The following is a 61,050-nucleotide window of genomic DNA, read 5'->3' as shown; positions in this document are numbered from 1 at the left end:
CATTGCCAATTTTTATTTTGGGTCTTTGTATTAGATTAAATCTAACTGCAAATTCTCTCACATACTTCCTGTGAAGAGGTGGGCTCTGTTTTCCAGCTCTGAATCTGGCCTGGGGCATGAATACCAGGCCTTTATAGGTAACTTCATCCTTGGTTTATTAGAGCCCTGCGCTCCCTCATATAAAAACGCATACTAGCCCTGGCTGTCCTGGCTCAGTGGAAGAGTGTTGTCCTGCAGACTGAAGAGTCCTGGGTTCAATTCCAGTCAAGGGCACATGCCCAGGTTGTGGGCTCAACCCCCAGTGGGGGGCATGCAGAAGGCAGCTGATCAGTGATTCTCATCATTGATATTTCTATCTCCCTCTCCCTCTCCCTTCCTCTCTGAAATCAATAAAAATATTTCTTTTTAAAAAATCACTTTTAAGAACAAGAGAAATGAAATATCTATGATTAAACTAGATAAACTAGAAAGAAAAAACTCAGACTCAGGAAAATTTGAACAAAGACATCAGGTATTTAGATTAAAAAATAATTCTAAGTTCTAGAATTTAATGTAATCACAGTGAAAATACTAAAAGGATTTTTTCTTTAATTTCGAGAAGCTAATTCTAAAGTTTGTGGGAAAAATAACCAAGAATAGCTAGGGAACATTTACTCCTTTTAGTCCTAACAAATAACAGAACATTACAAAGCTCTAATATTTTCAAGTGCTATTGGTCCATAAATAGATACAAAGATCAAATGAACAATACTATATACATATACACATATACTTGTTATATTTATAAATGTATTTTAAGTTGAATGGGGAACAATGAGTTATTTTTTGTAAAGATAGTGGAAAACTGGGCAGCCATCTAGAAAGTATAAAGCTGTTATCAATTCCAGGATACACTGGGATAAATTGTAGATTAAATCTCCTTCAAAGATTTAAATGTAAAATAGCAAAATCACTTTTTAAAGCAAACCACTTCTGATGAGTTGTATATAATCAGTCAAATGACCACTTATAGGGATCAATCCCTAAAAGTTTAGGAATCTTGACTTCAAGGAACAGGAAAATGCAAAACAAGTAGCTAAGCATCTCTGGTGGAATAGCTATACCAGTGTGCTCTATCCATGCTGTCTCTGAATTCAGCAAATCTACCTCATTTCCTCTGTGCACATGACCCTCTATTGAGTTTGAGGCAGGAAAATTTCTTAAAAGAATATCATGCATTTTCTAGCTCCCTACAGTTCAAAAATCACTTTCATCTCCTTTGATCTCAACACTTTTATGAGGTCGGCATTAGTATTTATCCTCCTTAAACAGAAGACTTCAGTTAAGCAGGTTATGTTTCTGCCACTTGTCCCTTTAGACAAGTGCTTTCAACTCAGAGCTTCAGTTTCCTCATCTATAAAATGGGTATTCCAATTAAATGAGATTTCTGTCAGGCCACAAACCCATGACATAACTTAATAAATTCCAGCTCTTCTGTGTTACCCAGGAAACAATTATAACACTGAGGCCTTTATATATACACACATACTTAGTACGTACACATATACTGCTACCCTAAAACTTCAGTCCCATGAGGAAGGAACGTTTGTATCTTCATTTTGGTAACAACCAAGCCAAGATGTAGCAAAGCTAAAGAATTGATCCTTGGTCATACACGTGAGCTGGATTTGAGCCCTGCAATCAGATTTCAGGGCTTTCACGCTAAATTGAAATTTAGCTAAATTGCTCTGTCGCCTCCTTACAAATAACTCCCACAAAGATAAGAGTTGAATCAGTAATGGAGCAAACCACTACCGGCTGGCTTTTGAACCAAATTGTCTGTGGCTGAGAGTGCTAGGTGGATTTGGCTTCTTACCGCCCTATTCTCTTCACCACAACACTGCCATCAAGCCTGAATTTCAAGGAAATAGGCTTTAAAAAAAGCACTAAATCTTGGGTTTCAGCAACATAAATAAATAAAGGAAAAGTACTAAACCAACCCATTTTACTGAGAGAGGTAAGCACCATGGAATACTATGCAGCAATAAAAAAGAAGGATTTCTTACCCTTTGAGACAGCATGGAGGAAGAGAATATTACGCTAAGTGAAAGAAACCAGTCAGAGAAAGACAAGTGTTACATGATCTCGCTCATATTGGAATCTAATGAACAAAATAAAACAAACTGAACAAAATAGATCCAGAGACATAGAATCCATAGAACAGACTGTGGAATCTCAGAGGGATGGCGGGGAGGGTAGGTGGGTAGGAAGAGATCAACCAAAGAACTTGGATGCATACTGTATGTGCATAACCCATGGACACAGACAATAGGGTGGTGAAGGCCTAGGAGGGAGAGAGAGAAGTCGAAAGAAGACGTCAGTGGGGGGGCGGGGGGAAAGGGGACATGTGTAATACTTTCAACAATAAAGAATTAATTTTTTTTAAAGCCGTGGCTGGTGTGGCTCAATGGATAGAGCATCAACCTGTGGACTGAAGGGTCCTGGGTTCAATTCTGATCAAGGGCACATGCCTGGGTTGCAGGCTCGATGCCCAGTGGGGGGCGTGCAGGAGGCAGCTGGTCCATGATTCTCTCTCATCATTGCCGTTTCTATCCCTTCCTCTCTGAAAACAATAAAAATATATTGGGGGTGGGGGAAGCCAACTCGGAAAATGGAGACACAAACAGGCCGGTATCTCCCCCGTCTCCCTCCAGGTGGCGCTGTAGGGACCACGCCCGTTCCAAAACGCGGTTGCCTCCATTTGGCCTCCCCCGGAGGCTACGGAGCACCGAGAAAAGCTAGAGAAGCCCTTCCCAGGAACTGCGCAGGCCACTATGCCAGCCCCGCACACTTCCGCTTCCGGTTCTTTATTCCAGAAGTGGCTCCGAGAGAGCGTGCGGTTTAGTGTGGTCTTTGTCAGCTTCCACCATGGCGTACCGCGGCCAGGGCCAAAAGGTGCAGAAGGTGATGGTGCAGCCCATCGTATCCTACGCAGAGTGTCAGGACCGGGAGGTTCGGGCCAGAAAGCGGGGCGGAAAGGCAGACGGCGGGCTCGGAGGAGCGGTGTGCGCCTTCCACATCCCGTGAGCCCCCGCGGCGGCCGAGGCCCCGAAGGCGCGGGGCTTGGAGGGAGCGGGGTGGGCGGGGGGCGGCGGGGGCAGACCCTCCCGGGGGCCGCGGGAGGGCGGGGGGGGGGAGCCGAGGGGCGCAGCCTTAGTTACCGCGAGCCAGCGGGTGGTGTGGGCTTGGGGGAGGAGGGGGAGGAAAATGGCGCCAAAGGAAACTCCCAGAGAGAAAGAGGAAAAGGTTCCGCCGAGTACTTAGGGACCCTAATGGGCGCCTGGTTGGGCGCTTTCCGCGGCGTGGACACCAGACCGCGTTCCGGAAACCTTCGAGGGGGGTAGTGACCAGTTCCCGGGGCCAGAGAGTGTGCCGTGCGTGTGTTTTTCCTTTAACCGTTGGTGCAGAACCTCATCTTCAGATACTTGCAAAATGTACGTAAGTTGTTTGTTGTTAAGTTGTTTGGTCGCCCTGTCTGATCACTGTTCTACAGTTAAAATGATGACATGCGGCGGGGGAGGGGAGGGGGGGTGTCCGAGGGGGAGGGGTGCCGGGAAAGCCGAATGTAATGGAATGGTGTGGAGCCATGCTCACTGCGGGCGTGTAAAGAATTGTGTTCATACTTTGCACGACCAAAAGTCCTAATCTCAACAAGTAATTATTGGCGGACATGTCAGTGGTGGTGGGTATCGGTGACTTGTGTTGGGGGTGATTATGGCCGGAACATTGGCCCTTCCCCTGTGGATGACACATTGGGAGGAAAATCCAGTTAGCCTTAAACCATGTAATAAAGTAGTGGTTTTAATACCTCGAGGGGAACTCGGGTGTAGAAATGACACTAGGAAAGGAAGAGGGGAGGATAGGGACAAGGGCAGCCTGCTTTCCTTTGGGGGAACGTTTAGCCGCAGAGTCCGCCTTGGCGATACAGAGTGTGCACGTGATCCCTGAAAGAAAACGGAGCTCCGTTTGCGCCGACAGGTTTTAGCGTGTGACAGCGCAGTTGAAAAACAGATTAATTTCAAGCCATTGGAATTTTTAACCACCAGAATCGAGGGCTTCTCTCCTGGTTATTAGTTGCGAGGCCTTGGTCTTGAGGATTTACCGCCTCGTGCTTTACTGACACCAGTTTTCACTCTCAATGTATTGAAACGAGAAGCAGCAAGAAGTAGGATTGAGTCCCAGGTCACAGGAAGATTGAGGTGTCTGGCTGGGGACTGTCTGGTCCCAGTTTATTACATGAGAATTTATTACGGGAGAATGTCTCTTGGTTTTTATTTTATTTTAGGGTGTTGTTTTTTTTTTTTTTTTTAGGAGCCATATTTCTCTAATGTTTGAGCACAGTGCTTGGATTTTGTGTACTTTTTAACATTTCCGTTTTTTTGATTATTTCAGAGATCTCGGATTCAGGTGTGGCTTTATGAGCAAGTGAATATGCGGATAGAAGGCTGTATCATTGTGAGTACCCGGGATATTTGATCTCAGAGCAGTTTGTTATAGAAAAAGATCTCACCAAAAAAGAAAACGATTTCACATAAAATGGCCAACCAGAGCAGTGTACAAAAAAGTCAAAGAACCAACCCAAGGAAAGTGTTTCTGGACCCACTGCCCTTGACTCCTTGTTTTGCTTGATAGAGATTGGGTAATTCATAAAATAGAAGGAAAATTAATTTTTAAAAACAATCTAAACGTTAAGATTTGAAGGAGGGGGATAAAAAATAAAATTAGAGGGAATTGAGGATTGATGGAGTGTAATTCTGGGTTAGGCCACATCTGATGGAGCTGAGTCGGATTAGTTACATAAGATTCTCAGGGTGACAGAATACCTTAAATAATGTTTTTTTTGTTTTTGTTTTTGTTTTTTAAATCCTCACCCAAGGATATTAGATGGATGTGAAAGAGAAACATCTGTTGGTTGCCTCCTATGTGCACCCCTACCAGGGATTGAACCTACAACCTAAGTATGTGCCCTGACCGGAATCTAACCCGTAGCCTTTTTGCTGTATGGGGACAACACCCCAACCAACTGAGCCACACGGCTGGGGCTTAAATAATTTTTTTGTGTGTGTTTTTTAATATATATTTTTATTGATATTAGAGAGGAAGGGAGAGAGAAATAGAAACATCCGTGATGAGAATCATTGATTCGCTGCCTCCTGCACACCCCCTACTGGGGATTGAGCTTGCAACCTGGACATGTGCCCTGTCCAAATCAAACTGTGACCTCCTGTCCTGTTTGATTCATAGGTTCACACTCAACCACTGAGCCACACCAGCCTGAGTTAAATGATGTTTTAAAGAAAGATGAAATATGACTGAAAATTTGCCCTTTAGGCATCGTAGATTTCTTCAGTAATCTCACTTTCCCTGTTTATTAGTTGAAAAACAGAGTGGTGGTTAGTGGTGATAGTGTTTTATGGGGAACATGGGGGAAGCAGTGGCAGAGGGTAATTCATACATGTACACACATACTGTATATTGAGTAGGTTATAAAAGATAGGGTGAGTGGCTCTTTGGCATAGCTAATGAATTCTTAAGGCCAAAAGGTTCCAGATCTAATGGAGTGTGTTCTGGCTTTCTTTGTTATTTAAAAAGGCTTAGAGTGGAAGGCGGTTCTTCATCTGAAAGATCGGTGAAGGGATGAATTTCTGAAATTAGTTGGCCTTTCTGTATCTAGAATGGTTTGAATGTGATCTTACTTGAAGGTGACAGTTAATGGCTTGTTTTTCTAGGGTTTTGATGAGTATATGAACCTTGTATTAGATGATGCAGAAGAGATTCATTCTAAAACAAAGTCAAGAAAACAACTTGGTAAGAACATAGATCTTACAGAATTTTAGAAATTTTTATTCACTTGCCGAATTGAGTGATTTGCATCTTAGTGCATATTTACATTTAGTTTGCACTAGGAAAGATATTTGGGGGGGGGGGGGGCAGAGGTTACATTTGAAATCATCCTCTGTCACTTATTCTACTCTGCACCATTTGTACTTCTGCCTCTTCAACTAGTTCTCACCGATGTTACGAAGACTAATGGAGTTAAATCTAATGGTCATTATCAGTCTTAATTTTACTGTCGTCTGAACAGCATTTGGCCATTTTTAAAAATATTGTTCCTTTGGCTCTGGGATCTATACACAGGTTTTCATTTTTCATTTATAGTTAATACTCCTTTTCACACTTGTGTATACTCATTCTTTGGGACCCAATCATTAAATGTTTAAATTGCTCAAAGCTTGGTTGTAGTCCTTCCTGTTACTGTATTTTCTTAGGCACTCAAGCCTACACCTTCAGTTACCATCTCTATAGTCATGTGCCTCATCACAACATTTTGGTTAATGATGGACCGCATATACCATGGTGGTATACCATAGAGCATAGTGTGTAAATGCACTCTATGTTTGCACAACTATGAAATCACCTAATGACTACATTGACTCTTAAATTTACCTCTCAGAGCCTGTTAAACATTTCTACTTGAATTGAATGTCTCAAAGCTCCTCAAAGTTAGCATATCAAAAATCAAACTCAGTTCCTACCCCTCACACTTTTAGAGCTGTTTTAGTGTTCCCTGCCTTAATGATAGCACCAATTTCTATTCAGTTTACTAATTGATTTCTCTGCAACTACCTCAGCCCTCTCCAGTTTGCTCTAATCTTTTAGAAACACCAATCTGACCTTGTCGTTCCTTTGCTTGACGTCCTTCCTTCAATGGCTTCCTGCTGCTTGTAGGATAAGCAAATGTTTAATGTATTCTGCAAGGTGCTTTATGATCTGTGCTGATCTCATCTGCTCTTGCTTTGTTTTCTGAGCTTCATCCACATTTGTCTTTATTTTTTTTCCAGTTCTTTGAATCTGCACATTTATCCCACCATAAGTCTTTGTATATCCTGTTCCCTGTGTCTTCAGGACTCACATGAAATGTCACCTCCTCCCCGGGTTTGGTTTGGTTTTGCTTGGGGTGGGAATTGGGTGGATCTTATTACCAAGATCCGAATGTGAGGGTGCACGACAGGGTGTGCTGTGCTCTCTGAGTTTGTAGTAAAGCATTAATTAATAGGTATTATTTTATTAATTTCTCCCCCACTGGACCAGATGCTCCGTAAGTGCGTGCATGAGTCCCATCTTTTTTGCTCCCTAATATGCTCAGTGCCTAACTCAGTGCCTGGCATGTAGTAAAAACTGAAAAATATTTGACCAATGAGCACAATTTCTTAACCCAATTAGCAGAAGGTCTTTAGGGTTCACGGTTTCATCAAGAATAACTGAATCATTTTTATTAAAATCCCATTAACTTCGGTTTATGTAGGCATTTTGTGTTTTTAGTTGCTTAATGCCCAGTTCATAGCTCACTAGGATTTGTCTCAGTGGGGAGCTGCAGGTGTCTCTTTTTTCCTGACCCGGAGGATTCTCTTGAGCCTACACTGGGTATGTGGAGAATAGTTTCTGAAAGTGTTATATTTTGCTCTGCTTCTTCCTGCTTAGGCTATTTTTGTGAAAGCCTAGATTTTAAAATTTAAACATGTATCAGGAAAGGCAAGTTATAATATTGACATATTATTTATAATTTATGTAATGTTGGATTCCCATGGTAGTATCTTATAAATGTAGAAAATAGCATTACTTGTAGTGGAAGCCTGGAAAAAGGAAACAGTTTGATCACTACTGGGGTTGATTTGCATTTTTAAACTGTTTTACTGAACACCAGTGTTCCTGAAGATATTTATAGATATTTTTCAGGAAAAAAAAGTATACTTTGCTCAAATAGGTTTAAGAAATGTTGGGTGAAACTTAAACAGGTATGTTTATTGAAGGATGAAATCTTCAACATACTAAGAGCTCTAAGAATGAGGTTATAGTATGCTGCATTTTCTAAACTTGACATACAGCTCATTTCCCAACTTCTGCAAACTGAGCATTGGGAAGTGTTGAGTTAACTTAGTCTACAGAAACTGTACTTTACATAAAACAACATTTCTCTGTCTTCATTAAGTAACAGCTAAAAAGTGCGTATGCTCTAACTTAGGCACTTTTAATTTTGTGTTGCAGGCCGGATCATGCTGAAAGGAGATAATATTACTCTGCTCCAAAGTGTCTCCACCTAGAAATGACTTAATGAAGTGAGGAATTACTGAGAAGCAATACAGTTTGTGTTTTTTGTGTCCTTTGTTGAGAGAATATTTCTTACCCATTTAGTCATACAATGCCCTTGAGTTCTACAAGATGACAATAAACGAGGTTGAATTGTTTTTGTTAAAAAAGTTTACATTGTTTCTTTCTAGCCAGTGGTAGAGACTTTTTACAGTTACAGTGGCACCATTAGCTGTTGGTATGTTAGTTTTCTGAAGGGTGGCTCTTGGCCCTGGCACTTGCTTTTCACAGAGCCAGATCTCTAGATTCTTAAGGCAAAGAGTAGGAATTCTATTTGACAGGTAAGCTTCTAATACTGGGTGGAAGAGAACAGGAGGGTTCACAAAAATAAAGGCAGGTATACTAATATATGACTTTATCATCAGTTCTAATTGTGGATGCTGGAACTACAGCTTCTAACCACAATAGGTTGGGGATATAACAGCTACAGTATTTAAAAATAGAGTCATTGGATAAGGTCTTTGTTATTTTATTACCAACATCTGAATGTGAGAAGTATTTGGGTATAAGCAAAGAATGAAATACCTTAAAGATACATTTAAAATGAGCTCTGTTAAGAGTTAACAAGAGGGACACTGGGATTGGTAACCTGAATAAAGACCATAAGCAGCAGTGGTAAGTTAAGTGGAATAATAAATCATGTTGGAAAAACACCTGTCTCTTCTCTAAGAATTTTGGTTCCTCCCCCAGTAATTGCTTATTTTCTAATTGAATTGTGTGGACAAATCCCATTCCCCAGGATCTCAGGGTGGTTCTAGTTAGAATTCTGTTAAATAGCTATGGAGCATCTGCTGTTAGATAGACACAAATTAAATAAATACAATGAAACAGACTGGCAAACAAATAGCTTCAATACCAGGCGTTAAGTGCTATTTAAATTGGATCTTGAAAGATGAGGTAGGCCTACCTTAAAGTTCTGGTAACGGGCAGTATTATTAAGTGTAGGTGAGGAAGGACCAAGCAGTCCATTTCCTGCTTTTCCAGAACTTTTCTTTAAACTGAGTAAAAGAAACCCTTTGTGAGGAAGATCTGGAGGTGAGTGCAGAGACCGAGCTTACAACTGGGCATGTTAGCTGTTCCACTACTATTTGAACTTGTGCTTTCTTGGTAATGTTTTGAAATAAAGGGCTGTTTCAGCTCTTCACGTTTTAGCTCTTCATTGAACCTGCTGCAGCATGCAAAGGAAACAGCGGGCAGCAGAGGGAGCTGCAGCCCTGAGACTGCGTCAGCCTTGCCGGTGGAAAGCTTTCTAAGAGCAGAGAGCAAAGGCTGCAGCTTTCTTGGCACCAAAATAGCTGGGAAGAAGGATGAAAGCTGGAGCGATGTAATCCCTAAGAAAACACGCTGGCTGTGGCTTCCATTTCCTTGTGCGACCCTTCTGCCCTGGCTGCCCTGTGTAAGCAAAACTGCCTGCTGTGGCTTATTCTGAATGATCAAGCTGTGCAAGGTTCTGTTTTTGACAGCAAATGATAGAAATAGGGATTCTGACATTTATCCCACCATAAGTCTTTGTATATCCTGTTCGAACTCCTACAGTCGAACTCTTACAATTGAGTTCTGTATTTAGAGACCTGCTTGCTTTTGTGCTCTACCATAACCTGTGGTGTTTGCTTTTTAAGTTGTACTTTTCCACAGTCTTGGTTTTTTTTCCTTCCAACTAAATGTATTATAGGAGGCATTGGGTTCTCCTTCATTAAGGTGGTTAAAGCGTGCTGTGAGAAGCTGCTCTTGTTGGCAGCCCTTGGTTAAGTGAGCAGTCATTTTTCTGGAATGGCTGTTGGTTTCCAAGGGGCTCTTCTAACCACCCACTAACTCTTGTAACATTGTTGAAGAGGGGAGAAGCAGACTGGGCTTGGTGCTCCTTCAGTACAGGGGTGGGAACCTTTTTTCTGCCAAGGACCATTATAACATTCAAGGGCCATACAGAATTAGCACCTTAAAAATTAGCCTGTTGTATTTGGTCAAACATTTAATTAACTCACCCCTAATACTTTGGCAGGGCCAGACCAAATGATTTCTCAGGCCTTATATGGCCCACGGGCTAGACGTTCCCCTCCCCTGCTTTAGTAGGTGGGGAGAACGAGGGATAAAAATGGTTTGAATTCCCTAGGATTTTGTGTTTGCAGGCACCAGTACTGTATCACATTTGTCAGTTTCAGGATTAGAGAGTGGGTCTCTAATTTGGATGAGGCATTACTGACCAGGAAGTGTCATGGGCAGTACCTGGAGTAAGCCTAATAACAGCATCTCATGCTAACTGACACAGGAGCTTTTTAAAAATTAATTATTCCTTCTAGAACTAACCATAACCACCTACTTATGGTATGCTTTTGGGAGGAAATGAGATGTTTGGTAAAACTTCTTAAGGTTGCCAGAACCGGTTTAGCTCAGTGGATAGAGTGTCGGCCTGCGGACTCAAGGGTCCCAGGTTCGATTCCGGTCAAGGGCATGTACCTTGGTTGCGGGCACATCCCCAGTGGGGGGCGTGCAAGAGGCAGCTGATCCATGTTTCTCTCTCATGGATGTTTCTGGCTCTCTATCCCTCTCCCTTCCTCTCTGTAAGAAATCAATAAAGTATATTTAAAAAAAAAAAAAAAACTTCTTAAGGTGGCATAAGAATTTAAGTCTGTCAGTACCTAGAGTTTAATTTTTTTGTTATTCCTCACTCAAGGATATTTTCCCATCTGGTTTCCCCCCGCCCCCCCCCTTTTTTTTTTTAGAGAGAGAAGGTGGAAGGGAGGGAGGAAAGAGATGTGAGATATAACAATTGTTTGCCTCTCACACATGCTCCAATCGGGCCAGGGATTGAGCTTGCAACTGAGGTATGTGCCCTTGGACAGAGTCAAACCTGAAACCCTTCAGTCTGTGGGCCAATGCTCTAACCACTACGAAACCAGCTAGGGCTAGAGTTTAATTTTAATTTAAAATATATCCAATGGAATTTTTAAAAAGTGAATTTAAAAATACTAGTTTAGTACATGTTTATGATAAAAATGCAAACAGTACAGAAAGATACAAAGTAGAAAACCCTCCTTTCCCCATCAGTATTTTCCATTGATAACCACCCAAGAATTAGATGGTTATTAATTTTTAAAAAATTTTTTAAGTTTGGTAAAATACACATGCTATTTATTATCTTAACCATATTTAAGTGTACAGTTCAGTAGTGTTAAGTTTACTCATTATTGTACAGCCAGTCTAGAACTTTTTCATTTTACAAAACTGAAACTACCAATTAACTCACCATTTCTCCCTCCTCCAGCCCATGGCAACCACCATTCTACTTTCTGTTTCTGAGTTTGACTACTTTGGATACTCGTATACTTGCCACAGTTTGTTTACACATTCAGTTGTCAATAGATACTTGGTTGCTTCCACCTTTTGATTATTGTGAAGAATACTGCTATGAGCCTGGGTGTACAGATACCTCTGGGAGACTCTGCTTTCGGTTCTTTTGAGGACATCCCCAGAAGTGTTTTTGAGGAACAGCTGCTGCAACATCTTACATTCTTACCAGCAATGCTCAGGGGTTCCAGTTTCTCCACATCCTCGGCAAAACTTAGGTCTGTTTTTGACAGCAACCATCCTAATGGTTATGAAGTGGTAATCTCATTGTGTTTTGATTTGCTTTCCCATAACAGTGATGTTGACTATCTTTTCATATGTTTGTTGGTTATTTGTATATCCTCTTTGGAGAAATGTCTTAAAGTTCGCTGCCCATTTTTAAACAGATTATTTTGTTGAGTTAAAAGTTTTTTTACATATTTTCTCCCATTTAGTGGGTTGCATTTTCACTCTTTCGATGCACAGTCTTTTTTAATTTTAATGTGATTCAGTTAATCCATTTTTACTTTTGTTGCAAATGCTTTTGGTGTCATAGGTATTTTTGTTTATTTGTGAAGTGTGAAAGCCGCAACCTACACGGTTAGGATTCAGGATCTGGAGAAGGGCCGCACACAAATGAATACACTAGACAAGAAATATGAATTTGGAACTCACAGGGGGCCAGGCGGAATGCCTTTCTCTAGTGGAAAGGCTTCACTGGGGCCCAGGCCCTCTTAGCTTTTATTCAATTTGAGATACACACTTTGCCCTTAGGCAGGCAATCCGGTAGCAGACAGACTATCTTAAAGGTCAGTAAATATTAGTAAAGATTTACTTTGAGACTATTAGGTCAGGAAATTGCTTGAGCCACTATTGTCTCAACAGAACAGTCGGTGCATAGCTTTAGCCCTGGCCAAAGCTCAAGGTCCATCAGCCTTCTGGGGTCCCTGTTTGCACTTTCATGATAGTGTAGACAACAGATAGCTTCCAGCAGTGAAGACATACTTCTGCAGTTTGATTCTTATCAACAAAACTTAGACATATTTCCCTGTTAAACAGCTGAGATGTATTTCGTTGTATGAGTCTCTTAATATAAGTAGTCACCCACCCCCTATTGATGGATATTTTAGGCTGTTTCCAATTTTTTGCTGTTGAAAGTTTTGTAATAACATCTCTATACCTGTTTTTCTCTCACTTAAATTTTCTGTGAGATGAATTTTTAGAAGTGTAATTGCTAGATCAAAGGATATACACATTTTAAAATTCTATCAATATTCAAATTGCCTTTGAGAGTACAAATTGGAAAATTATTTTCCTCATACAAGCCGACCATTAGGCAGCAGTTTTTTTGTTTTCGTGTTTTTGTTTTGTTTTTGTTAATACTCATCCAAGGATATTTTTCTATTGATTTTTAGAGAGAGTGGAAGGGATAGGGAGAGAGGGAAACATTGATGTGAGAAAGACATGGATTGGTTGCCTCCTGCACACCAGGGGTGGAACCTGCAGCTGAGGTAGATGCCCTTGACTGGAATAGAAACAGTGGCCTTTCAGTCCACAGGCTGACGTTCTACCGACTGAGCCAAACAGGGTAAGGTTAGGCAGCAGTTTTAATGAAATGCATAGGCTTACTGTGAAGCAACTATGAAATAATAACTGCCAGTATCATAAGGACTCCAGAGTAGAAAAATGGGAAGAAACTTGGTTTTTGATTCCTTGAACGGCTGAATCAACTCTGGAACTTCCTGCCACCGAACTTGTTATGTGAGAAAAATTTCCTGGTTGAATTTTTTTTTTTTATAACTAAAGCATTGTAACTGAGAACAATATCAGAACAGGGGTGTCTGTCTTTAGTACCTCTTACGCTTGGGAGGGTATTAGATTAGTTCAGTGAAGAATTGTTAAATGCCAAGGTTGAGAAAGTTGGCAATTGAAGTGAAAATTTTAGGCTATATGGGGGAATACAAATAAGTGATATGACTGGTTTGTTTGTTTTGTTTTTTTCAATGAAACAGTAAACTTCTTCCTTCCTTAGTTAAAATAATTCCAGAGAAAGGTGATCTTGAGTCATCATTCCGTGTCCACAGAAGCTGCTGTCTCTGGAGTGTTAGCAGATTAGCCTGGCCCCCAGGGCCATCCTGAGTTAGAGATGTTTGCTGGGCTGGAAAATTGCAGCGGGGAACTGGAGAGAATAAACTAATAAATGCGTCTTTCTGGTGGACTGTTACTAAACTAGAGAGAAGGTGGATGGTGGGAGAAGAGTGGAGAAGGGAGTATTTTTCCCAGAAAAGTAGCCTTATTTTTTAAAATAGTTTTTTATTTTTCAATTACAGTTGACATACAATATAATAGTTTCAGGTGTGCACCCCAGTGATGAGACATTATAAAACTTACTAAGTGATTTTCCCCAAAAATCTCATACCCATCTGACACCATACCTATTTATTAGAAGATTATTGACTATATTCCCTATGCTGTACTTTCCACCCCATGACTATACTGTAACTACTAATGTGTGCTTCTAAATCCCTTCATCTTTTCACCCATTCCCCAATCCCTCTCCCATCTGGCAGCCATCAAAATGTTCTCTGTATCTATGAGTTTTCATTTTGTTCATTTATTTTGATTTTTAGATTCAATTATTGATGGGTATGTATTGCCATTTTCTTGATCCTGTTCTTGATCTTTTTTCTTAACAAAGACCCTTTAACATTTCTTGTAATACTGGTTTGGAGGTGATAAACTCCTTTACCTTTCTTTTGTCCGGGAAGCTCTTTATCTGACCAATTCTAGATGGTAGCTCTGCCGGGTAGAGTAATCTTGGTTGTAAGTCCTTGCTATTCACACTTTGACTATTTCTTGCCACGCCTGCAAAGTTTCTGTTGAGAAATCAGCTGAGTCTCATGGGAGTTCCCTTGTAGGTAACTAAGTGCTTTTCTCTTTCGGCAGGATTCTCTTTGTCTTTAACCTTTGGCATTTTAATTATGATGTGTCTTGGTATAGGCCTCTTTGGGATCATCTTATTTGGAACACTCTAGGCTTCCTGGACTTGTATATTTTTTTCACCAGGTAAGGGAAGTTTTTGTCATTTTTTCAAATAGGTTTTCAATTTCTTGCTCTCTATTCTCTTTACGGCACCCCCATGAGGTGAACGTTGGTACCCTTGAAGTTGTCCCAGATTCTTTTTTCTTTTTGCTGTTCTGGTTGGGTGTTTTTTGCTTCCTTATATTCCAAATTCTTGATTTGATTCTCAGTGTCCTCTACTCTGCTGTTGATTCCCTGTAACTATTCTTTTTTTTAAAATATATTTTCTTGATTTTTTACAGAGAGGAAGGGAGAGGGATAGAGAGTTAGAAACAATGAGAGAGAAACATCGATCAGCTGCCTCCTGCACACTCCCTACTGGGTATGTGCCCGCAATCGAAGTATATGCCCTTGACCGGAATCGAACCTGGGACCCCTGAGTCTGCAGGCCAGTGCTATATCCACTGAGCCAAACCGGCAAGGGCTCCCTGTAACTATTCTTTATTTCAGTTAGTGTATCCTTCATTTCTAACTGGTCCTTTTTTTATGTTGTTGATATTCTCACTAAGTTCCTTGAAGTTCTCAGTAAGTTCCTTGAGCATATTTATAACCATTGTTTTGTATCTGGTAGTTTACTTGCTTTCATTTCATTTAGTTCTTTTTCTGGAGATTCTCCTGTACTTTCCTATGTCTCTAACCAAGACTCTGCCCACCCTTAGACTCCATCCCTGCCCATATACAGTCTGCTATCGATCTAATAGTCTAGGACAAGCAACTACGTGGGAGGGCCACCCAGGTACCCCCTGTACAAACTAAGAGAAATGGTTGGATCCCACCATAAATGGCAGGACCCTCTAAGACCAGAGGCCTATAGGGGACTAAAACCCCTTATTCATAAGTTCTTTCAGCACAGAGTTACAGTTCTTTGTCAGTCTCCTTATAACACTCCTATACTGCGGGGGGTAAAACCAAAAACAAATGGAGGGTATCGTATGGTTAAGACTTAACAAACTGTTGTTGAAGCTGTGATTCTCATTCACCACATTGTACCCAATCTATATACTCTCTTATCCCAAGTTCCCCAGGAGGCCGAATGGTTGACTGCTAGATTTCAAGGATGCATTGTTTTGCATCCTACTTTGCCCAGATAGCCTCTGTTTGCCTTAGAATTGACGGGTGGGACACCCATGTAATAGCTCAATAGACTCAGACTGTCCTTCCTTACTCAGGGGTTCCGTATAGTCTGCGTATTTTTGGGACAAGCACTTGGAAAATCTGCAGGAACTAGAGCTCCTGCATGGGATCATAATATGTGTATGATAGTCTAATTTTTTAGCCCCACCAAACAGAACTTTGACCATAACACTACCTTAGTCCTTAATTTCCTGGGGGAAAAGGGATACCCAGTGTCTCCCAGTAAGGTTCAGATTTCCTCCTCGACTGCACATATTTAGGCTACACCTAACCCAGGGTTCTTGAACAAAAAGGCTATTCTAAATCTTGCAGTCTCCCAGACAAAGAAACAATTGAGAACCTTTTTAGGAATGGCGGGTTTCTGCCAAATCTGGATCCCTGGTTTGGGCTGATAGCTAAGTCCCTTCATGAGGCAATTAAAGGACCAGATTCTGAGCCATTAGGATGGAACCAAGGCTTAACCGGTTAACTGCCACGCATCCAGAACGGAAACCATCCCGCATGCCACCATATTTTGAATTTAATTGCGTCTATAGATGCTTATGATGTACAAAGGGTTAAACTGAGTCTTCAAGGCCCTCAAATCAGCCCTAAGAGGCCCTGGCCTTGGGCCTCCCTGACCTAGGAATGCCTATATTCTATATGTAGCAGAAAAAAACAAGGGATCACCATAGGAGTCCTAGCCCTAAAGCTAGCCACTGTCCCTAGCCAGTAGCTTACTTTTCAAAGCTATTAGACTGTGGCAAAGTAATGGCAGAGCTGCCCATAGGCAGTAGCAGCAACTGTTCTGTTAACTGAAGAAGCCACTGAGCTGACACTAGGCCAACTTTTACAAGTCAAACTCCACATCAGGTTCAATTTGTCTTTGTGGCACAAGCACACCATCGGCTAAAGGGAGGAAGACTTTTTTTTTACTAAATATCAGGCCCTTCTCTTAGATTCCCCTGAGCTCACTCTACAAGTGGTATGTCAAACCCTAAGTCTGGCTACCTTAATTGACATCTTACATCCCTGTATTGAAACTATTGAACAGGTATTCTCCAGTCGACCTGGCTTAAAGGACATAGATAGCCCTTGGCAGTACCCAGGTAGAATGGTTCACAGATGGAAACACTGCTGTCAGCCAGGGAAGGGGACAGGCTATGCAATCCTAAGCCCTCAGGAGACCACAGAAGCCAAGCCGCACTCCTTGGGAATTTTGGCCCCCTCTCCCAAGCCTCTGCAGGAACGTCAGGAGGACAACTCGCCTGTGAACCCCTGGAAGACTTCAAGTTACTCTTTCAGAAACAACTCAAAGAAGACTTCTCGACCAATATGTAAATGACCCACCACCTGGCCACTGAGATTTCAGGTCTTTTTCTTTGCTTAGGGTTTCTTGTAGCTGTTGTTTTTCTCTTCACTTGAGCACTGCCTGGCAGCCATGTAACAAATGTCTCCCTTGCTCCTAAAATGCTAATTCTAGCCCTAAATGCTTTAATTTTCCCCATTACCCACGGGGATTAGAGAACTGTCCCGTCAACCTTTCCGAATGTCATCATTTTAGGAAACTATCTCCTGCATCTGCCACCCTCCCACCTCAGCTCGGCACTGTAAGCCTTAGTATCTCTCTGTAATGAAAAGCCCAGACCCAGGTCTCCTCTCCTCCCCAAAATACCTTCAAAAATCTTGCCCTCTGGAGGTTCATTATCAAAGACTCCCTTTGGCTGTGTTCACCTCACTCCACCCTATACTCACACCCAAAACAAACGGCCATACACTTTTATTTGTTCTTCCCTCACCCTTACTTGTGCCCCAACCTTACACAAATAAGCCTGCACCAAATTGAACATTTACTGGGTGACTCACCACCCTTACTATCTTTCCCAAGACCTTTAGCAGCTTACAGTTCTGTCATCCTAACATTACACCTTGGTGTCCTGCCTCTCACAAAGTTGTTTTTTAAATATATTTTTATTGATTTCAGAGAGGAAGGGAGAGATAGATAGAAACATCAATGATGAGAAAATCATTGATCAGCTGCCTCCTGCAGCCCCCTCCTGGGTATCGATCCCGAAATCTGGGCATGTGCCCTGACCAGGGTCAAACCATGACCTCCTGATTTATAGATCGAAGGTCAACCACTGAGCCACATGGCCGGGCTCTCACAAAGTTTTTTTTTTTTTTATATATATATTTTACTGATTTTTTTTTTTTTTTTACAGAGGAAGGGAGAGGGACAGAGCCAGAAACATCGATGAAATAGAAACATCGATCAGCTGCCTCCTGCACACCTCCTACTGGGGATGTGCCCGCAACCAAGGTACATGCCCTTGACCGGAATCGAACCTGGGACCCTTCAGTCCGCAGGCCACCGCTCTCTCCACTGAGCCAAACCACTCAGGGCTCTCACAAAGTTTTTGATGGAAAGGAAAAGCAATCTCCCTCTGGAAGATGCACTTATTGAGCGGGATTTAAATCCCAGGCTTGGAGACTAATTTATCACACTCCTCAAGCTTGCGTGGCCCCAATGGGTCCCAGAGGTGCCAAGTTAACAGGAGGGCCACTTTGGCCGTGAAGCGGTCGGTACCCCTACGTGAGTCCCAACTACTAACTGGCTAAACCACACATCACCTAAGGGAGCTTGTGCACCCCCAGGATGTCTTCCTTTGTGGACCCTTTGAACACCAACTCCATGACAGACGCCCCCTGGAACTTCTACTTCTCCACTCCGGGCCTTGGCCTGTCCCTGCACAGACAACTCCCAGTTCAAGGGACAGGCCCACAGGAGTGGGAATAACTTCCACAATATAACTTCCTCTACAAGAGCCAAAGAGCCATAGGCCTAATCCTAGCAGGTATAGGTGTAACCCTTTGGGTAGCATTCACCTATCATGAGGCAACCTTACCCAGTCTAACTCAAGCCATAGATGACCTTGTTCCCAATACAGGGGAGGGAATTCAAGAATTCCTATATTCTTTACCCAATGTAGTTCTAGACCAGGGGTGGGCAAACTTTTTGCCTCGAGGGCCACAATGGGTTCTTAAACTGGACCGGAGGGCCGGAACAAAAGCATGGATGGAGTGTTTGTGTGAACTAATATAAATTCAAAGTAAACATCATGACATAAAAGGGTACGGTCTTTTTTTTCAATAGTTTTATTCATTTCAAACGGGCCCACGGCTGTTCTAGACAATAGACTTGCCCTAGACTACCACCTAGCTAAACAGGGAGGTGTCTGTGCAGCCATTGACAAAACCTGTGTCACATGTAAGGTCAGGCCAGATTAAACTTAATCTTAAAAAAAAGAATCTATGCCCTAACCGGTTTGGCTCAGTGGATAGAGTGTCGGCCTGCGGACTCAAGGGTCCCAGGTTCAATTCCGGTCAAGGGCATGTACCTTGGTTGCAGGCACATCCCCAGTGGGGAGTGTGCAGGAGGCAGCTGATCGGTGTTTCTCTCATTGATGTTTCTAACTCTCTATCCCTCTCCCTTCCTCTCTGTAAAAAATCAATAAAATATATTTTTAAAAAAATCTATGAACAGGTGACCTGGCTTCGTAGATATAACCAAGAAACAGAGTCCATGGTCATCTGGAATGTGATTTAAAAGGCTCTCCCTTCTTTCACCTGCTCTGTGCACTCCTTGGCCCATTAATAACTCTTCTCCTCTTATTATTTGTAACATGCCTCCTTAATCTGCTCGGTAAGTTTATATGTTCTAGGTGACAACAGTGTCATGTAAAGATGATGACACTGCAAGGATTCCAGCCCAGACCTCGACATCCAGGGGATATGGAGCTCGGACCCTTAGCTCAGGCAGAAAGAGATTTCGATCCCAGGCTAGGCAGGGATCGTCCAGTCTCAGCCTGAAGCAACTACAGACTGACCAGCAACCCTCATCTTCCCAAATGACTGTGGGATTGAAATCTCACAAGGGGGTTTATGAAGCAGGAAAGTTGGAAGGGAGTAAAGGCCTCAATCTCTACCCCTCCCCTTTTCCATCCCTGCTGGACATCGCAGACCTGACTTACTGACCACCTGTTCCCTGCTTCCTTCTCCCCAATTTCCTGTAGTTGAGACAAAAACCAGTCTCCATCAGATTTGGCAGCCATATTGACCTAAGTGTGTAACAGGGCCTTATATCTTTATAATACATTTGTGTGCAATTTCAGAACACACCCGCCTGCCCCCAATCACCATGGCAGTTCCGGGAGGACCAAACAAAAATCGCTATCTGGAGAAGAGGGTTCAGGACGGCAGTCACCCCACCAGCGTCAGAAGCGAAGGACCACACTATCCTCCTTCCCCTTTGCCTACATTTAATAAAAGCCTTCCCCCCAGCCCAGCCAGTGTGGCTCAGTGGGTGAGTGTTAACCTTTGAACCAGGAGGTCATGGTTCGATTCCCCATCACGGCACATGCCTGGGTTGCAGACTTGATCCCCAGAAGGGGGTGTGTAGGAGGCAGCTGATTGATGATTCTCTCTCATCATTGATGTTTCTCTCTCTCCCTCCCTCCCTGAAATCGATAAAATATATATATATATTTTTTTTATTAAGAACTTTTTTTTAAAATATATTTTATTGATTTTTTACAGAGAAGAAGGGAGAGAGATAGTTAGAAACATCGATGAGAGAGAAACATCGATCAGCTGCCTCCTGCACATCTCCCACTGGGGATGTGCCCGCAACCCAGGTACATGCCCCTGACCGGAATCGAACCTGGGACCCCTCAGTCCGCAGGCCGACGCTCTATCCACTGAGCCAAACCGGTTTCGGCAAAAAACATTTTTAAAAAAGACAAACTCACTAAAGCTTACTCAAGAAGAAATAGGGTGCACATTAACTTCATTTATTTTGGTGACCATTTTTGCGATATATACAAATATTGAATCATTATATTGTACACCTGAAACTAATACAATATATGTAAATTATCTAAATTTTTAAAAGATGAAAAATAATAGGTAACCTGTTAGCTATATAGCTATGAAAGAATTTGGGTTGGTAGTTTGAAATCCCACAAGCACTAGGCTCAGATGGTGTTACTAGTGAATTCTACCGTCCATTTAAAGAAGGGAAGAACCCCAACAAAACCAGTTCCTCACAAAGTCTTCCAGAAAGCTAAAGAGGGCAGAGTATTTCCTTGTTCTAGGAAGCCAATTTGTGTATTTCTCCACACGAGGAGACTATTTTTTTACTTTTGATCTTTACATTTATGTAAGTAAATTTATTATTCAGGAGAGCGCCCAGATTATTTTTTAAAAAATATTTTTATTGATTTCAGAGGAGGAGAGAGAGAAACATGAATGATGAGAGAGAATCATTGATCGTCTGCCTCCTGCACACCCCCCACTGGGGATGGAACCCACAACCTGGGCATGTGCCCTTGACCAGAATCGAACCCGGGACCCTTCAGTCTGCAGGCTGATGCCCTATCCACTGAGCCAAACTGGCTAGATCCCCAGACTATTGTTCAAAAGGCAAGATCTTGCCCTGGCTGGGCAGTTCAGTTGGTTGGAGCACCCTCCTGTATACCAAAAGGTTGCAGGTTCGATCCTTGGTCAGTGTGCATACGGGAGCAACTGATTGATGTTTCTCTCTCTCTCTAAAAATCAACTAAATAAAAACATATCCTCGGGTGAGGATTAAAAAAATATATAGGCAAGATCTTCTCAACATTTGCACACAGAAGCATTGACAAAATACAACATCCATTTCTGATAAACTCTCAGCAAATTAGGAAGTAATTTATGTAAAACCTACATGAACATCATGTTTTATGTTGAAAGATTGAATGCTTTCCCTGTACAATCAGGAAGAAGGCAATGATGTTCAACATTGTACTGAATGTTCTAACCAGTGCAATGAGGCAAGAAAAAAAAATAGCAAGCCAAGAGAGTAATAGGAAATGGATTTACCCTCCTGCCTGTGACAACTGAAAAACTAGACTAAATAAATGAAACAATGGTTTTCAAGACATTGGACTTAGGGCAACTAAGTGTAGCAATGATTGATGAATGGAAAACAAACACATACATCCTGTCTGAAAATAGATTCCAGGATGAAGGGAGGTGGAACCAAGGTATAGTCCAGACCAGACATTTCTGAATTAAAGAGGGAACTGGGTTAACTGGGCGGCCAAGGCAGCCAGAGTTCTCAGGACAAAGTATCAAATAGAGAGATGCAGAGTACTCTGGGAGAGCACTTTTCCAGTTTTCAGCTGAGCACATGCAGCTGGAGAAGAGGAGAGAAATCAAACACTTGGAAATAAGCAAAAGGAAGTGTAGCCCGTCTTTTCAGTGTCTAATGGACTTTGTCAGGAAGACTGTATTTGGGTCTGACTTCACTGTGCACCATCTGTAAAGCCCAAACTCTGTTACCTGTAAACTTGCCAATTTCCATCCAGTAGGAAAGATAACCCCCAGTGTTGTAGCTGATTGTTCTGAAGCTCACTTACCAGTGTGTATCTAAACTAGCAATCTTAACCTCGCATTACTTTTTAAAAATAATATATTATTTTTGTAGATATTTTAAATATCTATAAATACACAGTTCTACATGTAAACACACAGTTCCTTCAATACTCTTGGAACCAGTTTTAATCATCATTCTGTGCCCATCAGTAATGAGTTAATAAATTTTTGGCATAGCTTCATTCTGTTACTTGGGTCAGAGCCATATTTTACACTTTGTATTTTTGTTTATTTTTTTTTTTTAACATTTTTATTGATTTCAGAGAGGAAGGGAGAGGGAGAGAGAGATAGAAATGTCAGTGATGAGAGAGCATCATTGATCAGCTGCCTCCTGCACACCCCCCACTGGGGACCGAGCCCACAACCTGAGCATGTGCCCTTGACCAGAATCGAACCTGGGAACGTCCAGTCCGCAGTCCAACGCTCTATCCACTGAGCCAAACCAGCTAGGGCCATATTTTACACTTTTTAAATATTTTGCTTTGATATGATTCCACTGAGATGCCTACGCAGGCATTTCTTCCAGAGCCAACTAATGAGTACTAGAAGCGCAGCTCATGGGATATTTAAGCCCATCGGTACCTTTTTTATTTTTATTTTATTTTATTTTATTTTTTTGCCCCAGAGCAAATCCCAAGAGGAAGTCTAACTTTACTCTTGATTCTCTATTCCTGATCCCATGCTTTTATTTTTGTTTCTGGTTCTTGACCAGACTTGGTTCTAGTTATGATTTGCACATTGTTGATAAGCTGTTCTCAATTGGTAACAGCAACAACTGGGGATCTGATTTTATGGCCTGAACATTTATTTGGTTATCAATATCAGCATGATGGGGATTTATACTCTGTTACCTAATAGATAACAGTTTATGGTTTGTTATTCTTTCTTCTTTCTGAATGTTTTCCTATTAGGTCAAATCAATTAAGAAGATGTTCTGTGTACACTGAAAAGGAAAATCCCTTTGAGATTGGGACTGATCAGATTTTGTGTTCTGTGTTTACTTTGACCCATAGCTGCCGTTGTAGAAGTAAAGCTGCAAGCTTTCTGTGAGTCTTTGTGTCTGTATGTTTGCCTCTTATTATATGAAATTGCAACATTTACTTATCTCTGAGTACATTCATAAATTACACTCTTCGTTGACACAATACAAAGCCACGTACGCAATAACCCCTTTTTACCTTGTCACCTCTTGATGGCTTTTTATCTTGTCATCTCTTGATTCGTATGTAGCTCTATACCAGTGATGGCAAACCTATGACACGCGTGTCAGAGGTGACACACGAACTCATTTTTTTGGTTGATTTTTCTTTGTTAAATGGCATTTAAATATATAAAATAAATATCAAAAATATAAGTCTTTGTTTTACTATGGTTGCAAATATCAAAAAATTTCTAGATGTGACACGGCACCAGAGTTAAGTTAGGGTTTTTCAAAATGCTGACACGCTGAGCTCAAAAGGTTCGCCATCACTGCACTATACGAATATGTTGTGTGCGTTTCTCCAGCATTTTGAATTGTTTTCAGTGGGAGAGGGAATGGGACTGCCAAATAAAATACAAGACACCAGTTGAACTTGGATTTCAGATGGACAATAAATTTTTTAGTATAAATATGTTTGAAATTCAAATTTAACTGGACATCTTGTATTTTTGTTTGCTAAATTTGGCAACACTGTTTGGAGTAGGAGTCAATCCAAATAACCTAGACTACCACTACTGGAAACAAACATCTTTTTCTTTCAAATTCTCGATCTTTGGCTGGAAAGTTCAGGCATTTAGATTAATAATTTTTTAAAAAGATCATTCTTATTTGTTTTTCTGGTTTTGAAGAGAGTATCTCTTTTTAGTTTATACTCCTAGTCTTTGAGGTTTATATAAAGTTAGCTCTTGCTGTACAACAATCTCTCTCTCCTCTCCAAAAACACACAAAAAGCAAAAACAACTCAGCGGCCGAAAACAATAACTATTCCTGGGCCATCTGGACCGTGCGACTTGTCTACATTAGCTCAGTGGATCTCTGCATCTGTGGCCATTTGGCAGATTGGTTAGCAGTTGATGATCTAAGATGACCTCACTAGCATGTCTGGTGATTGGCAGGCTGTTGACCAGAGCAATAGGGGTGACTACTGACAGGGCTACATGTCTCTTGTTACCCATCCAGTGAACTCTAACACACAAACACTTTTCATTACTTTGTTTTTTATATGCTAAAGCTGAAGGAAACCGCACAGCCAACCCAGATTTAAGGAGTAGAGAAATAGACCTCACCTCTTTTTGGCATGGGAAGAATTTGTGACCATTTTGCAATCTATCACAAGTATATACTATCCATTCTTATGTTTTTAGAAACTACCCCCCAAATTTTAATCCCATGCCTAATTTTTCATAGTCTAAAGTAATCATGATCTGGCCATGGCAGAGCAAGCAGTATTGAATGTGCCCCTTCCCTACACATACTACAAACCACTAGAAAACTGGAAAAAAAAACATGAAATAACTTTTCCAACATTGATCAATAGGCAGCAAAGGATTACGACCCCTGAAAGAACAGAAACAAACAAGCTGAGTTCTGTGATCATCCTGGCTTTCGAGAAGCACTTTCTGGACCAGGGTACCGGGAGGGAGAACCCAGTCAGAGTGCAGTGAATTTCTTGAGGGGACAGAGGTTAGGATTTGGAGAAGCTGGGGCGGTTGGAATTCATGTAGCAGAGTATCAGAGAAGAGGTAGCTACATAGAGAAAGACTTCTAGAAATCTGCACTGGGTTTGTTTTTACTGAATACCAGTCTGTGCATTAAATAGGGTAAAGCTCCTTGAAGCTGGGCTAAGAACTACAGAGGGTCCAGGGCACACATAGAGTTGGGAGACATTTGAATTCCAACCAGCCAGAAAGGAGAGAACTTCTAAAGAGCTGGGACCTTCACTAGAGACTGCGGAAAGGTCAAGCCTTATTAGTAGGACCAAACCAGTCCTTGAGTAATGGCTACTGTAGACCAACTCTAACAATGCTTAGAAATAATCTTGAAAGAATCCTCAAGGAATTTAACTGCCACTTAAAGAAAACTCAACACTCTTTAAAAGAAGGGAATAGCCCAGCTCAGCGGTTCTCAACCTGTGGGTCGCAACTCCTTTAGGGGTCGAACAACCCTTTCACAGGGGTCGCCTAAGACCATCGGAAAACACGTATATAATTACATATTGTTTTTGTGATTAATCACTATGCTTTAATTATGTTCAATTGGTAACAATGAAATTGGGGGTCACCACAACATGAGGAACTGTATTAAAGGGTCACGGCATTAGGAAGGTTGAGAACCACTGGCCCAGCTGGTGTGGCTTAGTGGTTGAGCATTGACCTATAAACCAGGAGGTCACAGTTTGATTCCCTGTCAGGGTGCATGCCTGGGTTGCAGGTTTGCTCCCCAGTAGGGGGCGTGCAGGAGGAAACTGATCAATGATTCATCATTGATGTTTCTATCTCTCCCTCTCCGTTCCTCTCTGAAATAAATAAAAATATATATATATTTTAAAAGGCAACAAAACATATCACTCATCACTATGTCCAACATTCAGTTAAAAATATTAGTATACCAGGTAGCAGGAAAATGTGACGCATAACCAGGAGAAAAAAATGGTTAACAGAACAGATAAGAAATGATAGAGATGATGGAATTAGTAGTACAAATTTTAAATTTTATTTTAAATATACTCAGGGATTTAAAGGAAAATAATGTGAAGAGATAAATAAAACATTTATTGTGAATTAGAATGTTTAACTTCCTCTTCAACAATACAAAAGAACTTTAAACATTTCAACTCCAATTACTCCCTTCTAATTTTAAATGCTAGTGTTATCATGTATTTCAATGATATCTTGTCTTTCTTAATTTCATAAAGCATTTTTTAAAAAATATATTTTATTGATTTTTTACAGAGAGGAAGGGAGAGGGATAGAGAGTTAGAAACATCAATGAGAGAGAAACATCGATCATCTGCCTCCTGCACACCCCCTACTGGGGATTTGCCTGCAACCAAGGTACATGCCCTTGACCAAAATCAAAACTGGGACCCTTGAGTCCGCAGGCCGACGCTCTACCCACTGAGCCAAACCGGTTAGGGCTCATAAAGCATTTTTTTTAAAAATATATTTTATTGATTTTTTACAGAGAGGAAGGGAGAGGGATAGAGAGTTAGAAACATCGATGAGAGAGAAACTTCGATCAGCTGCCTCCTGCACATCTCCTACCGGGGATGTGCCCGCAACCCAGGTACATGCCTCTGACCGGAATCGAACCTGGGACCTTTCAGTCCGCAGGCCGACGCTCCATCCACTGAGCCAAACCGGTTTCGGCCATAAAGCATTTTTATAGTGTATGTGATCAATGTTCGTTTGGATGTTCGTATTTATTTATTTATTTTTAATTTATTTTTGTTAATCCTCAACCAAGGATATTTTTTTCCATTGATATTTTTAGAGAAGGTGGAAGGAAGTGGGAGGGAGGGAGAGAGAGAGTGTAAGAGAGGAAAAGAGAGAGAGAGAGAGAGAGAGAGAGAGAGAGAGAGAGAGAGAGAACGAACCATCAATGTGAGAGAGATACATCAAATGGTTGCCTCCATTGCATGCCCTGATGGTAGCTGGGGATTGAACTGGAGACTCTTTGGTATGGGGGTTGACCCTCTAACCACTGAACACACCGGCCAAGACAGTATTTATCATTTTGTTCTTCATTATTGTCTTTCATCTCGGACCACCCACCTGTTGTAATCTCTTTTTTTCTTTTTCTGCCTAAAGTACACATTCTAGAATTTCCTTTCATGAAGATCTGTGGTGGCAAACTCTGCATTTGTTTGAATATCTTTATTTGAATAATATTTTCATTTTTAAAATATATTTTCACTGGTCACAGAATTTTAGGTTGACAATTATTGCTTTCAGCACATTAAACACATTAAAAATATTACTTCACTAACATGTAGCCTCAACTGTTGATAAATCATCTGTCATTCTAATTATGACATGTTTGATAGTAATCTCTTTTTCTAATGGCTGCTGCAAATGTATTTTCTTTTGCTTTTGTTCTGTAATTTCCTTGTTGTGGGTCTCTGGGTATAACTTCCTTTTTACTTATGCTGTTTGGGCTCCATTGGATATCTTGCATCTGTGAACTGAGTTCTTTCTTTTGTTCTAAAATAGTGTTAGGCTTATGTCTTCAGTTCTTTGCTCTATTTTTTTTCTCTCCTTCTTCTAGAACTTTAAGTAGGCATTTGTTAGATCCTTGCACTATATCCTCTATTGTCTTTTTTATAGTTGTCATCTTTTCTTTTTGTTCTGTGTAATTTTTTCAGATCTGTCTTCTAGTTTACCATGTTTGACCATGTCGAAAGACATATACAGGAAATTTAAGCCCACCTAGACAATTTAAAATTGATATATTACATTTTTATAAGTTCTTTTGGTTTCTTTTCAGATATATTGACTTTTAACCATATTTTCCACCCTCTGTCTTATTTCTAGAAATGTATTAAACATACTTTTAAAAATACATATTTTTATGGATTTCAGAGAGGAAGGAAGAGGGAGAGAGAGATAGAAACATCAATGATGAGAGAGAATCATTGATCGGCTGCCTCCTGCATGCCTCACACTGGGGATGGAGCCCACAACCCGGTCATGTGCCCTGACTGGGAATCGAACCATGAACTCCTGGTTCATAAGTTGACACTCAACCACTGAGCCACGGTGGCTCGGCAAAAAATACTTTTTCTTTTCTACTTGGTGCCTGGTAATTTCAACATCTGATGTGTTTGCAGCTTTTTTCTATGTTTTTTATTTTTACTGTTGACAGTACTACAGTGGTGGAATGTTTGCAGTTCTGATTTTTCTGTCATTTCTTCTGGCTCTTGCTAATGGTGCTTTGTTTCCTGGTGGTTTTAGATTTGTTTTGTGTTTTTGTTGTCTTGTGTTGTTTTACTATGAACTGATTTTTAACATTTTCTTTGGGAAGTCGTTAAGACCTGGGATGAAGATGAGTTCCAGGGATTTGCTTTAGCTGCTTTTGGGCACCTGAGGGCATCATTGTACTAGGGCTACTTTAAACCTAATTCTTGGATTTAGATTTTTTTTTTAAGTATCCAGATTGTATGTATTTGTACTAATGTTCATTAAAACCAGCTTGTGGGACCTATGTAATACTCTTTGTAATACTTTAAGCAATAAAAAAAACAACTAGCTAGTGGTTACAGATTCTTAGGAGATATAATCTCCTCGTTTCCATCTGAGCGTCAAGTTTCGAGATGAGCAATTTTTGTTGGAGACCCTGGTGATGATCAGTGTCGTGGGGAAGTGGATGATGTCTACGTTGCCTCACACTGAGAGTGTAATGCTCTGGGGACTCAGCTTTATGGGGGTTAAGGGAGAATCTTCTTTTAGATTCTCTATGTTTAGATGCTCCTGGGCTTTGATTTCTAACATGCATGCCACACACTATCAAAAGTGAACCCTAGCCCTGACCGGTTTGGCTCAGTGGTTAGAGCGTCGGCCTGTAGACTCAAGGGTCCCAGGTTTGATTCCAGTCAAGGGCATGTACCTTGGTTGCAGGCACATTCCCAGTGGGGAGTGTGCAGGAGGCACCTGATCGATGTTTCTAACTCCCTTTCCCTCTCCCTTCCTCTCTGTAAAAAATCAATAAAATATATTTTTTAAAAAGTGAGCCCTAAAAAACAAAACAAAACAACGACAAAAAAGTGAACCCTAAGCTCTTCCAGTTTGGTAGGTATCTCCCACATTTCACTTCAATCTTACTTCATCATATTTTGTTATTCAAAATATACTCCCCCCCCCACACACACACACACATTTTGACACCTGAAATCAGTATGCACCTTGAAATGATAGTGTCCTATAATCACTGTCAGCCAGGGTCAGGCATAAAATGGATGTCTTGTTTATGTGTGTATAACTATCAAAGTAAAGCATTAAAATGTGCAGGATGAACATCAGTGGCTTGGAGGAAAATCTTGGGGCTGACAGAGGAGGATTCTTTTAACCCTTAGGAATCAAATGTCTGTGGAGTGGAGCTACCCTGACATATTCAGCACCATTCCTGAACTGTGAGTCAGAGGTAGGTTAGTGCTCTGTAATTACACAGTCCGGCTTCAGAGCCCAGAGTCAATGGTTCTTCATTCTTTTAGGGATTATTTTATGAAATAATACATCACCAATTGTTCTTGATGGCACAGAGCATTGCATAGGAGAGTAAGATGAAACGGGAGGAGCTTTTTGGCATATATGAAGTGAAATGCTACTGTTTATGTGATTACTAAGTCTAAAAGATAACCTTCAGTAATTATAAAAGTTTTACATGACAAGAAAGCATTATGTCATAGTTTTACAGCATTTTCTCCTTTCGTGGTAGTAAATAAAGCAATGATATCTCTCTCAATACATGTAATACATTAAATCATCTTTTCTTTCTTGTCAGCTTCTGAGTACATTTGAGACTTTTTAAATATCCAGTGATTTTAGCAGGTGCTGTAGTCCTCTAGTGCCTAGTCTTCTATACTACCAGAATGTAAGCCTTTCATTACTTTTATAATAAAACCACACACATTATTTCCAAAAAAAATTGTTTGGTTTTGAGTCTTTGAGAAGGAGAGAGAACGAGAACTATAGTAAAAGGAAAGTTCTCTAGGATAAGAAAAATTTTAGCATGTTTGTGTATTACCTCCTTGTTTCTCATATTTTGTGTATATTTTCTCTCTTCTTGATCAGATTTGCTGGAGGCTTATCTATTTCAGAATGTGTGCATAATCACGTTTTTATTTTCTAATTAAGTTTGTTTTGGTCTTAATTATTTCCATTCTTCTATTTACTTTTGGGGATTTTGTTGTTGCTTTTTAAAATATATACACATTTTATTGATTACAGAGAGGAAGGGAGAGGGAGAGAGATAGAAACATCAATGAAGAGAGAATCATTGATCAGCTGCTTCCTGCATGCCCCACACTGGCCAGGCTGTTGTTGCTTTTTATATCTTTTCTCTCTCTCAAGAAATATAATATTTTAAACTATACATTTTTCTCTAAATTTGGCGTTGACTTTATCACAAAGATTTAGGGAGGCTGGCATTTTCTTTTTAAAATATTTAACTAATAATAATTAATAGTATTTTCTGTACACTTTTATAGCCCACAAAGCTTTCTCTTTTCACATTTTCCTCTCTTTTTGTTTAAGTTCTAATTTGTGGATATTTGTTTATTTTACCGGTGACTGGGGACTATTAGTACTATTAGTACAAGAATACATTTAAGCCAATTAATGTTAATTGTAAACAGAAAATATATCCCATAAAATGTTTTCCTTTATTGTCTTTAATGAGATTTTTCTCCATAACCTAGGATGCTCAGTTTATATTCATTATTTGTAGAATATAAAATCTGAAATAATGTTCTGCATTATGAATTGTGTTGTTCAGATTCTCCATGCCTTTATATATTATCTGCTTAATCTGTCATTGATATTAGAGGATTAAAATCTCCCACTATATTTGTATTTTTATCATTTTCTCATTATAATCCTGTTAATCTACATTATATATTTAGCTGTCGTGTTGATTTATATCAATCCTTTATTATATTTCATTATTACCTTTTATTGCATACAATAACTCCACCTGCCTTAAGTGCTTTTTTATCCTAAGTTCTACTTTATCTAACATTAATATTGTTATCACTGCTTTCCCTTTTTATCAGTTTAGTTTATTTTTGCCTATTCTGTGATGTTTAGCCTTTCTAGGCATTTGGCTTTTAAGTAGCTATATTAATAACTTATTATTTAATTGATTTTTAAATAATTTATGCTTTTTTGCCTTCTAATAGCAAGATATAGACTGCTCAGAATAATTTTAACTGTTATACTTGGTTTTGCTTACTTTCTATTTTATGCTTCTGTGCAACTGAATAAAAGAAACCGCATTTAAGATGAAGTCAGGAGGCTAGAAGGAGGAACTCTCATGTGCTACCACTAAATGTCAATTACTCTCCCCACCAGGAAGAAACTACCTTGCATTCCCAATAAGAAGTGTCTATTTTCACTACCCCAGAAGGAGGAAGGAAGGTTTTCTTGTTGCCCAGCAACAAACTCAGCCAATAGGAACTATTGCAACTCAGCCAATGAGAAACCATCACCACTCTGAACTCTCTTTTCTCTGTTGGAATTTCATTCAAAGCATCCCCTCCCAACTTCCTGCATTTTTCACTATAAAATAACATTCCTCCTCTTTGTTGAACTTGCCTATAATTTTTTGCTAGAGCATGCTTGTCCCTAATTGCAATTCTCTGATATTTCTGAATAAACCCAATTTTGCTGGTGAAAATAACTGGCTGTTTTATTTTTAAGATGAACACTTCCTAACTCTCATTTTTCTTTTAGTTCTGCCTTTTCTATGGATTTCACTTTGTTTCCTTTTGCCTTTTAAATGAATTTGGAAGGGAAAGTTAGCCACTTAAAAAACAAACATTTATTATCTTACTCAATTTCTGACAGTTGGGAATCTGGGAGTGGTTTGGCTGGGCAGTTCTTGCATAGGGTAGATCACAAGGTTGCAGTCTCAATGCTGCCTGGTGTTTGAATCTTCTGAAGACTTGGCAAGGGCTGCAAAGTTTGCTTCCAAACTTGCTTCTAAGCTCACTCACATGGTTATTGTCAAAAGGCCTTAGTTCCTGGAGGCCTCATTCCTTCCCACATGGACCTATCCCCAGGACTGTTCATGACATAGCAGCTGGCTTCCCCCAGAGCAACTGATCCAAGAGAGAGGGAGGGGTCAAGATAGAAGCCAGTATAACCCTAATCTCCCAAATGACATACTACCGCTTTTGCTGTATTATTGATCATGCAGCCCAACCCTAGTGCAATGTGGGAAAGGACAACACAAGAATATAAATGCCAGGAAGCAGGAATATTGGGAGCTATTGGAGGCTGGCTACCTTAACGACCCTGTTTTTAAATCTGGTGAATACCTTAAGTCCAAACACATCCTTAACTCTATATTTACCTATATAGAGAGATCTAATAAAAAATAACTTGGGCTATCAAATTATAAGATAAGTAGTTTAGTACATTAGGCTTTATCTTATGATATCCTCATACTTTCTCATTGTTTATTAACTTACTATTGGGGTTTTAAAATTCCTAATATCAATCTCTCTTCTATATCTTTTTCTACTATATTAATTAAGAAGACTTATTAATAACTATAGTTAATATCATTGTCAAGTTTCCACCAGAGAAAGAGAATCATTAGGAGTTATATATTAATAGATTTGTTGCAAGTAACAGTCTTTTGCAGTTGTGGGGGCTGGCTAACAGTGTTCAAAACCATAGGGTAGGCCACCAGGAAGGCCAGGCTAGAATTCTCCAGAAAGCTGAAGCTTCAGCCCCCAGGTGGAATTGCTTCTCAGTTTTGCTCTTAAAAACTTCCAGCTGACTGAATCAGGTCCACCCACATAATCTAGGGTAACCTCCTTTACTGATGATGAGCCTTAGTCATGTCTGCAAAATACCTTCAGAGCAATACCTGCTTTGGTGTTTAATTGAATAACTGCAGGTATAGCCTCAACAAGTTGACATAACACATCACTTTTCTTCAAAATCATGTTTCTTCAAACAATAGTTTACGAAGCTCTTGGTGCTCTTGAAGACACCAAATACACAAGGAATACGCTTCCTATATTTTATGAACACTTCGCCATGCTAATATTGCTTTTCTGCTCATTTCATTACAAATAAAACTTACATTTGAAATAAATGTCTTTTTCTCCAATTTGCATATAGCCCACTTGTTTTCAGGTTGGAAGGCTTAGAGTTATATCATCTTTACTAGCAAATTAATTTATTTTTCTAAAGCTATGGTCTTGGATCCTGCTAGTTAATTTTTATTTCCTCTCTGAACTCTCTTTGTGTCCATCTTTTTTCAGATGAAAAATAATTCTTTTATACTTTTATTGATCTCCTCTGTGCCTATTTTTCTGTATTCTTTGAAACTTCTATTATTCAAATATTGGTTTTTTCCTTCCTTTTTCACACTCTTTTAAAATTCACTGATATTTTTTATTTTCTAATATATTTCTCTGTTTTTTATTTAACTGACTACTTTTTTCTGCTGGGTCCATTTTGCTTTTCACTGTTTTATACAATTATCTTACCTGGTAATCTGATAATCCTGACCAGGTGTTGCTTAGTAAATATATATAAGAATTCTCTAGATTTGATGTTCCCTTGCATCTTCAAGAATTAATTTTCAGCTCTTTTTTAGCATTTCAGTAGTTCCTGTGGTTCATTGATTTCAATGTTTGGGTTAACTATGAACTAATATGGTATTGTTATTTTTCTAGACACTGTATTACTTTCATGTGTACATCTAACGGCCTTGAGTTTCATTTCTGGAGTCTTACTGTTGATATCGAGATTTTTGTTTGTTTGTTTCAATGATTTGGGTTTTTTCAGAATCTTGGAGAGTATGGGAAGTGTGAGGCAGTGACTCTTTGCCATCTCAGAAGTCCTGAGGTGTGTACTTTTAATTGATTGTTTGCATACTTTGGTGTATTTTTGTTTTCTTAAGTATTATAGCAGAGCGTTTAGACTAGCAGGCCAAGAATCAAGAGAATTCTAATTCAGTCTCAGCTACTCTCCTAAATACCTATGTAACTTTGGCTCATGCCTTCGTTTTTATGGGCTTTAATTTCCCCATCTACAAGGTGTGGAAAACAAACAAACAAACCTGCCCTTACCTTTAGGAGTGTGTGTGTGTGTGTGGGGGGGGGGGGGCGGGGGGCGGTGGGATGTAAAGGTTTATGAGAAAGCCAAGAAAATTCATGCCTTTCAGCAAAAAATGGGCTGAGGATAGGGCATTGAGAGTGGGAAAGAAGGGGCAGAAAGTTGGAAACAAGTGAAGGGAATCTCTCATTCATACTGCGTTTATCATGTGTCTACATGGCAGGCACTCAGCTAGGTATCTATAATAATAAAAGGGTAATATGCTAATTAGACTGGACAGCCAAACAACCTTCCAGATTTGCTGATAAAGCTGGGGCTGCAAGGGCCAAGGTGCTGCTGCAGCCGGGGCTGCTGCGGTCTCGGCCCTTGGAGCCCCTTGCACGAATTTCGTGCATCAGGCCTCTAGGTTTATATAAGTTGTTTCAGGTCATCGTCACAGCTTTGTGAGCTGGGTTTACTTTTTCCTATTTTGCAGTAAGGGAACCAACTCAGTACTAATTCAAATAATCCCAGCTCTGTACCTTTTGAATTGTGTGACTTGAGTAAGGTCACTCAACTCAAAAGGGACCAAGTTAGGATCAGAACTCAAATCTTTGATTAACAGGACATTTTCCTCTCCACTATGCTCCACTGTAATGAAGGAAGAGCAGCAAAATTGTGGCATTGAGCAGGACATGGGGTGCAGATATTGCTTTCCTTCCTTTTTGTCCCTTTTCTTCCCCTCCCTCCCTCCCTACCTCTCTCCCTCCCTCCTTTCGTCCTTCCTTCCTCTTAAATTACAGGCAAACAGGAAAATATAGTGAGTAATTTAAAACAATGTGTCAACCAACGAGCTTATCAGATCTTAACATTTGGCCATGTTTGCTTCAGATTTTCTTTTTTAAAGAAATTAAACATTACCCTACATGTATAGTTAAACCCACTTTGTACCCTCTCACTTTCTCCCCAGTAGTGCTCATTATATTAGTATATATCATTTTCATGCATGCCTTTATATGTTTACTATATACTACACATGTGCTAGTGCTTTGCCTGTTTATAAACTTTGTTTAAATGGTGTCACACTATAAATAGCATTCTGCAAATTGCTTTCTTTCATTCAAGATTATTTTTTATATTTACCCATGTTGGTATATGTAACTGTAGTACATTAATTTTAACAATTGAATATTTTTATTGAATGAATATACCTTAATTTACATTTATTTAGTTACCTATTGATGGTCATTTAGATTACCAAATTCCAGTGTTACCTTAATGCTACAATGAATATTCTTGTATATTTCTCATTGTACATGCATACGAGAGCTCTCTAGGAATACAGCTCTTGAGTCATATGTTATGTGCATCTTCAACTTTATTAGTTAATATTGCCAAATCACTCCACAAAGTGGTTGTACCAATTTACAATTCACCTTGTACTAGCAGTCTGGAAGTTTCTAGTTCTTCACATCCTCACCAATAATTGCTTTTGTGGACTTTAAAATTCTTTTTGGTCTGATGAATATGAATGAAATCTGTTGCACTTTGCATTTCTTTTATTAGTGAAGAAATTAAGTTTCTTTTCTTGTGTTTATTGGTCACTTAAGCTTTTGGTTTTATGAATTGTTTGTTCATATCTTTTACCCATTTTTATTGCTATTTTTTATTTTCTTATTGTGTTATAGGGGTTCTTTATTCTAAATATTAACTCCTTGTCAGTTATATTTATTGTAGTTATATTCTCCTATCCTATAACTTGTTTTTCACTTTATTTAAGGTATCTTGTTTTATAGAAGTTAATAAGTTATAATAACATCAAAATAATTGGTCGTCTTCTTTAAGGTTTAGGTCCAGTGTCATAAAAAATATTTTTCCAATATTTTTTTCTAAAAATGTTAAAATTTTGCTTTTTGCATTTAGTTCTTTGACCTATCTGAATCTTTCCTTTTATACATGCTGAGCACCAGCCTATTCTGCACATTGCCTGTAGCATTTAAAATAGGGATCTATTATAATTTTTCAATTATGAATTATTAATCATTCTAATATTTTTAATATTCCATTTTTTTGCTACAAAATTTATAATGCCATCTTGATCATATTTGTATGTATCTGTGCCTAGCTCTCTATTTTGGTTTACTGGCAGGCTTGCTCATCCTGTTCTATTATCATGGTGCTCTATAGATCTCTTTATTATAAATTTTGTGTGTTTTTACATCCCCATGATTTATTTATTTTATAACTGGAAGTTTGTACCTTTTGATCCCCTTCACCATTTTTCCCACTCCTACCCCCCACCTCTAGAAACCACCTATCGCTCCTGTTATCTGGGAGAATAAGTCCCTCTATCTTGTTTTTCTTTATAATTATTGTGACTATTCTTGTTCCTTTAATCTTCATGTGAAGTATAGTTTCTACAGAGCAAGTGTGTTGGGATTTGGTGTGGAATTTCATTGAATTTTTAGATTAATTGTGCCTAACTTTCTTTTTAAATTTTTTTTTTAAATATATTTTATTGATTTTTTACAGAGAGGAAGGGAGAGAGATAGTTAGAAACATCGATGAGAGAGAAACATCGATCAGCTGCCTCCTACACATCTCCTACTGGGGATGTGCCCGAAACTCAGGTACATGCCCTTGACCGGAATCGAACCTGGGACCTTTCAGTCCGCAAGCCGACGCTCTATCCACTGAGTCAAACCGGTTTTGGCTTAAATTTTTTTATTGATTAAGTTATTACATATGTGTCCTTATCCCCACGTTACCCCCTACCCCCCCAACTCATGCCCTCACCCACCTGTTGTCCATGCCCATTGGTTAGGCCTATCTATTTTTAACTTTTAATATTGAAGCTTCCCATTCTTAAGAATACTGTATTTTTTATTTAGTTTTATTTTATGTCTTAGAATAAAGTTTTAGAATTTTCTCTGTAAAGATTTTTGAAGTTTGAAATTTTTTATGTAGGTTTTTTTCATTGCTGATAATAGAAACAGTACAATATTGTCTATTTCTTATGGGGAAAAGGCAGGAAAATTGAGAATGAGGACTCAAAGGGCTCTGAAGAATAAGGGAGGAAAAATTTGTAAGAGCCGTCTAGTTATATATTAATTTTTATGAGGGCTTTGTACTGTGTCAACAGTAGCTAAGCTGGAACTACATTCCCCATAATTTCCATCCCTGTGTACTTCTTGGTTAGAATTGTCCACAGACATTTACATAAGTTTTTAAAAAATATCTTTATTAGTTTCAGAAAGGAAGGGAAAAGGAGAGAGAGAGATAGAAACATCAATGATGAAAGAGAATCATCAATTGGCTGCATCCTGCACACCCGACACGAGGGATTGAGCCTGCAACCCGGGCATGTGTCCTGATCAGGAATCGAACCATTACCTCCTGGTTCATAGGTCAACGCTCAACCACTGAGCCACACCAGCCGGGCTACATAAGATTTTAAAGGTAAAAGCGCAGTAGTAGTCCATTTTGTGCTTTGAAGCTCAGTGTAGGCAGATGGAGCTCACATTTTCCAGGTGTCTACGGGCTCCTTTTGTTGGTTTGGAGCAGAAGGCATTTCCCACTGTATTTCCTCCTCCATCTTCTCCACATCCTGGGCCAGGTGCACTTACTCTGCAGAGTGAGCAGCACCAGCTATTCTGCACATTGTCTGCAGGGTTAGAATAGAACGAGTGATAAAGACACACAGTTCCAGTGTGTCTCAGGGGGTTCACTTTGTCTTTTGTCTCTCCCACATCATGTCTATCTTCCCTTGCTGACAGTTGGCCTTGCTGACTTCAGGCCCAGCACAGCATGCAGAAGTAACAGACTAATATATAGATGGCTTAAATAGCTCCCATGATTACAAAGACCTAATCCCTATAATAAATCCTTAGTCTAGATCACTCAGAGTGGTCTGCTTCCTTAATCTAATCCTAACTGATATAATTCCCATTTCCCTAAAGGTCCCAGAGGGAATACCAAGAAAATAGAATAAAGAATATGATTAATTGCATTTGGCCTCAGGGGAAATGGTAGAGTATCTCAGAGAATTCAGGTACGGGATATATAGTTCTTTCGGTCAAATGCACAAAGATTGAGGCTGTGGAAACAATGGCTCGTGTCAATGGAAAGGAGTCTGAGAGGAAGTTTCACAGAGCAGCACAGATCCACAATCAGTGAGCAGGAGGCAAATTTGGGAATGCAGAATGCAGAGTTTATTCAGTAATTAATTCTGTTTTTTATTGTTGGTGACTTATTTTAGAAGCACCTTAGTATAATGCTTGGCACAGCATGCATTTGACATTTGTTACTCGACATTTATTTGTGGAATGAATAAAAATTAGACTGTCTATTCTGGAGAATATTGTGAGGCTCACCTTTGCTAAAATACCATTAATTAGACCAAACAGAAATATTATTGCCTTGTCTTTGAGAGAGAAAATGGATTTTTAAAGAGACAGTACAATATTGTCTATTTTTCATGGGAAAATATGGGTTGGATGATAGAATCCCTGAACTCTGGAACAGGAAATAAGTGTAGTATAGCCCTCTCATATTCTAAATGAGTTTAAGATTAGTTAATTGACTTGACAAGGTCAGGGCAAAGCTTGAGTCAGAATCATGTTCATAGGAATCTCAGTACATTCTTCTAGTTACACATCACAATCTCTTCCCTGCAGGACAGTTGGATGAATTTATTTATTGGTGATTGAAAAGTTAAACCCAGATACTGATCAGATCAATTTCAACTTGGAGACAGATCTCTAAAGGACCAGGATTTACTTTAGTCAATATTTTCTTCAACAAAGTGGATAAAGATCTATAAGAAATACCTATGAAACTTTCAGATGATATAAACTGTAGTAGCTATAACCTACTATACTGATCTAAAAAGAGTTAGGATTCCAAATCTAATTAAGAGACTATAATTTTAGGCTAAAACACAAAAATTTATGGGGGTAATTGGAAAGCATATACATTAAAATGTATAATAAGTATAGGATGGGGAAAACTTGGTTTGGTAGCAGTTTGTGAGAAAAAGGCCTGGAAATTTATAGGAGCCAATGAGTAATGCAAAAGAACTTAAAAAAAAAAAAATCTATACATATAAAAGCCCAGCGACTGGAACGGCAGAATGACCAGAACCACCAGTGGCTATGATGTGCACTGTGGCAGCCAACCAGCCTGATCCAGGCCCCGATTGCCCCAGCCCTCCCCCATCACCTCCCCCGCCCCCCTCCCCCGGCCCAGCCCCTGATTGGGCCCCAACACCCCGATCAGGGGCGGGACTGGCTGGCCAACTGCCTGCAGCTCCTCCCTCCCCGCACCTCCCGCTGGCCCGGCCTGATGGGCCCCCATCGGAGTAGCCGCCAGACCCCCCACCCATGCACGAATTTGTGCACCAGGCTTCCAGTGTTTAGTCTTTGGAGGCAAGAAGATAGAAGAGGCAAGATGGGTTGAGGACATAGATATGGGTACAATTTGAAGAAAGCCGTGAGACAAAGCTTTAAGCTGTGGAATCTAAATCTTTTCCTAGAAATCAAAAGAAGCTAATGCATAGCTTGAGAGTATCCCTACTAAACTGGACCTTGCTTCCTTCCTGCTGTTCCACCTCATCATATACCTGGAGCATTCTGCTCTCATGTTTGCAGTGTCTGCAGAGCACCTTTCCTCTCTGCTCACCTTAATTCTATCTTTTTTTTAAAAAATATATTTTATTGATTTTTTACAGAGAGGAAGGGAGAGGGATAGAGAGTTAGAAACATCCATGAGAGAGAAACATTGATCAGCTGCCTCCTGCACACCCCCTACTGGGGATGTGCCTGCAACCAAGGTACATGCCCCTGACTGGGATCGAACCTGGGGCCCTTCAGTCCACAGACCGACGCTCTATACACTGAGCCAAACCGGTTAGGGCTTAATTCTATCTTTTGTTAAAACCTAGCTCCAGTCCCATCCATTTCTCAGCCAGTTCCCCTGTGAACTTCTTTAGCATTTATTTAACTCGAATCCTATATTATCTTTTAGTTTGTTACTTTTCTTATTTTTTAATTAATTTTAGAGAGGAAGGGAGAGGGAGAGAGAGAAACATCAATGATGAGAGATCAATCATTGATCGGCTGCTTCCTGAAGCACACCCCCTACTGGGGATTAAGTCTGCAACCCAGGCAAGTGCCCTTGACCAGAATCGAGCCTGGGACCCTTCAGTCCGCCGACCTGATGCTTTATCCACTGAGCCAAACTGGCTAGGGCTAGTTTGTTACTTTTATATAATGATTATTAAATTGGTGATACTGGTGGCAACAGTGACAAATGGCATTGGCGATATATAAGAATTAACTGAGAATAGTAAACTTTGAGCTGAGGGACTCATTTCTAAGAACATATAAATGTTAACTGTAAAAGCTAAAGAATGAAGTCGTTTGGAAAAAACACTATTCTATTATTGCTTGGAAATTTGGTTTAAATAAAAACATCTTTAGAGCCTAAAATTATAGCCTCTTAATTATCTTAGAGCAAAAGGGAACATATAAAAATCCGAGTCCCAGGGTGCTAAATGACTTTGGCCATGGTTACTAAATGAGAGTGAAATTTGATTCCTAGTGTACTGGGTCCTACACTATGTCTATCAGATACGGCTCTTTGGAGTTTAAGTTGTAAGAAACAACTTAAGTCCGTCCGGTGTAGCTCAGTGATTGAGCATTGACCTACCAACCAGGAAATCATGATTCGATTCCCCATCAGAGCACATGCCTGGGTTGCAGGCTCCATCTTCAGTAGTGGGTATGCAGGAGGCGGTCAATGATTCTCTCTCAGCATTGATGCTTCTATCCCTCTCTCCCTCTCTCTGAAATAAATAAAACATATTTAAAAAATAACAACAGTAACAAAAAAACAACAAACAACTCTGACTGATTTAAACAAATGGAATATTGTTTGCTCAACACATCTACTTAATGTCTATTCACCAAGTGCTCATTATGTGGAGATATAACAGAAAACAAAGTCCCTACTCTCATTGTAGTGGGGGGACAGGCAACGAACAAATGCATAAATATATTATGTTTCAGGTGCTAAAAGAAGAAAAATAAAGAGGAATAATTCAGATGTTAGAGAAGAAAAATAAAGAAGGGATCTGGTAGAGGAGAGGATGCTATTTTATTTTACTTTATTTTATTTATTATTATTATTTTAATCCTCACCCGAGGACGTTTTTCCATTGGTTTTTAGAGAGAGTGGATTTTTTCCGTTGATTGATAGCTTCCTGCACGAGCCCAGACCCAGGGCCCAGGCTGGAGAGGAGCCTGCAACTGAGGTAGGTATGTGCCCTTGATCAGAATCGAACTCGGGACCTTTCAGTCCACAGGCCGATGCTCTATCCACTGAGCCAAACCAGCTAGGGCAAGGGTGATTTTTTAGATGAGGTAGTTGAGGAAGCCTATCTGCTAAAGTAACATTAAGTGGAGACGTGATTGGAGCGAGGAAACGGGTCACGTGGGGACCTTGCAGAAGAGCATTCCGGCAGGAGGAACAGCAGGCTAAAGGCCCAGCCACGGGAGTGTGCGCCCCATTTTGAAGAAGAATAACAGGAGGCATTATGGCCAGAGCAGAGCAGCAAGTGAGGAAGTGATAGGAGACAAGATTAGAAAGACAGCAAGCAGGGCCAATCACGGAGACCTGAGAGGAATTTCGCATTTTATTTTGAGTAAGATGAGAAGTCGGAGGATGGTTTTGAGCAGAGCGGTGACAGGATCCTGACTTACGATTTTACAAGATCGCTGTGTGGCTACCGGACTCTGTGGGAGCAAAGTTGAAAGCAAGGAGAAGGCTAGGAGGCTATTGCAGAAATCCCGTGAGGGACAGTGGCAGCTGGGGCCAGGGAGGGCAAGGAGGGCCAGGCACATCCAGAGTTTCCTGATGGATTGGGGGATAGCCTTACAAAGAGGACCATGATGCAGCCAGAGTTCGGGCCTGAGCAACCAGGAGAAGCAGTTGGACAGGTCGCAGGATTTCCTGGAGACTCGAGCTCTGAAAGTGAGCATAAATGAAGAGGAGGGAGGAAGTGTGACCACTGATAAAATCTTACCACAGAGCCAATCTGATGAAGCCTCGCCTCCTGCCAGCACTGGACACCACATCCCACCCTGGGCTGGAAACTGGATACTGCTGTTGTTGGAACAAATTCTGTTTTCCTGCTTCTGTCTCTGCGTTGATTTCTCCTGAGTCAGAATCCCAGGTGGGCATGTCCAGCGGGCCGTGCTTGGCTCACATACCTATGCTCTGGCTGCCACAGGCGCTGGGAGGCATGTGGTCCTTTCACTTCTATGGCAGGACATGGCTTTTTACTAGAGTTAGAATAGTTAAGAAATATATATATATATATATATATATATATATATATATATATACTTTTTAATTGATTTCAGAGAGGGAGAGAGGGAGAGAGGGAGAGAGAGATAGAAACATCAATGATGAGAGAGAATCATTGATTGGCTGCCTCCCGCATACCCCCTACTGGGGATCAAGCCCACAACCCAGGCATGTGCCCTTGACTGGAATCGAGCCCGAATCCTTCAGTCGGCAGGCCAACGCTCTATCCGCTGAGCGAAACCGGCTAGGGCAGGGGTGGTTAGGGATTGTTCAGCTACAGGAAGGAGGTTCAGATGGTGGGCAGCCACGAAAACAAGGCTGTCCACCACATTCTGCCAGAGCAGTCACTGGAAATGTGTTCGCCTGCTCATGCAGGAAGCTTCTGGAACTCACGTAAGAGCTAGATGTTTTAAAGGAGCTTTAAAGACCAATCTGAGAGAATTTCCTAACCATGAGCACTTCAAACTCTTCAACAGGAAGACGAACGGTTGCATTATCACTCGGCGGCTCGGAGTATCAGTAACAGACTTCCTCTCCCTTTGCCCGCTTCTCTCACCGCAGCCCGTGGGGCTGGGATTCTTACTGAAGGGAGGCTTGCTTTCAAGGCGCTCAGGGCCCAGGGCCCTGTCTATGTGCTATTTGTCTTGCTCAATCATTGTAGCATCAGGGGAAACCGAGGCCTCACAACGCTCTGAGGATTGCTGAGGGAAATGTACATGGAATCCAAGGGCTCTACCCAAGTCAGGTGTCACTGAGCAGTGTTTTAAAAAGTGCCGACCTGCTGTAAGAACCTTCAGGAATCCCCACAAACACCTTCAAGGAATTGTTGAAGGCCTTGGAAAAGTTTGCAGCACACTGGGTAATGCAGAGAACACCAGACCAGGCATCTCAAGACCTGGATTCTAAGTGTGCCTCTGGGTGTAAGTGACAGCATCTCTGGGAGCTGTGATACCTGTAAGCCTTCGCCTCCTCTTCTGTGAAATGCAAAGTGTAGCCATCTCATGCGGTTATCGTAAGGATGAAATAAGAGAATGCATGTGCAACCCAGCTGAACCGTAAGTGTCCTATGAAGTTAGAATAACTTCTCACAAGCACACGGGGACCAAGAATTTCAAACCCAGAGCACTTGGGGCCTAGGTCTGCATTGCCTGGGAAGTTTCTGCTGTCCTGGAAGATGCGGAGGCCCAGAGGCTCACTGTGCCTGCCTCAAGCATGCTACAGCAGCCGGGAAGGAACAACCAAGCTCACAGCCCTTCCTGTCCCATCACTTTAAACACGTCCTCGGAGCCCTGGCTTGCTTTCCTGCCTGGGTTTGGTAGGTTGGTGTGGCCTGATCGCCAAAGCTCAGCGTTAATGCATGCAGGGCCTCCCAGCTCCCTGGGGTGGCTTGCTTGTTCTTCCTGCATCTGGCTAACGCAGGTGCTGTTTTCCATTTTCCACGATTTGGTCTCCTCCTCAGAGACTTTCCCCACAGCCCTAGGGAAAAGCCAATTGGCTAGAAAATTCCCACTTCCTACCAGCCATTCCATGGTTTGTGATTGAGTTCCCCGGGGAGGCAGTCCTCTGCGGGGGTTGCCTTTGTTTGAGATGCATGAACTTAAAGCCCACAAGTTGCTCTGTATGTTCTTCCAACTTCTCTTCTGTGGGTTGGGTAGGGAAATTTCCCCAAACTTCCACAGCACTTTCTACCTTTGGAAGATAATCTCCTAGGTTTGGTCACAACCAGAAGGATGAACTAACAGGGCACTTGAGCCCTATTGGGAGGATTGGGGTAAAGTAAGAGTTAATGGTAGGCAGGGGCCTTAGGCGTTGCCTGTTCATTATGAGGAAAGTAGGAGAGGGGGAGAGTATGCTAGGAGTGTATGGGGCAGTGGATAAGGTTATAGGTTGCAGTGTCAGTATTTCGGCATTAAATGGGAACCATCTCTAAATTAAAATATGTAATAAATATAAATATATGCGAAATGACTTCTCGCCTATGAATCATTTGTTTGGAACCCTTGTAGTTCTGAGCATATGAAGTAGGGAAAAGAGATGAAGGCAGTTCTTGTGACTTACTGCATTTAAAAAATACACACCCAGCCCTGGCCCAGAGCACTGGCCCTTGGACTGAAGGGTTCGGGTTTGATTCTGATCAAGGGCACATACCTTGGTTGTAGGCTCGACCCCAGCTCTGGTCAGGGCACATGCAGGAGGCAACCAATTGATGCGTCTCTCTCACATCGATGTTTCTGTGTGTGTGTCTCCCCCTCCTTTCCACTTCTCTAAAAATCAGTGGAAAATATCCTTGGGTGAGGATTAACAAAAAATACATACCCAGCCCAACCGGTTGCTCAGTGGTTAGAGCTTTGGGCCTAGGAGTGAAAGGTCTCGGGTTCAGTTCCTAATCAAGGGCATGTATCTCGGTTGCAGGTTTTCTAGCTCTGGTGGGGGTGTGTTCGGTGGGTCGGGGGGGAAGGGCAACCAATTGATGTGTGATGTGTCTCTCTCACATAGATGTTTCTCTTTCTCTTGCTCCCCTTCCTCCCTCCCTCCCACTCTCTCTGGAAATCAATGGAAAAATATACTCGGGTGAGGATTTAAAAAAAAAAAATACCCAAAAACCTTGTAGAAGGGAATGGGTGTCTTTCTGTCCCTGAATTTCTTGGTAATTCATGGAATCCCCTACTGTTTCCTTATACTGTATACAGGATGGGGCTTTGCTAGAGGGGGAGTCTGGGAACTGTGAATGTTTTTCATTAGGCCGTTGTTTTCCCATCTATGTAATGTGTTTATTATTGAAAAAAAAAAAATGTGTTGCTAGGTTCCACTAATAAGATCAGAGTCAGCCTGCCTCCTATGGCATTAAACTTGGAGGTAGTATACATAGGAATAACCGAAAACCCAACCCCAAACAATAGTGAAGTAAGAGTAAGACGTTTTCATGAAAAATTAGTAGAGTTTTGAGTTGACAATGAAAGGAAACGACAAAAAACGTTGTGAGTTCAGTGTGCAGGGGAATTGTTCAGCTACAGTGGTTCTCAAACTTGGCTGCACATTAGAATCACCTGGGAATCTTTTTAAAATCCTGATTTCTGGGCCTCATCCTCCGGAAATGTTGTGGCCCCACCCCATAACAAAGACAGAATTTCCGGAGGATGAGGCCCAGAAATCAGGATTTAAAAAGATTCCCAGGGGATTCTCATGTGCAGCCACTGAACTAGGAGGTGTCCTAAAGGAGAGGGGAACTACAGGGTTTATCAGAATCAAATTACTTCTTTACACTCTCAGCTGTAGCTTGTTGGGGAAGGGATCCTTTGATGGGGAGAAGTCAAGGGCTTTAGGGCCCGGGCAGGGTGAGTAAGACAGTTAATTAAACAGTTCATCCGCTGGCAAATCACAGCCGCACCGGATCTGAAGGAACTAGTGGGCTTGCAAGATGCTAACTTTCCGGAGGTGGCTGCTGCTGTGTGCACCTTACCTGGGGTCAGGCCACTTTGAAGGTTAATTGTCACATCGCCAATCTGCAGCTGAGAGGCCCTTGCAGATCTGAGAAGCAAGATACCATCAAGTCTGGTTACTGCAGCCGCAGTCAGCAGGAGGGGCTGCCAGGAAGTACGGCCACCTGCGCAGGTGGGTGCTTATGTCCCTACACCCGTCAGAACCTTCATATTTGTATAGAGCAGGGAGCGCAGCATGGACACCAGTTACTTAAACTCAATCCAGGCCACAGCTAAAGGCAGGACGTAAATTATCCTGGATGGAGATATTACACAAGGTGGACACCCCGAAACTTTGCCGTTAGAAGGGAAAAGTCCTTGGGATCTGAGCTAGTCTGGAACTAAGAGAAACTTCTTGTGGACACTCCTCATTGATTTGAATGCCTTTCTACTCCTTTGAACAATTTATTTTATTTATGAATCCTATGTAATAATAATAATAAATTATTAACCAAATGCCAGCAACATGCACACTATTACACTAGGCTTTAAAGGGGATGCAAGAAAACGATTAAATCTGTACTTTTACAAATCTTTATATTTTCCAAAGTGCTTTCAGATCCTTGCGCGATTGTGTTTTTATAACCCGAGTTAACCCTTCCCAAGAAGCTCCTCCCACTGACTTTACCTTGTTATATTTATTCCAGTTTTTGAAGTTGCATGCATTTGTACTTGTCTATCTTTGATATGCGTTTACATGTGTACACCTTATATTGGACTGTTTCTTAGAGCAGTCACCTTCATTTTACCACTTGCACTAAAAGTGCCTTAAGGCCTGGCTGGTGTGGCTCAGTGGTTGAGTGTTGACCTATGAACCAGGAAGTCACAGTTCAATTCCCCCTCAGGGTACATTCCCGGGTTGTGGGCTCAATCCCCAGTAGAAGTCGTGCAAGAAGCAGCCGATCAATGATTCTCTCTCCTCACTGATGTTTCTATCTCTCACACCCTCTCCCTCTTTGAAATCAACAAAAAAAAATATTTTTAAAAAGTTCCTTGAGGACTAAAACTGTTTCATCCAATAGATTGAGAGCCACTGTAGATACAGAAAATTTTTAAAAAATTATTCACTTTAAAAAATTACATATACACAAAGTATGAACAGTTCTATAGGTTTTGACAAATGTATACAAGTATCTAAAAACAATCACGATACAGAACAGTTTCACACCCTCCCCCCATTCCTTCAAGCTGCCCTTTTGTATTCAATCTCCAACCGCCTAGTCCCAAGCAACTGCTGATTTGTCTTCGGTCCCTATAATTTCATTTACTCAAGAATGTCATATAAGTGGAATCATACATGCGAAGCCTTTTGCGTAAGAAGAAAAGAGAGTAGGTATCCACTAGCAGTTCCTTCCACGAGCTCATTGTGCTCCAGGATTTCAGGGTGTTAGGATTTCAGGGTGTTGGGATTATGGGTAAGGGTTTCAGAAGAACTATGTCAGCTTCATGTTTTTTTAAAAATATATTTTATTGATTTTTTACAGAGAGGAAGGGAGAGGGATAGAGAGCTAGAAACATCAATGAGAGAGAAACATTGATCAGCTGCCTCCTGCACACCCCCATTGGGGATGTGCCCGCAACCACAGTACATGCCCTTGACCGGAATCGAACCTGGGACTCTTCAGTCCACAGGCTGACGCTTTATCCACTGTGCCAAACCGGCTAGGGCGTCAGCTTCATAGTGAGAGAAACTTTTTAATGCAGCCAATAGAGAGATGGACTGCATTAAAATGTGTGGGTTTCTTTGTCCCTGGACAGGGTCGGGCTGATAACCATTTATGGTGGTGTCTTAATGAGGATTTGAACACCAGATTGGGCAGGGTTTACTTAGATTAAGTGAACTTTGAGGTAGTATAGTAAAATGCAAAGGGCATAGACTTCAAAGTGAAAAAGATCTGGGTTTGTGTCTTCATTCTGCCTCTAGCTTGTATGATGACAATGGGTAAGTTGTTTAACCTCTCTGAACTTCAATTTCCTTGTCTATGAAATGGGGATAACAAACCAATTCTTCTGGTTTTCTGTAAGGATTAAATGTGAATGAATTTCAAATACCCAAACAGGTACATAATAATCTCAATATAAATTATTTCCCTCTCTCCTGCTCCTTTTCTTTACTGAGAGTCTATGATTCTATGTGGAATCTGAGCTTTATCTTGAAATACAAATAGGAGTTAGATGAGCACATTCTAAACAGAGGGACTTGACAAGGTGATATGCTGATTTCTAGTTTTTGTCTGTCCAACATCCCTTCCCTTTTTTGAGGAACTGCTCCTTATATAGTAGAAGTAATTTGGTGACAATTTATAAATCACAAAACAATCCTATAATCACCCAGTTTTGCCATCTTGTACTCATTGTTAACCTAAAAATGAAAGGCCTAAGCCACTCAGAAGTTCAACTAGTTTTGAAAGTAGTTGGTAAAAGGAGGTATTGTTTTTGCAGTTTTGCATCCATTGGTTGGGCCATGGACCAAAAGATACTACCATTTACACGTAGCAGGCTTCTGAGTATGCTGGTATGGTCTGAGGGAATGGGGCAAGGGGTAGCCTCTCAGAGGACAGAATTTTTGGCAGTTGAATTCTTTGACCAGGAAACTTATATTCAATCTCTGATCAAGGAAACAAATACTTGGCCTAAAACCATTAAAACCTGTAGGTGTTGTCTTTTACTTCTGTATCCCTGTCCAGAAGGATCTGGCATGCGCGTGACTGGTAATCAGTGTGCAGCTGTCCTGGCAGTTTGTTCTCCTTTTCCAAGAAGAAATCTTTATTGTAACTGAGCTGCTTGTCTCCATTATTGTAAAGTTAGGACTACTGCAAGTGGTTAACTTGGCCATTACGAGTCAAGTTGCTAGAGTTGGAATCCTGGCTCTCCCACTCTTTAGCTGTGTGGCCCACTTCATGGTTATGCTTGACCTGTGGTTTGAATTTTAGAATTGAAGCTCTAAGCTTTTCTTTTGGTGTTTCTGTATTTTTCATGTCAGGGAGGCCTTTACTTCTCTGTTGGAAGCTATCCATTGTCTACACTATCATGAAAGTGCAAACAGGGGACCCAGAAGGCTGATGGACCTTGAGCTTTGGCAAGGGCTAAAAGCTATGCAACGATTATTCTGTCGAGACAATGGTGGCTCAAGCAATTTCCTGACCTAATAGTCTCAAAGTAAATCTTTACTAATATTTATTGACCTTTAAGATAGTCTGTCTGCTACCAGAATTGCCTGCCTAAGGGCAAAATGTGTATCTAAAATTGAATAAAAGCTAACAGGACCTGGGCCCCATTGAAGCCTTTTCACTAGAGAAGGGTTCTCCGCCTGGCCCTCCATTATTTCCAAATTCATATTTCTTGTCTAGTCTCTTCATTTGTGTGCGGCCCTTCTCTAAGTCCTGAACCCTAGCTGAGCAGGTTGCGGCTTTCACACTTCTCATTGTGTAAATGTGTAATATTTTCCCACCTCTATAAAATCTGTTATGCCCAGCTGGTGTAGCTCAGTGGTTGAGTGCCGGCCTATGAACCAGGAGGTCATGGTTCAATTCACAGTTAGGGCACAGGTCCAGGTTGTGGGCTCGATCCCCAGCAGGGGTCTTACACAAAGCAGCTGATGTTTCTCTTTCTCTCTCCCTCTCCCTTCCTCTCTGAAATCAATAAAAATATATTTAAAGAAAATAAAATATGTTAGAATTCTATTTTGATTGGTTTAGAGATAATAAACACTTATATAAATTAAATAGTCCTAAAATTCTAAGAGATTAAGAAAATTGAACTTCTGATACTTTTAATGAAAAAGAAAGAGGCATGCTTGCAGAAACTAATGCAGAAACGTGTTTTTTTTAAAAAAACTCAAGATAATTTAGGTAAATCTCTAGCAAACAAAATTAGGTTAGTAATTTTGGTTTAATAAAAATACATATGTTTTCTCTGAGCTGTATGTGTCAGAGAGGGAGAAATTCCCCTCTTCACACCTCTTGAGTCCTTATGGTTGGACTAATAATGAAGTTGACATAAGACCAGATTAATAGGAGAAAAACCAATTTAATATCTGCACACAGGAGATCATAAATAATGCTCAGAGAGGGAGAGAGGGGAAGAGACAGAAACATCAACGTGAGAAAGACACATCAATTGGTTGCCTCCTGCACCACCTCAACTGGGGACCGGGAGGGGGTGTTTGCTATGGGTGGGAGGGTCAAACCTGCAACCAAGGTACGAGCTCTTGACAGGAATTAAACCTGGGACTCTTCAGTCCTCAGGCCTAGGCTCTATTCACTGAACCAAACTGGCTAGGGCTCTATTTTTAACCTTAATTACAGCTTCAAAGTCCCTTTTGCCATGTAATGTAACATATTCACAGGTTCCAGGGATTAGGTCAAGAGAGTCATTCTGCCCATCAAAAAAAAAAAAAAAAGGAAAATGTCATGAATACTTTTTATATTTCTCATATGTTGAAATTATAATATTTTGGATATTTTAGGTTAAATAAAATACACTATTAAATTTAATTTCACCTGCTTATTTTTACTTTTTGATGAACTATAATATTTTTTAAATTGTATATGTGGTTTACATTTGCACCTTATATTATATTTCTATTGGCCAGTACTGGTCTAGACCTAGAAAGAGGTTAAATTCTCTCTACCATGCTCATAGTTTGTGACATCTGATCTGTGGACCACCTCCTCCATAAGAAATGCTTCCTGCCCTAGCCGGTTTGGCTCAGTGGATAGAGCATTGGCCTGCGGACTGAGGGGTCCCAGGTTTGATTCTGGCTGGAGGCACATGCCTGGGTTTCAGGCTCCACCCCTTCCAGTGGGGGGCGTGCAGAAGGTAGCCAATCAATGATTCTCTCTCATCATTGATGTTTCTATCTCTCTCCCTTCCTCTCTGAAATCAATAAAAAAAGGGAAAAAAAGGAAAAGAAATGCTTCCCTTACAAATCAGGTATGGCCATACACTTTTAAGCCTGTTTCATACAAGTGATACTTAAGTACAGTAATGGAGCATGGAGAGGTGGGTGCATGGGCTCATTTCCATATAAGGGAAGGACAAAAAATAACTAAATAACTAACTAAATAAATAATGCTCAGAGAAATGGTAGCTATTTATACTTTTAGACAAAGAAACAATAAATTCGTAAAGAATTGACAGGACAAATAAATTTAGGTTAGGTTTAGTGAGAAATCTAAACAAACTTTACACATGGGTAGTAAATTAGTAAAGGAGTAATAAGGTTGTGTATACAGGTTTTCAGCCCTGGATTCCTTAACTCTTGTAACAAGGGTATCTCTCTCAACAATCCTTGAGCAACAAAGGCATCTTTCATAGGGGAGATTTATTTCCTGCATTCAAGGAGCAAGGTAGGACCAATATGTCTTTTCACACCAGCTGTTTGTTAAGTAAATATAATTCAAAGTAACCAATTTGCCATTGTGGGATATTTTGGGGTGGCCTGCCCTAGACCCCAACATAGGCATTAAATATAATATATTCTACTTTGATATGTTCTTAAACTTATATAGGTTTACTGACTGAATAAGCTAGCATTACTTCTACAGCCATGCACTGCACAATGATGTTTGGTCAATGATATACCATCTATACCAGTGTTCTCAACCTTCTGACCCTTTAAATACAGTTCCTCATGTTGTGACCCAAACATAAAATTATTTTTGTTGCTACTTCGTTGTTGGGGTCCAGCCCCAGCAGGTCCAGGGGTTCCCAAAGGTGTGGACAGAGTCGGCGAAGAAGGAATGACACGGAGGCAGCAGCGTTCTGATCATCAGCATAGTTAGGTTCCCTATTGTCCTGTTACATCTGTATTTATACCATTTGATCCTATAAGCATGCCTCTATAATCACATCATGGTATGTTTTGGGTAACGTTCTACAGTTCCTTGTTTCATTTCCATAGTTTCTTATCTGACCTTTGCCAAAAATCCTGTCTCTATCTAGTTCTGTTGATTTTCATCTTGTCTAGGTTAATCTCTGTGTTTCATTATAAGGGCTATTCCAAGGTCACTGCTCTACTGATAAGCTACAAGAAAGTGACTGAAGGAGATTACCCTACCCAGTAAAGGTCATGTCCTCCCAGCCCCGCTGCTTGCCTTCCCTGGGACTGCCCTGTGTCGGTGGGTCTCCAGGGGTATAGGCTTTGGTGCTTTCCCTGGTGGGCAGACCCCTGGGGATGTGGGCCCCACAGGTCCCAAATTTATTGCCAACAGTCTTAGTCCAAGTTCTTCATAAGTAGTACATGGTATTTCTGTAACACTACCAGTGATGGCGAGCCTATGACATGCATGTCAGAGGTGACATGCGAACTCATTTTTTTGGTTGATTTTTCTTTGTTAAATGACATTTAAATATATAAAATAAATATCAAAAATATAAATCTTTGTTTTACTATGGTTGCAAATATCAAAAAATTTCTATATGTGACACAGCACCAGAGTTAAGTTAGTTAGGGTTTTTCAAAATGCTGACATGCCGAGCTCAAAAGGTTCGCCATCACTGCACTAGGGGGGTTTTACTGATTCATTCCCCTCCACAGTCCCATCAATCCCCAACATCCCCACCTGGGGAAACAACCTTTCTCGGGGAAGTGGTCCTGGTTAAAACAAATAGCGCTAAGAGGGGGAGCAAACATATGCCATATACGCCAGGTCCCTTGAAACATATGTTGTGCAGATGTTTTCTTCCCTGCAGCGACCGTGTCAAGCAGCAAGGGTAGACCGGCTTCCGGCACTTCATAACTCTAATGTTGCTACTGTTATGAATCGTAATGTAAATATCTGGTATGCAGGATGGTCTTAGGCGACCCCTGTGAAAGGGTCGTTTGACCACCAAAGGGGTTGTGACCCACAGGTTGAGAACCGCTGATCTATACAATGGTGGAACCAAAAAATAATAATGGAGATAGAAAATTCCTACTGCCTAGTGACCGTATAGCCATCATAACATAGCTCAGTGCATTACTCATGTATTTGTGGTGATACTGGTGTAAACAAGCCTACTGTGTTGCAGGTCATATAAAAGTATAGCACATACAGCTCGGCCAGCATGGCTTAGTGGTTGAGTGTTGACCTATGAACCAGGGGGTCATGGTTTGATTCCCAGTTGGGGCACATTTCTGGGTTTCAGGCTGATACCTAGTGGGAAGCATGTAAGAGATGATCAAGATTCTCTCTCATCATTGGTGTTTCTATCTCTCTCTCTCCCTTTCCCTTCCTCTTTGAAATCAATAAAAATATATTTAAAAAATAAAAGTATAGCACATATAATTATGTCCAGTATATAATACTTGATAATGCTAATAAACAACTATGTTACTGGGTTACCACTTACTATACTATACTTCCTATGGTTATTTTAGAATGCACTTTTTCTACTTATAAAAAAATGTTTGCTGTAAAACAGTATGCCATGTTATGTCAGGAGCAGCCGTATACATGTTTACCATGTTTCTTGATTGCATCATTTTCTGTTGTGCTTGATTTAATCTCATGTTGTGTTTTATACAGTGACATGCTGTGCAGGCTTGTAGCCTGGGAGCAATGGGCTGTACCAGATAGACCAGGTGTGTGGCAGGCTGTGCCATCTAAGTTAGTGTAAGCTCACTCTGTAATGTTTACACAAAGACAAAATAGTCTAATGATGCATTTCTCAGAAAGTATCCCCATCATTAAGTGACTCATGACTGTGCTTAATGTTTAAAATTACAAAAAGGATAAACTTGTGTTTAATCACATAGAATAATTATTCTGACAAACTTTATTTTATTAATAATTAACTTTAAGTTAATTTAAAAAATCTTAGGGAACTTAAAAATCTTGAACTGATAACTATATTTATTAAACACCTAGATTATTTCTCTGATAGATTATTGAACTACTGATTATTAGGTATAACTTTAAGTTTACATGCTTCTTATTTTTATATGCTACAGAAAGATTGTATCTTTGGTTTTTATTGAATGTGTTTATATCTGCCCTTTGGGAAGTGTATAAATGCTGAAGTGTATGACAGACAATACACAGTTATACACCTCTTACTTTTCTCCATCAAATAGAATTTACTTTGGTTCATTGTCCACTGCATTTTGTCTTCCACACTCCAGAATATCAAATATTTTTTGAATTAATTTCTGTATTTTTATTTCCATCACAACCACTGCCTCATTTGTCCAAGCTGTGATTATCTTTCACCTGAATTATTGAACTAGTTTTTTAATTGTCCCTACAATATAGAGTAGTATTTATAAAATTAAAGTCAGAATATGATATTCAGTTCTTTATAACTGTCAGTGCTGCCCATTGATGGTCTGACCTCATCTGACCTTGAAAGGGTGAGGGCTATGCCCTCCATCTTGCCCCAGGGTAAGGGCTAAGCCCTCCATCTTACCCTGGAGCCTCCATTTTTGGGCAGCCATGTGCTCAGCAAGGAGCTTCTTCTCAGAAGCCCAAGCCTCTGCTAGCCACACCCAGGATTTCTTTAAACTAACCAATGACAATCAAGGAAAGTGCACTCTATAGATATGACCACATTCTGTGTAACAAGACACCGACTTGCGCCCGGCCAATTGGCAGGGCCCACAGTCCTCTCTCCTCCCCTTACTCCACCCCCCTATAAAACCCCTCTTCGCACAGGGCTAGCTCTCTCTCTGCTGCTTGCCGCTGCGTCGGTGAGTGTGGTCGGGGAGCCGAGCTAGCTCGAATAAAGACTCTTTGCTTTTGCATCGGACTCGGCTGGCTCCCTGGTGATCTTTTGGGGATCTTGAAATCTGTGCATAACAACCTTCCCACGTCATCTATTCCTTTCTACTCACTCACTACTCTTGAGCCTCATACGCTTCCTCTGGTCTCCATGAACATCCTTTTCAACCCAGAATCTTGGTGCTTGCTATTCTTTCTACCTGAGTGTTCTTTACATGACTGGATCCTTTTCATCATCTAGGTCTTGAGGACAAAAAAGGTCCATATGCTAACCTGACTAACTTAGGGAAGGCCTGCATGGTGGCCTTGCAAACTCCGAGATCTAAAGTAACCACAAGGATGGTCTGAATTTAAAACTTTTTAAATTAAAAAAGTCTATGGTGGGTAGTCATGTGCTAGACAGGTATCTTTCCTGCCTGACAAAGATCAACTTTGAGCTTAACTGAGCCTATTGTCTTTTTGCATCTATGATAACATACCTTTGGAATGTCAGGGTAACTTGTAACTTCCCTTTTTCTGGACCTTTCAGGGCAAAGCCAACCTATTGGTGTGCCAGGGTGGAGACCACAAATTCCCTCATTGTTATTATTATCATGTTAATTGTTGACTGTTAACTATCCAGTACCCTCCTATGTGAAATAAGCATGTGTCTATCACTTTACTTCTTACCCAATCGCAGAGGTTTCCCCCTTTGCTTTCTCCTGCCTCCTTAATCTACCATGAATGGATTTCATGTAACTCACTTATGCGTCTCCTCCTTTGATGGTAATTTATAAAAATAGGTGAAAAACCAGAGCATTAATTCATTACATTAAAATTCTGCTTCCCGACTGAAAGGGCGAGGACTACGCCCTCCACCTTGCCCCAGGGTAAGGGCTACGCCCTCCATCTTACCTTGACCATGTGCTCAGCAAGGCTTCTTCCCGGAAGCCAAGCCGCTGCTGGCCACGCCCAGGATTTCTCTGGACTGGCCAATGATAGTCAAGGGAAGTACACGCCATCACTATGACCACATCCTGTGTAGTGAGACACCGACTCGCGCCTGGCCAATCGGCAGGGCCCACAGTCCTTTCTCCTCCCCTTACCCCAACCCCCTATAAAACCTCTCTCCACACAGAGTTTTCTCTCTCTCGGCCACTGGAGCTTACCGTTGCATCGGTGAGTGTGGCAGGGGAGCCAAACCTAGGTTTGAAATGAATGACTCTTTGCTTTTGCATCGGACTCGCTGGCTCCCTGTGGGTTCTTGGGAATCTTGAAATCTGGGCACAACACCGACAATTGTTGAGAGTTTGGCTCAAATAAACTTACAAAAATTCTTTACAGGTTTGAATGTTTCTTACATTAACAGTCTCAAATGAAAAGTTGCCTTCTCAGAGAGGTCTTTCCTGACATCTAAAGCAGCCCATTCCCATCACACTTTCATTTTCTTCTCAGTGCCTACCAAGTACCAGGACCTGAAATTATCATAGTCATATTTTACTTGATTATTTTCTGTTTCCTCAACCAGAACATCAGCTCCATGAAGACAGGGACTTATATTAATTGCCATTGTTTCCTCAAGGTCAACATGTGTCTGACACATAATAGGACCTCAAACAAAACAAAACAAAGGAACTCAATAAATGAAAGAAAGTTAGTAACATTGCTGGGCTTTACCATTGTACCCCAGTCCCTACTGAGCTGAAATATCAGGCTGGTTGGTCATTCATTTCTTAGCATCACCAATTGTTTTCTGCTTAATGGACTTCGCCTCCAGGCATAGACCCAGAACAAAGGGGTAGAAAGGAACCTATCCTCTCTAATCTCCCCAGGAATGTTGCCCTTGCCCACTAACTGCATTCCATTTCGAGCCTTGGAATGGGAGGCCTCTTTCAGGAAAGGCATGCGTGAAAAGAGGCTGCTCAGGGGGCCGGGGTCAGGATTCCAGCAACCCTTGATGCTTTCCCTATAATGCAGTGAGATTTTCAAGATCCCACATTTTCTCACTCAAGTGTATCAACCAATCTTAAACAAGAAAGGAGCAAGTCAGCCTCGTCTGATTAGCCTAATGTTCATTCAACAGATACGTACTGAGTGTCTACTAGGTATCAGACACTAGTGTGAGCACTTGAATATATCAAGAAACAAGAGACACAAGTTCCTTGCCCCAGAAGAGCTTCCACTCTAGGGGCATGGACAGTGGGTGGGATAACAATCAGCATAATAAATAAGTAAATTGTATAGGATATTGAAAGGTGATAGTAAGTACTTGTGAGAAAAAATCTAGATGGGAGTAAAGAGATTGGGAGGAAGGAGGCAGATTGCAATTTTAAAGAGGAACCCCCTTTAGAATGTGGCAGCCGAACAAAAACTTGAAGGAGGTGAATTAGACACTCAGCCACGTGACTGAGATTTCCAGCTGTGTGTATCTCAAAGATTTTCAACCATGTAAATCTCCAGGAGCAGAGCATTCCAGGCAGAGGGAGCAACTAATACCAAGGCCTTAAGGCAGGAGCATGCTGGCCTGCTAAGGAATTAGCTGTGTGGCCAGAGCAGGGGGAATAGGAGTGGCAGGTGATGAGGTCAGAGAAGTGATGGGGGTCAGATCCTGCAGGGCCGTTAGCCAGTATAAGTGAAACCACAGTAATTAGCTAGCTATTAATAATAGAAAAGGAATGAAGGGAAGGCCAGACATTATAGACATGTTCCCTATAAAACATTGGGGGAAGGGGACTGGACAAAGGGAAGGTAGACGCATCCCCAATAAAGTTGGGGGTGACATAGGAAAGGTGCTTGCTATCAATCACTCCTGGGAACAGAGATGATTGGCCGGAATGGGCGTGGCCACTGCAAGGGCATGAAGATTTGGGGGTACTTAACCCCCTAAACCAGTGGTTCTCAACCTTCTGGCCCTTTAAATACAGTTCCTCATGTTGTGACCCAACCATAAAATTATTTTCTTCTTCTTTTTTTTAATGTATTTTTTTTTTTTATTGATTTTTTACAGAGGAAGGGAGAGGGATAGAGAGTCAGGAACATCGATGAGAGAGAAACATCCATCAGCTGTCTCCTGCACACCTCCCACTGGGGATGTGCCTGCAACGAAGGTACATGCCCTTGACCGGAATCGAACCTGGGACCCCCCAGTCCGCAGGCCAACGCTCTATCCACGGAGCCAAAGCGGCTTGGCATAAAATTATTTTCATTGCTACTTCATAACTGTAATGTTGCTACTGTTATGAATCGTCATGTAAATATCTGATATGCAGGATGGTCTTAGGCGACCCCTGTGAAAGGATTGTTCGATGGCCAAAGGGGTTGTGACCCACAGGTTGAGAACCGCTGGCCTAAACAAAGGAGTTCACCCTCTTGTGTTCTTGGCTTTCTTGGGACTCTGTGACTCTGGGCTTGTGGGGCTCTTTTGCTCCTACTTCCCCTGCATTCGCTCACATGGTCCATGGCCATGTGGACCCCACACACAATGGACTAATGGGCTGTAACTAGACTGATGCTGAACTGGACCCGGCTGCAATGTGGAAAAGAAACTCCAGACACTGGCTTTGCTGCTAGCTTTATTAAAACCCAAACTCCACTTCTACAACTGGACTAAGGGAAATGGGACTTTGGAAACCCAGGCATGTAACTCCATGAAAAAGCTTTCCACTATATCTCATTCTCTCATGGGGCCTCCGGAAATGCTTATTCCAGCAGTACCTTAAGAACCCCACTTCCACCGATAGCAGCAGGACTTCTGTTTTTTCTCTGAGTGACGTGGGGAACAGCAGCCGGATTTTAAACAGAGTGATAGCATAGGACAGGGAGACCTGTTACCATCACAGTAATCCAGGCAAGAAATGACGGTCCTGGCGGGAAAGTCCTACAGGACAGGAAAATGCGCCTTTGACTCTTAGGGTCCCCTGGTAGGGTCTGAAAAGCAAACTGATAAAATGAATAGGAGGAGAGCATTCATAAGGAAATGAAGGCCTGACAATATGAAGATCAGAAAGTCATGGGAAGATAGGATAGAGCAGAGTATGAGCTAAGTGGAGAAAGTGGAGAAAACTGAGCTAGGCCTGTCCCTTCAGGTTCTTCTCCATGTCCGTGTCCCTCCTCTGTTAAGGGTGTGCCTTTCCTCAGGGTTTAGGGAGGGCTCCTCTAACATGAAGGTTTTAGGACCTGCTTCTGAGGAAAAGGGGGAAGAGGAAGTCAGAGTGGCCTTCCTACTTCTGCTGCTTCTCAGACTCCTTCAGTTTAAAATATTCCATGTGCCAATGTGCCATATTTTCAGATAGCGTATCCTGAACCCCATCATAGTGAAAAATGATTAGATTCTGGATATAGTTTGAATATAAGCCCACCAGAAGAAATGAACATGGCATTTGAGAGAAAGAAAGGAGTCAAAGATGACTCCAAGGCTTTCTCTTGAAACACTGGACAGAGTTGTCATCTATTGGGATAGGGAAGGCCAAGAGAGAGCGAGTGCGAGATGCATGTAACTTCCAAGTGGAGAAGTTGAGTAAGCCATTGGATACCTGTGTTGGAGTGCAGGAGAGAGGTCTGGGATATATGTTGACACATATAAAGTATTTAACACCATAAAACTGAATGAGAGCATACGAGTAGAGAAAGAGTAGAGGATCGAAGTCTGAGCCCAGGGCATAACAACATTTAGAGCAATGCTGGTAATAGAAATACCATGTGAGCCATATTATGTTTAAGCTGTCTATTAGCCACATTAAAAAAAAAAACAAAAAAAAAAAACAGGTCAAACTAATTTATTTATTTTTTTAATATATTTTTTTATTGATTTTTTACAGAGAGGAAGGGAGAGGGATAGAGAGTTAGAAACATCGATGAGAGAGAGACATCGATCAGCTTCCTCCTGCACATGCCCCACTGGGGATGTGCCTGCAAACAAGGCACATGCCTTTGACTGGAATCGAACCTGGGACCCTTCAGTCCTCAGGCCGATGCTCTATCCACTGAGCCAAACCAGTTAGGGCCAGATCAAACTAATTTAAACTATATTTTATTTAACCTAAGATATCCAAAATGTTATCATTTCAACATATGATTACTATAACAATTATTATTATTGAAATATATTTTTATTGATTTTAGAGAGGAAGGAAGAGGGAAAGAGAGATAGAAACATCAGTGATGAGAGAGAATCATTGATTGGCTGCCTCCTGCAGGCCCCACACTGGGGATCGAGCCCGGGCATGTGCCCTGACCAGGAATCAAACCGTGACTTCCTGGTTCATAGGTCAAGGCTCAACCAGTGAGCCACGCCCGCTGAGCTATAAAAAGTATTGATGAAATGTTGTATAATTCTTTTTCCTAGTGAGTCTTTGAAGTTTTGCATGTGTTGAATACTTACAGCAGCCTCGTTCAGGCTAGCCCATTTCTAGTGCTTTATAGCCACGCGAGACAAGTGGCTAGCATGTTGGACAGCACAGATTTAGAGTTTTAGGAGAAGAGAGTAGCAAAGGAGACTGAGAAGGAGCAATCTGAGGTAGAGAGGAAACCAGGACATCATTACATCTGGAAGCTGTGTGAGTGAAAGTGGTGATAATCTAAAAGTTATAATAGTTTCTATGTTCTCAGGGAAGGAGTAAGACAGGCTTACTGCCCAGGGTGCTGATGTGGAGGAGTGATTGGGAGTGTGAGAGAGGAGACAGTGGAGAGAGAATAGGTTAGGGAAGGAAAAGATGGTCCTGGACATCATGAAAATTCACTGAGACTGATCATTGTGGATTTGAAGTGAGAACAAGTCAGTGAGGTTGGGAGTTTTTCTTCACCCACAAGAACCCAGGCAGGACAGGCAGGGACTTAGAGTGAGCCAGGGTAATGGTATGATGCCCTCCTTCCCGATGCCACTTTTTTTGATTAAAATTTTATTCTGATTGCAAATAAGAGAAATCAGCTCACATGAAGAATTCGGGATAGTGTGAAGCCACAACCAGCAAGGCTAGGGGTCCAGGATCTGGAGAAGGGGCCGCGCACAAATGAGACACTAGACAAGAAATATGAATTTAGAAGGCATGGGGGCCAGGCGGAAAATCCTTCTCTAGTGGAAAGGCTTCACTGGGGCGTTTAGTCAGGCAGGCAATTCCAGTAGCAGTCAGACTATCTTAAAGGTCAGTAAATATTAGTAAAGATTTACTTTGAGACTATTAGGTCAGGAAATTGCTTGAGCCACCATTGTCTCGACAGAACAATCGGTGTATAGCTTTTAGCCCTTGCTAAAGTTCAAGGTCCATCAGCCTTCCGAGTTCCCCGTTTGCACTTTCATGATAGTGTAGACAATGGATAGCTTCCAGCCGAATAATGTTCAGAAATCAAAGGCCACAAGGAGAGTCTGGACGCGGGCAGAGTCTGGAATGGAGCTGAGGGTTCCTCTCCTCCCTTCTCCTTTAGCCGGGCTCGCCTCCCCAGCTTCCCACCCACAGTTCCACCGAAGATGGTGGCCCCACCACTGCCAAGTCATCACCTCACTTCCCAGCTTGAGAACTCACAGTTGCCTTTGGATTTACTAAGAGGAAAAACCTAATGGAACAAGCTTGGGTCAAATGGGGTGCGAGTCAAGAAAA

General features: G+C 41.1%; 1 protein-coding gene across 2 annotated transcripts; it reads left to right on the top strand.

The window, feature by feature from the left end:
• The first annotated feature begins 2,837 nt into the window (after window positions 1-2,837).
• On the top strand, window positions 2,838-31,548 carry SNRPE (small nuclear ribonucleoprotein polypeptide E). 2 transcript variants are annotated; one of them, XR_013997208.1, is made up of 6 exons: window positions 2,838-2,961; window positions 3,447-3,473; window positions 4,432-4,494; window positions 5,769-5,847; window positions 8,086-9,583; window positions 31,228-31,548. XR_013997208.1 is itself a non-coding variant. In XM_081113221.1 (5 exons), the coding sequence occupies exons 1-5, from the start codon at window positions 2,908-2,910 to the stop codon at window positions 8,139-8,141; spliced, it is 279 nt and encodes a 92-aa protein (XP_080969347.1). In that variant the 5' UTR covers window positions 2,838-2,907; the 3' UTR covers window positions 8,142-10,854. The 2 variants fall into 2 exon arrangements, 1 of the variants encoding a protein (XP_080969347.1); XM_081113221.1 differs by lacking the exon at window positions 31,228-31,548 and having other exon boundaries at window positions 8,086-10,854.
• The last annotated feature ends 29,502 nt before the right edge of the window (window positions 31,549-61,050 follow it).

The sequence above is a fragment of the Myotis nattereri genome, assembly GCF_964212035.1.
Source record: "Myotis nattereri genome assembly, chromosome: 18".
Classification (NCBI taxonomy): Eukaryota; Metazoa; Chordata; class Mammalia; order Chiroptera; family Vespertilionidae; genus Myotis; species Myotis nattereri.
This window is presented reverse-complemented; position numbering and strand designations above follow the sequence as displayed.

Excerpts from the sequence above, each read along its gene's own strand:
- SNRPE (XM_081113221.1), top strand. The coding sequence starts at position 2,908 with ATGGCGTACCGCGGCCAGGGCCAAAAGGTGCAGAAGGTGATGGTGCAG. Across the intron at positions 3,474-4,431 it reads TCTTCAGATACTTGCAAAAT|AGATCTCGGATTCAGGTGTG; the intron begins GTACGTAAGTTG and ends TGATTATTTCAG. Across the intron at positions 4,495-5,768 it reads GGATAGAAGGCTGTATCATT|GGTTTTGATGAGTATATGAA; the intron begins GTGAGTACCCGG and ends TTGTTTTTCTAG.